General features: G+C 37.0%; 2 protein-coding genes and 1 long non-coding RNA gene across 5 annotated transcripts; 1 reads left to right on the top strand and 2 right to left on the bottom strand.

Annotated features, from left to right (window-relative positions):
* Positions 1 to 12,550: 12,550 nt before the first annotated feature.
* Positions 12,551 to 26,015, bottom strand: LOC125656824 (uncharacterized). The gene is made up of 9 exons (XM_056145156.1): positions 25,783 to 26,015; positions 25,271 to 25,532; positions 20,594 to 20,743; positions 19,441 to 19,606; positions 17,967 to 18,157; positions 17,084 to 17,323; positions 16,684 to 16,792; positions 15,996 to 16,269; positions 12,551 to 13,578 (listed from the first exon to the last, which is right to left on the bottom strand). The coding sequence occupies exons 1-9, from the start codon at positions 25,926 to 25,928 to the stop codon at positions 13,362 to 13,364; spliced, it is 1,755 nt and encodes a 584-aa protein (XP_056001131.1). The 5' UTR covers positions 25,929 to 26,015; the 3' UTR covers positions 12,551 to 13,361.
* Positions 25,846 to 42,853, bottom strand: LOC130046284 (von Willebrand factor D and EGF domain-containing protein-like). Of its 3 annotated transcripts, none has more exons than XM_048887409.2 (11): positions 42,536 to 42,760; positions 41,448 to 41,657; positions 40,300 to 40,461; positions 39,826 to 39,840; positions 39,087 to 39,358; positions 33,927 to 34,013; positions 33,427 to 33,837; positions 32,632 to 32,717; positions 29,783 to 29,861; positions 27,834 to 28,013; positions 25,846 to 25,984 (listed from the first exon to the last, which is right to left on the bottom strand). In XM_048887409.2, the coding sequence occupies exons 1-11, from the start codon at positions 42,588 to 42,590 to the stop codon at positions 25,970 to 25,972; spliced, it is 1,572 nt and encodes a 523-aa protein (XP_048743366.1). In that variant the 5' UTR covers positions 42,591 to 42,760; the 3' UTR covers positions 25,846 to 25,969. The 3 variants fall into 3 exon arrangements, with proteins under 3 accessions (XP_048743366.1, XP_056001133.1, XP_048743365.1); XM_056145158.1 differs by having other exon boundaries at positions 25,877 to 26,015; positions 42,536 to 42,853; XM_048887408.2 differs by lacking the exon at positions 25,846 to 25,984 and adding an exon at positions 27,382 to 27,471.
* Positions 42,854 to 64,180: 21,327 nt separating this feature from the next.
* On the top strand, positions 64,181 to 65,605 carry LOC125656830 (uncharacterized). Its single transcript, XR_008797236.1, has 3 exons — positions 64,181 to 64,510; positions 64,883 to 64,965; positions 65,146 to 65,605. It is a non-coding gene; the product is annotated as an uncharacterized LOC125656830 (long non-coding RNA).
* Positions 65,606 to 72,089: the final 6,484 nt, after the last annotated feature.

Raw genomic sequence — 72,089 nt, 5'->3', positions numbered from 1 at the left:
AGTTAACCAGTTAGCATGGATTGACTTTAGTGGTTTTTATGTGTCAGTTAATCAGTTAGCGTGGGCTTTGTGTCAGTTAACAAGTTAGCATGGATTAGTTTAAGTGGTTTATTTGTGTTAGTTAACCAGTTGGCGTGGCCTAGTTTTTGTAGTTTGTCTCTGTTAACCAGTTAGCGTGGATTAGTTTTAGTGGTTTTCTGTGCTAGTGAATCAGATATCATGGAATAGTTTTAGTTGTGAGTGTTTGTCAGTGAGTCAATTAGCGTTGATTAGTTTTAGTGGCTAGTCTGTGACAGTTAAGCAGTTAGCACGGATTAGTTTTAGTGGCTAGTCTGTGACAGTTAAGCAGTTAGCACGGATTAGTTTTAGTGGCTAGTCTGTGACAACGAGATAGCGTGGATTAGTTTTAGTGCTTTGTCAGTTTAGTTAACCAGGTGGTATGGATTAGCTTTAGTTGTTTGTCAGTTTAGTTAACCGGGTGGTATGGATTAGCTTTAGTTGTTTGTCATTTTAGTTAACCAGGTGGTATGGATTAGCTTTAGTTGTTTGTCAGTTTAGTTAACGTGGTAGCATGGATTAGTTTTAGTGCTTTATTTGTGTTAGCCTGTTAGCCCGGATTAGTTTCAGTTAATTGTTTGTGTCAGTTAACCAGTTAGCATGGATTAGTTTTAGTGCTTTGTTTGTGTTAACCAGTTAGCTCGGATTATTTTTAGTGCTTTGTTTGTGTTAACCAGCTAGCTCGGAATAGTTTTAGTGGGTTTTTTTGTGTGTGTTAACCAGTTAGCTCGGAATAGTTTTAGTGGTGTTTTTTTGTGTTAACCAGTTAGCTCGGATTAGTTTCAGTTAATTGTTTGTGTCAGTTAACCAGTTAGCGTGGATTAGTTTTAGTGATTTGCCTGTGTCATTTAATCAGTTAGCATGGATTAGTTTTAGTGATTTGCCTGTGTCATTTAATCAGTTAGCATGGATTAGTTTTAGTGATTTGCCTGTGTCATTTAATCAGTTAGCATGGATTAGTTTTAGTGATTTGCCTGTGTCATTTAATCAGTTAGCGTGGGTTAGTTTTAGTGATTTGCCTGTGTCATTTAATCAGTTAGCGTGGATTAGTTTTAGTGATTTGCCTGTGTCATTTAATCAGTTAGCGTGGATTGGTTTTAGTGATTTGTCTGTGTCAGTTAACCAGTTAGCGTGGGTTAGTTTTAGTGGTTTACCTTTGTCAGTTAAGCAGTTAGTGTGGGATACTTTTAATTATTTGCTTGTATCAGTTAACCAGTAGCATGATTTAGTTTTAGGGATGAAGTTACTCACAAAATGACTTCCCCACGAATTAGTAAAATTTTGGTGACCTACGATCGTTGACAACCGCAAACGATGAGAATTCCCAGTACACGTTAAAGATGTATATGACGATGTAATATAGATTCAAAGATGTGTATATGGTTTAAAGATACCATAGCATACATGGACGTGCATAGCTTAGCTAACGTTTTTCCAGTACATGACTGTTTGCAAGCTATTGATCCCCCATGTGAATATGTGGACATTGCAAATGAGGAAAGGTGCAGCAAGTATGTATGTACATATCATTATCAGTAACTTGTTACAGGGGAGAAAATCTATATTTGATTAATGCATGCCCCTCAGCAGACTGGCGTCAATTTAAAAATGTAAATGTTGATATTTATTGATACGCAAGTCTTTCCATGCTGTAAATGAAAAAGTGAAGATATGAAATGAAGTAAAATTTTCAGATTCGTTAAAATTCGAAATAGTAGATTATTATGTTGCGTGTGTCTCTTTTTGAAGATTTGTAATTTATTACAAACAATCCGCTTATTAATATTGTATTTAAAAAGAGCCGCACCTAGCATAACGATAAACCATTTTTAATTTTAACAAATCTGAAAATTTCACCTCATTACTTTTTTATTTACAATCTCTTTATCAACAGAATGAGCAGATTGTTTTTAGAAAAAAGGTTTTTGTGATTAGAATGAACACTGGTGATTTGTAATAAAGTGTTAGGTTAAAAAAGAAACAGATTAAAAACCCATACAAAGGGGAGATAACTCTTTCACCCATCACTATTACTCTGCACCTGTCCTGATGTTAGGGTCAGTGACAGAGGGAGATAAAACAGATACATATGTCATGGGGTGTCATACACAGTCTGAAAAATAAATACATGTTCAGGGATTATGTTCAACTTAAACAATGAATTTCCAAACGTTGAGACACCGCTTCAGGTGAGAACGGAAAGCAAATAAACCAAGCATGCCACGAAATGGTGAAACCATTATTACCGTGCCTAGGAAACTCACAAGGGTCAACTCCACGCTGGTGTTTTGCATGTAAATGCTTGGTGTAAAAAGGGTACATGTAAAGTACCCATACATTCTGACTTCCACTTGTACATAACAAATTATTTATTTATTTATCTTTTTGTCTTTGTTTAATAATTAACACAACAACGAAAAACAGCAAAACAATGTATCATATCAAGTGAGTGTTTGTCCGGGTGACCTAAAGAGGCCCACTGAGAGTCAGTATCGTGATAGTTCTTAAAGAGGCCCACTGAGAGTCAGTATCGTGGTAGTTCTTAAAGAGGCCCACTGAGAGTCAGTATCGTGGTAGTTCTTAAAGAGGCCCACTGAGAGTCAGCATCGTGGTAGGTCTTCAGAGCGACCACATCCAAATAACGCCCCCCCCCCCCCCCCCCCCACCTTTTTTAAAAAAAAATTAGAAATGCATATACATGTATATATATATGTATATATATATATATATATATATATATATATATATATATATATATATATATATATGCAAGGTGAAGATAACGAACAGTGATCAATCTCATAATTCCTAAAAGCAATACAAAATAGATAGTTGGGTAAACACGAACCCCTGAATACACCAGAGGTGGGATCAGGTGCCTAGGAGGAGTAAGCATCCCCTGTCGACCGGTCACACCCGCCGTGAGCCCTATGTCATTTGTTTGAAATATATCGATACATTTGATTAAGTATATAGATAGATTGAATTCTCTTATTTTTGTGTTGTTTTTTATACTTCGTTATCCAATCAAACGCTCATTTGAAGAAGGAAAAAATAAAAATAAACATATGGATCCTTACAATGGAATACCACATTAAATAAAAAAATCTTCAGAACAAGGGTACTTCAATATATCAAATTAATAAAAGAATGATTAATTAACACTAGTCACAAACTTATCAAATTGAAATATTTAATTAAGGAGGTAGATCACAGAAAATCCATCGACATCTGTATTACAATACTGGTATCTGGAGAGTTATAACTAGCTAATTAGCGTGTCTATTAGTATTGATGATGATGTGTGTGTGTGTGGGGGGGGGGGGGGTGAATGTCAATCGTGTGATTCTGATAAATTAATTCTGAAAGTAAATTGAGGAAAACTGACAAAATGAGGAAGGAAATATCAAGCTTATAACGTCACTAACGAGGGATGAATTCCACCAAATTAACGTGAAATTCTTCAAGTACCTCATTATAAAGGTGAATCGAAGTTAATGAAACTTTCTTTTGATGAGACAGGTACCACATTTAATATAAATTTTATCATACATTTTTTTGTGTGTAGAACATGTCATTTGCATTTCCTTATTTTTCCCGGTGTTGATACGGGTACTTGTTTACTTTCGGCTGAGATTCGGCTTGGCTGAATATTTGGACTGACGCCTTTATCGAATCTCGGAGCAGTCCTTCTCAATTCATGTCTGGAAATTTACTTTCAGCTTCGGCCGGTTCTAGCAATTAATATGCACTTAGGTGACACTGCTGTTCGCTTCAAATAAGTTAGTCCACTATCAAATTAACTCTCTATCACTTTTCAATGCGTCCGTATGTGAATCCCAAAATAAAAACGATCACTAAATGAAGACTTGGGTGACGAAATTGTTTATCACCTTGGTTAGGGGTGGAGGCCCTTTGGTGAGACCAGTATGGCTCTCTAGTGAAATTGTATCAAATCTTAGAAGATCTCTATCGATGTTAGGAAAAACTAAATGCATGGTTATCATGTCCATGAAACTCTCTGCCTATAAATTGTTAAATTCATGACCTTTGGATCGGGGATTCACGCCCTAGGGTGGAGCCAATATGGTCATTAGTGAGATGCCTTAAATATTATCTCTCCCCACATATGTATGTCAATGAGGTACTCTGCCGAAGTTTTGAAAATCATTGCACCTTGTTTAAAGATCTCGGTCTATGGTTGGGACAATATGGCCACAAACAGTTAAACTGCATTAAATCTTAGAACAAATCCTTTTCTTTACTTCCACAATGTAGTTATGGTGTCCATGAGATCTTGATCTGCATGTACTAAGATTGAGAAATGCATTGTCGCTGGCCGAGTTAGGGGTTCAGACTCAGGATGGGTCAATATGGCTATATAATGAAAATGTATTAAGATCGCTCATTGCACTACAATCTATTTAGTGGCTCATTTAAACAAATCATATAAAACAATATTTCCCCATTTCATATATAACAATTGAGAGCTTGCATCACTCTTTCGTTGGTGAAATCAGACTTCATAGTGGATGTTTTAAGGAGCCATTAAATAAAATTGTGGTGTAATGAGCTACAATCTTAGAAAATATTTTTGTACACTTCCGCTGCAGAAATCTCCTTTAACCTGAAGTATTGTGACAATTAATTTGTGTATAATGATATCAATTAAAGCACTCTACATGGTCTTCACGGTGAGGTCAGTGGAGATTTGGGGGTACCTTGGCCATATTATAATAAAAATATGTTCTATTTTCTAAATAAAATATATTTTCTATACTGGAGATGTTTTACTTAGTGTTTAGAACTTGTTAAATCTTGTCCCTCTCTTTCTCACAGACATCATTGATTTTTAGTGGATTATTTGGTTTTTGAACTTGTTAAATCTTGTACCTCTCTTTCTCACAGACATCATTGCTTTTAGTGGATTATTTGGTTTTTGAGAATGTATGATGATGCTCTACGCAAATGACAGTTTTCAAATAAATTCAGCACAGAATCTAACGTCCAGACAAATAATAAAAAAAAACTTGACACGCTGTTTGATGAAGATGACATTTGCCGCCGCTCGGTGCTCTTCATATGATGCAGAGGCTGAATGAAATATTCCGTGTCTCTCCTGTCAGTGTTAATGAATATCTATTTGTCAATTCCAAGAATTACCAAAGTGTCAACATCCAAGGACTAAGTGCCATCATTTCCTGATGTTTGATATCGTTTCAAAGTGGTCAGGTAGTACGCTTTTTTTAGTCGATAAGGAGACTTTACACAGGTGTAAAACGATAGACAGGTGGATCCAAGATTTGAGCAAAAATTCAAATCAAATAGAAAATTCATCAGTCTTAGAAACAGCTTATCATCTTAATCTACAAACACTAATTCACTATGTTCACCAAAATTTTGTTTAAAGCGTCTATTGAGGAGAAATGTTGAAACAGGGACCGCTTTTAGCATTGTTCACGAGAAATGGGGCTCAGTATTTTTTCTTTTTATCGATTAAAAAATTCTGAGTCCGGGACCTAAGACCGAGTTTTATGCCATTGGCAAATAAAACTTCAAATTACTCGCCCTTGATTACAGATGGCGCACGATCCGTTAACGTCCAAGGCGTTTCTAACCTCAAGTTTAAGAGAGCGTCGAGAGGACATGTTTAGATTAGAAAGTTGTTGAATATTTAGTAACGATGGCGGATTACGGTTCATAGGACCTCACTGCGCTTAGAGACGAACTTAGAAAACGCATTGCAAGACTCTCTGGGCGGGAAGAAAAGCACGTTGAGAGTTTCAGCTGTAACCGAATTTTCTAAAGACATTCAGTACACATTGAACGTTTTTCATTATAAACTACTTCGTGGTGAAGTTTACATACTTAAACAGTAGTTTAGGTTGAATATACAATACATCATAATTCTTTATAAGTTGTTGAATTGCATATGTTTAAAACAATAAGATGCCCCCCCCCCCTCTCTCTCTCTCTCTCTCGATCGAGGATTAAGAATATCAATTATGAATATATCCATATATATCTGAAATTCTATTATTAAGCTGTTAAAATGTGTAGTAATAGTGGATGTATATGTATAACTTCTCTTTATGAAATGAAATTCACGATAGAGAAGGCACATGTATACAGAGTATGTTCTGCCACAGCTCTCTGTTTTGTCAGTAAAAAACGCCCAGCAGTTTTACCTCTTTATTCATGTAGCAGTAATTACGGTAACAAACTGAAATACATATAAACAAATTCTGCCCACACATATATCAGAATAGTTGACTTAATAAATTCAGAATTTCACATTTACTTTAGAAAAAATATAATTCAAATACCATAAAAATAAATAGAATGAACATACATCGCTGCCCCTTTATACCGCAAGATCGATGGAAAGCGTCCCAGACGCTGTGTTGGGAAAAATGACTCCCTGAGTCTGTCCTCGGTGCACGAGAAAAAATGTCTTAATGTTCAAACCGGATGTAATCACTATTAACTAAATAAACGTTTTCCGGACGACCCAACGAATTCCGGTGGCGTCACACTCCCCGCCTGACATTTTATGATGTCACTATGATGAAGGTGTAAACAGGTGAACAACCTCTGTAATGGGTCTAACACACGTAACACAGTTACCGTTCCTAACAAGTCGGAGTTCTACTTTATGTACATGTCCATCGTTGCTAGGTAAGGTTCGAAGAACAATTGCCATCGGCTATTCGTATCTGACAGTGTTGGTATCCTTCAGTAGCACTACGTCGTTGACCTTGATGTCCTCCCTTGAAATAGTCCACTTTCGCCTTGATTGCAGACCGAACAAGTATTCCTGTTGCCATCGTTTCCAAAACTGGTTGGCAAGGACTTGAGTGTGTTTCCATGATGTTCTATACATGTCTTTCAGATCAACTGCTTCAAGGGTCCATAATCGACTTCTGTCTTTTGTGTAAGTAGCACTGAAGGAGATAGAACTGAAGGTTCTGTTGGATCAATGGATACATTAGCCAATGGACGACTGTTGATAATAGCACATGCCTCATACATAAAAGTGTTGAGAACATCATGTGTAAGAGGCTTCTTAGCTTAAAAGTTGCAAGTGAATGAAGTGTGTTCTATTTTATGTCTCCTACTAAAACCATGGTTTTGACAAACCTAAAAGAGCACGTGGAGCAAGGAACTATCAGTAAGCCGGAAGAGCCAGCTCGAAAATCTTTAAGTGTTTGAGAATTTCACCGCGCACATGAATCTAAAGTTCTGCCACACGTTAGAAGGAGCCTTGTTTTCGAAGATAACATGCTGGAAAGTCTTCATTTTGCAGAAGCAAATACATTTATATTGTATATACATGTAGACCATGTTCGATTCCCAACCACTTAACATTTGTGATATCTGCATGGAATTATTAAAACTGAGCATGGTTTGACGTACATGTATAATAATCTCTTCAAGCATGATGGTTTACATTACACAAACCTGTTCAATGACAATAAAGACAATAATATAAGATGTTGAGGTGTTCATGTTTTCAATACTTAATCATCTGTCCACATGCATTTGTGCCTTTCATGTGTATGCTTCTGCTGGAACCAGTTTTGATTGTTAAAGTGGGATTTATTATCTTTTGAAAAAATTTAAAATTCCCCTATCATTTTAATTCTAATAATCTTGAGTGCATATGTCGTGCAAGATATCGAGGCCAACTCACTTAAAGGATAATTACTTACGGTAGAAGTGTTTGTTGGAATGTAGTAAATATCAGCATTTTTGTATTTCAAAACCTTTCGTTTCTTGTAATTACATTGAATCCAACCTTATAGTGCATATACTGATGCAGCAAATAAAAAGGATATTTTCTCAGAAATTCGCAATATCACTCCTGTAGCTGAAATATGAACCTAAATGAAAAGCAGTTTTGTCCATGGTGTTTTTTCTTCAATATTTGCTGTTCAGATGAGAGGTTACTCTTCAATACAATATTTTCACTAGTTGTTATCAGTTCAATACAAACGCAATAACATTGAAATATATTTATAAAAAGTAAAACTTAAGAACATTTCTGGTTCAATGAAATGACAAATCAACATGTGTAAAATGCAATGTAAAAGATTAGTAGTATCTCTGTAAAACAAAGCATAATACCGTAAAAATAATCGTTTCATAATATACATAAACGGATATATAAAACGGCTGCCATGGTATATGTATGCACCTCGTGTATTCAGAAAACAATGAATTTTTGTTTACTGTGTTGCACTGGTCACAAACGAAGACAATTTCTCGGATTGATGTTTCCTTTTTACATGCCTACGCAATGCAGAATTGGTCTTGAATTTCTCACCACAAATTTCGCACATTCGAACTGTACCCATCTCATGGAAAGAAGTTCAAGGGCTTGATACCTGAAACAGAGGAGAAAATCTATATAAGAGTTTGGAATTAGGGAATATGTATGCGGGTTAATTGAATTCAGGAAACGTAGAATTTATATTGGTACAGAGGATTATAAAATGATGATAATTTCTCACGTGTTTTATAGGTCAAAATGGCCTTATATATCCTGGATACGAACAGTCAACGTTACATCTGTCGTAAGCAAAGATTGATGACTCATGTATAGATCTGCTATATTAGTTCAATTTGAAGGAGATAGCGAATGGATATTTTTACAGTAGCAATCGTCGTCGTTGGGAACTTAAACGACGATGTAATTTGATAACAGTAAAAAAATTCAAAATACACCATCATATTGGAAATGTCTGAGAATCTACTAAGCTACATTAATCAAACTAAAATATGATAAAGTGAAGTTGAGATTCGAAAATATAAAGGATTTTGAAAATAAAGATAAAAAGAGGGTCCAATCCTGAACCAAAATTGAAGTCCAATCCGGCACGTTTATCGTAGAAACGACCATAGTCCAATCCTGCACATTAGCAAATGTTCAGGTCAAGATATCTATCTAACTAAGGCAATTTAAGGGACAAATAGCATACACTGGTTCAGGTTTTCATCAAAAGATATGTGCAGAGTCTATTTTACCGAAAGTATCTTTCTTAAAATGCATGAAAACATGATTAGAAACATCCTCGCCCGCTTCGAATTCTATCGAGGCAACATCGTCAACTTTGATCAATGAATTTAGAGTTGTACGTGTACATGAGTAAGAATTCCAACAACCAATCAACTTAATGATGCCTCCCGGGCCAGGCAGTGTTTAAAATTAATAAATTGGTCGTCTAATAAATCTGTAAAATGAAGAGTTTTAAGAGACTTCCTTTGTTTGGAAATGCCGTCTGCCATCTTGTTTTGGTATCGCGACGTCAATTTTAATTCGAAGTAAACTAATGCGCATTGAAATCTCCGTGTGAACGCGGTTCAGATTTAAATTCGCATTAACTTACGTTTTATGCGAATTAAATTCTTCGTGTGAACGAGGCATTAGTCAGCGCCTTCATATGAATAAAAGTAAATCGGTTTCCTGTTTGTAAAAAAAAAAAAGGGGGGGGGGGGTTGAAGGTCTTCAGTTCAGATACAGCTGTAAGTAATGTTACCCCCATCGTTAGAATGGAGAAAAACAGAAACAAAGGAATTTGAACAGAATGGACTCTTATTTTAACTTACATGTACGAAATGGAAATATATCATGCGAATGTCGCTACTCTCCCACCCCCAGAAAATTATATCATGTGAATGACGCCCCCTCCCACCCCCAGAAAATTATATCGGGTGAATATCGCCCCCCCCCCCTTGAAAATTATATCGTGTGAATGTCGCCCCCTCCCATCCCCTGAAAATTATATCATGTGAATGACGCCCCCTCCCATCCCCAGAAAATTATATCATGCGAATGACGCCCCCTCCCCTCCAGAAAATTATATCGTGTGAATGTCGCCCCCTCCCACCCCCAGAAAATTATATCGTGTGAATGTCGCCCATCTCCCACCTCAGAAAATCATATCGCGTGAATGTCGCCCCCTCCCACCCCCAGAGAATTATACCGTGTGAATGTCGCCAATATCCCACCCCAGCAAAATGTATGGTGTGAATATCATCCCCCCACCCCAACCCCATCCCCAGAAAATATATAGATAATGAATTCAACAAAACTTGTATTACAATCCAATGCTAAACGCTTTTGAATTATGCAAAAACTTTGATAGTATTTTTTAGGTAATGCGCATGCTTGGGTTCCATAATGCAGCATCCTAGGGATGTATTCTCAATTTCTCAGGACTCTCGTATTAGTTACTTTACGTATTCATTTGTGATATATATCATTGATCATAAAACAAGACTTAAATATGACGAACAATGATGCAGCCGTTCATCAGAATTTATCTCATACATGTGGTGTATATTGAAAGTGAGATAAAGCATCAGCTTTATCACACGCCCATTTGATAAAGCACTTCCGGTCCGAACTACTTTTGACACTGTCCCCGCTTGGATGACATATTTTCTGTGTTTATTTATATCGATGCATGAAATAAAGCGTAAAACTTGTTATTCTGTATTTATTTAGAATTTATCTTATAGCAAAATTGAAATGATATTGCCCCCACTGAAATATAATGCAAGTTACCGGCCACAAAAATGCCAACTCGGTCTGTTCTAGACTAGGCCTACTCAAAAATTATGATCAGAAAACAAAACTATGTGCACACTATTATTATCGACAAGGAATCGACCGCCTACTGGACACGCCTAATCGAAAGTACCTCGACATGCTGCGGTACCAAGAATTCACAAGCACAGTCTCTCTTTTTTGGAGCATATCAAATGTAACAAATCTCAGCAGCTTTACTTGATAGGCTAGGCCTATTTAAAGTGCCTCAGGATTTCCTCTCGCCCTCAGATCCAAAGAAACTACGTAAATAAAATCCAGCTGCACACACATTTCTACTTTTCATTATAAACTCTTGAACATTCTAATAACGCTGCATTAAAATATGACTTTCATCGATCGTTAATTCGTTATTACAATTGCTTATTTCAAAACGACGACGACATCAAACTTTTATCAGAAGGTCAGGCCTACGTCAAAAAATATATACTCGGTCAATAGCTGTTACTTTGTTGGAATGGTAAAACCATTATTAATTATAAACTATAATCCCTTCTAAAACAATTTTCATCCATGGTTTCTTTTATAAAAATGCTCTTTTGTACTGTATATTAATGGTTTATAAGCGCGCTATTTTTTCCCGCGTAAAGTAGACAGATTAAGCACGACGTCTGAGCCACGGATTCAAAACAAATTCAATCAGCTGTTTCTACCATACTGGGGATCATCTAAAAATTAAGTGAAAAAAAGATGTATGAGATAAATAGAACATCTATAATTGCGTATTTTGATATTTGGTTTATCCAACTCGTTGATATGGTGTATTTATTCGCTCGGCAAGCCTCGCGAATAAATACACCATATCAACGAGTTGGATAAACGAAATATCAAAACACGCAATATAGATATCCTCTATGTATCCAACAGCAGGCGTTTGTATAGATATAAAGCCTTGAACAAAAATAACTTCTTTGCCTTTGTTTTTTATCGTGACGTTGGGCAGGGAAAGGACTGGTTTCGGCAGTTTTCGTAAAGCCACGTGGTAACAATCATTATTTAAAAAATCACGTATACATATTGAAAGATAAAATGAAAATTGAATGACGTATAAACCTTTAATTCCTGATACGTGCATATATTCATTTCTTTATGTTTTACATTTCGTAATTTTTCTTTATTTTCCGTAAATACATTCGCGGGTTTTTGAGCTCATGCACGAGTGCTTTTACGCTTAGTATATATAATACTAGTCAGTGTTCGAGCAGTGCGAGGTTCGTTACAAGCAACAAAGGTCACTTTTGTGTTTCTGTACCTTAGCCTTCCCTCCCACCCAGCCCATTTTCAGTTTTGGATTCATGTTTTTATTAGTGATTTTTCAGCTTTGTTGATTTGATGCTTGCTTATTAAAAGCGATCTTGTAACGCACGCAAACCAACCTATTCACTTTTTCTGTTTTGTTTTATTATCAAATAGTCAATAAGATATTTATTTTCGGACGAGGGCACTGAGGGAGAAAATAAAATGAATTACTTTGACTTAATCTGGTAGATCTACTGGTAATTACAATAAAATGAATGACTTTGACGTAATCTGGTAAATCTACTGGTAATTAATTTCCTGAACATACTGACAAACACCGAAATAACCGGAAGTTAAACATTGTACACTGAAGGCATGTCAAATGATACTTTGAGTCGTAAGTGTATAAAAAATTCTGTTTAAAATCACTCTAGCAGCTCGCTTTTGAAGTTCATATAGTTTGTCACAACAGTCTTTGTTTTTGTTTTTTTCATTTTTCATATTCTCCAAACAGTATATCAACCATTGAAATGAGGAAAAACATTTGTATCAAAATTCTTCAATAATAATTTTGTTGACAAGAATGAACAAACCTACTTTGCTTACGTTATTCTTTTAAGAAAAATATCATATTACATGAGATGTCTGAGGGATAAATATTTTATTACACGAGCATCTGAGTGATATACATTTTATTGTCTTAGTGATATACATTTTATTGCCAGAGCGATATACATTTTATTGAGCGATATACATTTTATTGTCTGAGCGATATACATTTTATTGTCTGAGTGATATACATTTTATTGTCAGAGCGATATACATTTTATTGAGCAATATACATTTTATTGTCTGAGCGATATACATTTTATTGTCTGAGTGATATACATTTTATTGTCCGAGTGATATACATTTTATTGTCTGAGTGATATACATTTTGCTATATTACACAGGATGTCTGAGTGATGATATACATGTTATTACATGAGATGTCCAAGTGATGATATACATTATATTACCCGGGTTGTCTGAGTGATGATATACATTTTGCTATGTTACACAGGATGTCCGAGTGATGATATACATTTTATTACATGAGATGTCCGAGTGATGATATACATTATGTTACCCAGCTTTTATGAGCGATGAGATACATTATATTACCCGGGGTGTTGAGTGATAATATACATTATATTACCCGGGTTGTCTGAGTGATGATATACATTATATTACATCAGATGTCTAAGTGATGATATACATTGTTACCCGGGTTTTATGAGCAATGATATACATTATATTACCCGAGTTGTTGAGTGATGATATACATTATATTACCCGGGTTTTCTGAGGGATTATATACATTTTATAACATGAGATGTCTGAGTGATGATATAGAGGTGACACTGCATGGTTTCAGTTTAATGCTCAGTATGTTCACTCTTAGATTTAGATGTTATATCTGTGCTCGGAATAAGTGAGACCTGTCCTTTGTGCTGTCATACATTCTACTGAAATCATGGGTAGGAGGCAGACGCTCGATGTGTGGTGAGTGATAGGACTGCATGGAATGAGGGCGGAACTGACCGTTGTCTTTACTGCTGGCGTTATTGTCTACGTGGTTCCATTGTCCAATTTGATTGTCTGATCTAAAAGCTTTTACCTCCGTTTTGCTGAAATTGAGAAATGTATAGATAAATAAACAAAATAAGATAGATAAATACATGTAGATAGAGAGATAGATAGATACATGTAGATAGATAGAGAGATAGATATAAATAGATGGATAGATAGATAGTTTACTTATAGTAGTGTCAACTATCATCAAGCTCTGGAATTTTGTGCATCATGTGAATAAAGGGTTCTAACTAAAACAAACAGGATAGGTGGTAGATAACCAAACAAAGAGTTATGTGTGTAACATGTTTCCCCAAAACGAAGTTCAACGACCTGCAACTTTTTCAATAAAGTGCACCGCCACGGCACATGATACGCCCGTCACATATTGTTAACAGTATAGATTGTACCCATTAAAACATTTTTTTTATATCAACTTAATTAAATGTCACAGTGACCTTAAAGTAGGATGCGACACACCTTCTACCTAAGATGCATTAGTTGACCAATTTCGGTGATTCTAGGTCTAATAGTTTTCAAGTTATGAGCCGGACAAGTTTTTGCCATATATGGCCATATCTTCTTAATGAAAAGTCACAGTGACCCGGTTTTAATGTGCGACACACCTTCTACCCAAGATGTATCTACAGACAAAGTTTGATGATTCTAGACCTTGTAGTATTTAAGTTACGGGTCGGACACGAAAAAGCTAACAGACGGACGGACAGACGGATATTTTCTTAATGAAAAGTCACAGTGACCTGGTTTTAATGTGCGACACACCTTCTACCCTAGATGTATCTACAGACAAAGTTTGATGATTCTAGACCTTGTAGTATTTAAGTTACGGGTCGGACACGAAAAAGCTAACAGACGGACGGACAGACGGATATCTTCTTAATGAAAAGTCACAGTGACCTGGTTTTAATGTGCGACACACCTTCTACCCAAGATGTATCTACAGACAAAGTTTGATGATTCTAGGCCTTGTAGTATTTAAGTTACGGGTCGGACACGAAAAAACTAACAGACGGACGGACAGACGGACGGACATGAACGCCATACCATAATACGTCCCGTCTTAAAGGGACTGATTCACGATTTTACCCAAAATTTTGTTTTTCACTTTTAATGATCAAAATCTACTGTCAAATATGTTTGAAAGATTTCACATGAAAATTAAGGTTATACATCATCACAGAAGCTCATTTTAGAGAGTTTATTATTTGTTTTGTAAACAAAGATTGCGATATGTTATTGTTTACGGAATTTTCAAAAGAAATGGATATCGATCTAAGTATTATTATATCTTTCATGTTTCAAGCATTTTTGGGGTGAAAAGTGTCATCTAAAAGTTAAAATTTGTGACTATGCAAAATTAAGATGCATTATATTACAAAATCAATATTTCACTTGTTTGTTTGTTTACATAAAAAGACTCGAGTCTTTGTTTACATAACACATATTTAAGGCTAAAATATTGCTTTCATTCATGCATTCAGAAGGTAAAAATTTTGGCTGTCAACATTAAATGAGTTATATTTCTAATGTTTCACAGCAAAAATTAAAAATATTTCTATCAAAAATCGTGAACCAGTCCCTTTAAGACGGGCGTATAAAAACCAAATAAAATGAATCAAAACGTCCTTGCCACATGCACATCTACAATACCGATACACTTTGTAAAATGAGAAGCCCATGATAAAAACTGTGAGGGAAGTTAACTTGATGAGTAATGTACCCCTTGGTATAATTTTCTTAAAACTTACCAAGTTCCACAACCTGTAATTTTTCACAAATAAAAGAAAATCAAAATTCTTGACCCTGCACATATTGAATACTCATGCTAAAACGCTACAACTTATCAAAAGTCAAAGGTCATAGCTCTGCGGGAGGAGTGATGCAGGCAAACAATGTGTTCTTTAATACTTTATCAACACAGATTACGTTCAGCAACTTGTAATTTTATCAACACTGACTACGTTCAGCAACTTGTAATTTTATCAACACTGACTACGTTCAGCAACCTGTAATTTTATCAACACTGACTACGTTCAGCAACCTGTAATTTCGGACAAGTCAAACACGCTCCAAATAACATTTTGAATTAAAGTGACAAACCTCTAGCAAAGGAAATTGAAATTACAGCATAGTCTAGAGTGAATTACAGCATAGTCTAGAGTGACCCACAGAGAAGCTACATAGCAAGTGTCAGCTTGATATGTGATGGAGAAATGAAAATAAAAACAGAAACCCCAAACGATCTGACAGACGTACAAACGTTGCTGTATCATATACTACGTCTCGTCTAAGGACGTGTGTATCAAGAGAGAAAGCACCATACCCTTCCGTCCATTTATTTCAAAACTGAGAATGTGTTGAGTATTTTTTTTTCTCTCTCTCTACAACAGAGCATCTCAATAATTAGTGCATACTTAGTAAACTTTATATACGAAGTGATATTTGAACTAACCTGAAACAGTATTTCTTTATCAAAATACCGGTTATCACTAGAGTGACGACAGCAGCGGCAACAGCGCCCCCTATGATATATGTCAGTTGTTGATGGGAGTCAGATTTCTTTGAACTATTTGATTTTGCTGTTGGAAGCGTCGGACTGGAACCACCCATAGATGTTATGGAGGACTCTGCTGTTGCTATTGTTGTGTCTGTGACCGCTGTTGATATTGTTGTTGACTCTGGCGTCATGGTTGTATTGATTGTATTAGTTGTTTGATTGAAGCAGCCTGATAAAGTAATACGAAAATAACTAACTGGAAATTGTTTAGGATATATACTGAGCAAAAGTCCCACAGATCTTACCGGTCACCCTACTATTAAAAGTAGCAATAGCAAGGAAGAGACAAGGAGAGAGAGAGAGAGAGAGAGAGAGAGAGAGAGAGAGAGAGAGAGAGAGAGAGAGAGACGCGGAGTTAAACAGGAAAGCGGGAAGAGAAAGACAGACATAAGAGACAGATGAAGATGAATAGAGGAGACAGAGGGGAATGAGAGATAGATAGAACGGGAGAGAGAGAAATAGGAGATAGAATAAAACAGAAAACTGAGGAAAGGAGGTAGAAACAGACAAACAGATAAAGACAGTTGAGCATAGACGGAGAGACAGGTAGAGAAAAGATAGAGAAAAATAGAGATATACGAACCGTCTGACCAGTTATATTTGTTAACCATTGTATCACATTTCAAGCACGGAGAATTCGATTCGAACACGTTGTCCCGGATACACTGACCGTCGATAAAACAAAACCCTTCCTACAACGAAGAAAAAGTCAACAGTAGAAAAGTCAAGATGTCCAATTTGTTAATGATAACATTGATAATAATAGTAGTCCCTGTTTCACCAATAAAATGTTTAGCACATCCAGCACATAATTTTAATCAGATTTTACCTGCAATGTGAAGGCGTAACTGCAATGTGAAGCCTTATCTGCAATATGAAGACTCACCTGCAATGTGATTTTTTTTTCTAGCAATGTGAAGGCTTACCTGCAATGTGAAGCCTTACCTGTAATGTGAAGTCGTACCTGTAATGTGAAAGCTTACCTGTAATGTGAAGAATATGTTGCCAGTGTAGTTGTTGACTATTTGACACTCAGACTGGTACACGTAGACTGAGAAGGTATCTGAGTAGAATGCTTCATCATTCGACATATTAAACACAAACTGTGTCACCCATGTATTGTTTGTTTCATAGACTAGGCGACAGAAGCCTTCAAACAGAGTTCTCTCTTCAAGCGAAGTGTTGTAGAAGTCTACTCCCGTAATGGCATTTTCTGCAGATATCTGAAAACAGAGGTAATAAGCTTTGGTTATAGTAGGTCACGTGAGTCTACATGTGTGCCAGTGTGCATATAGCCAAACATCTCACCAATCGTAAATAGGATTTGAAGATTTGGTGAAACACTTTTTCTTTTCTTTTTTCTGTTCCCAGTTCTCATCGTCAAGATTTTTTAGAAGCCAACTACCACCACCCCCACCCCCACCCCCCACCCCCATTACAAAAAAGACTGCCTTTCTGGCTGTGAAATATAAAATATTACGACTATTAAATTCCTAAACCATTCGGAACTTTTATACAACGTGTATTGTTAAAATTGTGATTATCTCCCCTCCTTATGTACCTCCGTAGCCTTTCCTGCAGTGTTACACATTATATGGAAATTGTGGTCAAAATTTGAATTTCATGTGGTGAAATTTATTCATGTTTTATGTAAATTTAAACATAAATTCGGTATTCATTTTGATCATTTTTGGATAAAATGTTTTTAGCGAGTGGCCGTAAGTTTAACAAGATGTGAGTTCCACACTGGGACGGGATAATTACGATAATTTATGAAGTGGAATTCTCCCTCTTTCTTTCTTTCTCTCTTTCTTTCACTCTCTCTCTCTCTTTCTACATGTAAAGGGAAAGGTGAATATGATTTACCTCATTTCTTGTAATAAAACAGTAGGTATTCATATTTTCTACGAAATATTGACCAAACATCGTGATGTCATTGCATGTATCTTTTGTGAGGTCACAGAGTCCATTTCCAAGGAGACTTGTGACGGTAGGAGGCCGTGATATATCAAACGAGCAGTCAGAACCACCATATCCTGTCCTACATACGCAACTACCTTAAAGCAGAAGGAAAGTGATGGTGAAATAAGGTTAACAAAACTGACCTCTGTAGAAAGATAGAAGAGATGACGATCTCATGAATAGTATCACAAAAAACAACGGGACACAGAGAGTTACATATAGGCGCAGGTAATACTTAGTGATAAAGTCATCAATAGCCAGAGCACCCCCCCCCCCCCCAAATGAAATAGAAATTTAAGATTGTCAAAACGAAGGAAATCAAGCTGTGTCCAGGGGTCCGTGTTTGCCCAACTATCTATTTGTATTGCTTTTAGGAGTTATGGATTGATCACTGTTCGTTATCTTCACCTTGCAAATCATACAGTGGTGTTCTAAAGGCTTTCTACAGCCCGTAAAACCCGTGTATGTGAACATATTTTAGCATCATAAAGGGTCTGTTGCCCTGTGTTGCGTCATCATATATTGCTTCTTCTGTACATGGTAATGGGTAAAAAGGCAATTTCATATTTTAATGTAACTATAAGTTAGCGATATTGCTCCATTACCAAAGTCGCTAAAACTTGAATCTCGCTATAGAAAGTGCACGTATAGTAGTTATTCCGAGTCAAGAACATTTAACAGAGGGGGGGGGGGTGCAAGTCAAGAACATTTAACAGAGGGGGGGGGGTGGGTTGCAAGTCAAGAACATTTAACAGAGGGGGGGTGTGTACAGATATAAAATAAAACATTGCACAGATACAAGTCACGAAGTAAGGCAAGGTAGGCGATATCTGATTTCAGAATTTCATTGCCTATTATGACAAGAAGCTTGATTGATTGATGTTTTCCGCCACACTCAACATTTTTTCAGTTATATGGTGGCGCCCAGTTTTTATTGGTGGAAGAGAGAACCCAGATACAATGTACCTGGGAAGAGACCACCGACCTTCCGAAAGTAAACTGGGAAGCTTTTTCATTTACCCAGTTTACTTTCGGAAGGTCCATGGTCTCTTCCCAGGTACATTGTATCTGGGTTCTCTCTTCCACCAATAAAAACTGGGCGCCACCAGATAACTGAAAAATTGTAGAGTGTGGCGGAAAACATCAATTAATAAATCAATCAATCAATCGTCTTGTCATAATAGGCAATCGGTGTAAAACATCATCTTGAACACAACCAAATTTACAATCTCATCTAAAAGTGTTGCCAAAGGACAATTATTGCATGAAACTCTATCCAAATTCAGCGTCCGTTCATGACAAGCAAATCGCCTTTCAGCGTAGAACCCAACGACAAAAAGGAACAGATGTACAGTTTAATTCAGATAAAACTCGTTACCTGCGGAACATTCGCCCTGGCCACTGCAGTTATTCGGACATATACTGAGGATCTCGTATGTAATCGTCGAGTTTTCTTGAAGAGTCAGGTTTAGGCCAACTAACGTCTGGCAAACGTTTAAAGCACTTTCGATGTGAAGAGAGGTTACATTGGGGTCTCCGGTTAACTATAAGAACAGAAAAAATGCTTTCAGCAGTCAACCATAATAGCACATCAATAGAGTAATATGTGAATGATAATGGATGAGAGAGAGAGAGAGAGAGAGAGAGAGAGAGAGAGAGAGAGAGAGAGAGAGAGAGAGATTTTATTTAAGATAACTGGACATCTCTTGTCAGTATATGAAACACCTAGTTACATCTTGTCTGTGTATAAGACACCTACACACCCCTTACCTGTATAAAACACCTAGATACTTTCAAATTATAATGCAACTGCTCTTTGCAACAACTGTTCTGTGCATCAACTGCCCTGCACAACATAGGCCGTTCTTGACACACTGATTTTGACTACGGATAACTCCGTTTACTTGATCAGGATATAGGGCTCACGGCAGGTGTGACCGGTCGACAGGGGATGCTTACTCCTCCTAGGCACCTGGTCCCAACTCTAGTGTGTCCAGGGGTCCGTGTTTGCCAAACTATCTACTTTGTATTGCTTATAGGAGTTATGAGATTGATCACTGTTCGTTATCTTCACCTTTATAGGAGTTATGAGATTGATCACTGTTCGTTATATTCACCTTTATAGGAGTTATGAGATTGATCACTGTTCGTTATTTTCACCTTTATAGGAGTTATGAGATTGATCACTGTTCGTTATCTTCACCTTTATAGGAGTTATTAGATTGATCACTGTTCGTTATCTTCACCTTTATAGGAGTTATGAGATTGATCACTGTTTGTTATCTTTAATTTTATAGGAGTTATGAGATGGGTTACTTCGCGTTATCTTCACCTTTCATGTGGAGGTTATATAAACTTGTTTTTACAATTTCACAACAACATATCAATACCAAATAATTTCTTGAACTCAAGCTCACCAATGAAACCTCTGTCTGACAATTACTCACATTTAAATTTCTACTGATAAAACATCTAGTCTTTGTAGTAGTATACAAGTTTGTTCGAAACTTTGGCTATATTTAAACACTTACCATCAAATCCAGGATACAGTCCTGGATGGATTCATTCGAAAAGACGGCGACATTTTGTATGCAGATTTGGTATGAAAGTGATGCCTGAAAGTCTGCATTGCAAATAACGGACGCTTCTTCATCCGAATATCCGGTCTGCCTTTTAGATATCTGAAACGTTTGGTTTAAATGATAAGTATATTGTCGTTATTACACACAACATATGCATAGTGTACCCCATCACCTATATACAAAAGTTGGCAATTTAAGATTCTTAATTTCTTTTTCAATTTTCCGTTTGCTTGTAAATGCATATTTTCATTTTTCAAATAGATAGAGGTAGCGTCATTGCAGCGACATTGCATACAATACGCATACAAATGAAAGCCCTAGATTTTGAATCTATAGAAATGTAAATATACTTTCAACAACGTTCTATATAGAAAGAAAACATGAAAGAAAGAGAGGAAATGTAGAGATTGCAAGGAAAAAACAAGAGATGTTTGTAAAACACATATCACCCCATGGTGCAAATTTGAAAAGGGTTATACACACATCATTTAATTGATAGTAGCATCAAAATATTGAGCAGACAATATCTTCCTATGTCAAGAGTGGATGGAAAATGTGACCTAAAATCAATAGGGGTCATCTACAACAAAGTTTGGTGTCAATCAAGCAAATAATTCTTAAAATGCAGGGCTCACGGCGAGTGTGACCGGTCGACAGGAAATGCTTACTACTCCCAGACACCTGGTCCCACTTCTGGTGTTTGCCCAACTATCTATTTTGTATTGCTTATATGAGTTTTGAGATTGACCACTGTTCGTTATCTTCACCTTTTATATAGGAGACAATAAATTATCATATCCAGTTTAACCTTTGACTTGTGACCATGTGACCTCAAAATCAATAGTGATCATCTTCTGAAGGCGTACCAGTGTACTGATTTTGATGTCTGTCAAGGAAAGGGTTTTTAAGATATTGAGTGGACAGTATATTTCTATGTCAAGTTTGACCCTTGACCTTAGATCACGTGACCTTAAAATCAATAGGGGTCATTTATTTCTTAGGATGTACTGGTGTACCAAGTTTGATGTTTGTCAAGCAAAGGGTTCTCAAGATATCGAGCGGACAGTATATTCCTATGTCCAGAGTAGGTTGACTCTTGACCTTTTGACCTGAAAAACAATAGAGATCCTTTTCTACTCGTAACCAGCCAACATCTTAAATATCAGTGCTATCAAGTGAATGGTTCTCAAAAAATTGAGCGGACAACATGTGATATATTGACCGACCGACCGACAGGTGCAAAATAATATGTCCCTCTTCTTTGAAAGGGAGTATAAGACCTAAACCCGTAAATAAAATAATTTATAATCAATATACAGTATACATGTAAAATGCATCCCTGAAATATAAAACGGAGGCTGTGTGTTTCTAAATTCCACAAATTTAGTTTCCACCGATGAGTTATGTTCTGGCAACTCAAGATTTATTATCAATAGTTTGATTTACTAGTGTACGGTGCAGATGCTTCCATAATGCACTTTCTCATTATATCTCAAACTTACACAATACACTTCCTCATTATATCTCAAACCTACACAATACAGTTCCTCATTATACCTCAAACCTACACAATACACTTCCTCATTATATCTCAAACTTACATAATGCACTTCCTCATGATATCTCAAACTTACACAATACACTTTCTCATGATATATCAAACTTACACAATACACTTTCTCATGATATATAAAAACTACACAATACACTTCTTCATTATATCTCAAACTTACAAAATGCACTTTCTCATTATATCTCAAACTTACAAAATGCCCTTCCTCATTATATCTCAAACTTACATAATACTTCCTCATCATATCTCAAACTTACAAAATGCACTTTCTCATTATATCTCAAACTTACAAAATGCACTTCCTCATTATAGCTCAAACTTACAAAATGCACTTTCTCATTATATCTCAAACTTACATAATGCACTTCCCCATTATATCTCAAACTTAACTTACAAAATACACTTCCTCATTATATTACAAATCTAAAAAAATGTTTCCCTCATAATATCTTAAACCAACAATACTTTACCCTCATGGTATTACAACTCATTAGTTTTTCGTACAATATTAAGGACTTTCCGCCTATTCCATCTCTTTTTCTGTGCCCCTGTGCCATTTTAGAATTTTTATTCCTTTTACAACATCTTAAATTATCTACATCTCCTGGACCTGTCAACATCTCATAATCATTATAACTAATTACATTATATATAGATTAATAACACTTCCACTTCTCTATATCCACACAATACATAATCATTATAACTAATTATATTATAACTAATTACATTATATATAGATTAATAACACTTCCACTTCTCTATATCCACACAAAACATAATCATTATAACTAATTAAAGAAAGTAATCTAGCTATTCACTCAAGACAAAGAAACTATCCTAGCTATTTATTCAATACAAAGAAATTATCCTAGCTATTCACTAAACACGAAGAAACTATCCTAGCTATTCAATCAATGCAAAGTAAATATCCTACCTATTCACTCAATACAAAGAAACTACCCTAGCTATTCACTCAACACAAAGAAACTATCCTAGCTATTCACTCAGCACAAAGAAACTATTCTATCTATTCACTCAACACAAAGTAACTATCCTATCTATTCATTCAGCACAAAGTAAATATCCTAGCTATTCACTCAACACGAAGAAACTATCCTATCTATTCATTCAGCACAAAGAAACTATCCTAGGTACTCAATCAATACAAAGAAAATATCCTAGCTATTCACTCAGCACAAAGTAACTATCATAACTATTCAATCAATACCAAATAAATATCCTAACTATTCACTCAATACAAAATAACTATCCTAGCTATTCACTCAACACAAAGTAACTATCCTAGCTATTCATTCAACACAAAGTAAATATCCTAGCTATTCAATCAACACAAAGTAACGATCCTAGCTATTCGCTCAATGCAAAGTAAATATCCTAGCTATTCGCTCAATACAAAGTAACGATCCTAGCTATTCGCTCAATACAAAGTAAATATCCTAGCTATTCAATCAACATAAAGAAACCAACCTAGCTATTCACTCAACACAAAGTAACGATCCTAGCTATTCGTTCAATACAAAGTAACGATCCTAGCTATTCGCTCAATACAAAGTAACGATCCTAGCTATTCGCTCAATACAAAGTAAATATCCTAGCTATTCAATCAACATAAAGAAACCAACCTAGCTATTCACTCAACACAAAGTAACGATCCTAGCTATTCACTCAATACAAAGTAAATATCCTAGCTATTCAATCAACATAAAGAAACCAACCTAGCTATTCACTCAACACAAAGTAACGATCCTAGCTATTCGCTCAATACAAAGTGACGTTCCTAGCTATTCACTCAATACAAAGTAAATATCCTAGCTATTCAATCAACATAAAGAAACCAACCTAGCTATTCACTCAACACAAAGTAACGATCCTAGCTATTCAACCAATGCAAAGGCACTATCCCATTTATTCATTTAATACAAAGGATCAAAGCTAGCTTGAATTAATTGATCAATTAACAGAAAGTTTTTAAGGATGTGTGACAGGCCGTGAAAATAATCTAGACGGAGTACTGAGCAGAGGGAATACAAACGTGTCATTGTATAATCGCCAAATTTGGGAAGGGGGGGGGGGGGTGATCATGCGGCTAAAAGCTTAGAAAAACTGAAAACTTTAAGGGCCTGAATATACGACTTTATATTTTTATTGAGGGACTGAAAATTTTCAGGGATTGAGCATTGACTAAACTTTTCGACAAAATGAAATTTTAATTACTTCCACATGTGATTAAAGGTTTCAAAAACCTGAAAATTTTGAGTGGTTAGATATATGACAACAGTTTGCAGGAACTGAAGATTCTGAGGGGTTGGACATTAACTAAAATGTTCGAGAAACTGATATCCTAAATGGTTAAACATGCGACAAACACCTTTGAAGAGCTGGGGCGCGTTTTACAAACGAACTTACGACTTGCGACCAAGTTTACATAATGAAATTTTCCAGTTCATTGCAAGATCATTCATTCCAAATGCAAAATATTTTTGTTTTTAAATGTTGAAAAATAAGCCTTAGAAAAGTTTTACTTTATTCATTCACAGTAATAACTGTGTAATACAATATAAGACTTGCGACTTTTTCGTAAGTTGTTTTGTAAAACGGGCCCCTGATTTTTAAAAGGTATCCATCCGGGATGTATGTCATAACAGATTACGTTATTCGGTTATAACAGAACTGAGTGTAATGTACGTTTATGGATTACAAATTTTATAGTGGTTTACAAAAAACGCGTATATCTACATCATGTTAAACTATACCCCAGGACCATACATTACTATTAAATCAATTCCTAATGATCTAATTAACTCACTTGAAGATTATGTGTTAAGACTAAACTCTGTGATGCACTTTAAATAAAAACGACTAACCTTTCTAACGCCGCCATACTTTACGCAGCATGTTATGCCATCGAAGAAAATAATTATTGTTATACTAAATAGAATTATGAAAAAATCGAAATTGACTAAAATATAATTAAGCCCTCGCAATTAAATGAAAACCACTGTAGATTAAGTTGAAATGAATATCATTACCACGTGGTTCTCGTCTAGTTCCGTGTAAAACGAACTGACATGCGCAGCGTGTCGTTTCCGTCGGCTGTTGCTATTATGTAGGAGACATGGAAACTTCTTTCCTCGGGTGATAGTACTACAATTTATAGTCTTGTAGCTATCATATGTGCACTCTGTCTCGTGTTTTTTGTTACAGGTGCAGAGCTTCGATTTGATGCGGGACAGTGAATCTATAGTTTGAAAATCCATCGATTCGGAAAGCAAATCTTGGTCTGCTGGCACTCTGAAAAGGAAAATGGGATATCATGTTTTCATGCAGTCCTAATGGGATAACAAATTGAGAAAATGATGATTATTTCACTAAATCCAGAGTTCAGGAATTCAGAGTAATTTCTTAACAGTAAATTTACACCCATTTTTAGTTGAATATTCAAGCTAAACTCTTCTCTTAAATGGTGCGTTCGATATGAAATTTTGGTTCAAGTTTGAAAAGCTTAAAGAATGTGATTGGCTGAGATATAGTTAAAATGTACCTCCACGATACAGAAAACTCATCTGGATGATTAGCACTATCAAAATTTGTTGGGTCGTCTTCTATTCCATTTCTTCTTGTCAGATCATTCTGATGACCGCCTCCTAGAACTCCACACAAACCGGAACTGTTGCCAACATCCGCCATTTATGGAAACACGTTCACGTTCATGAACCAGTCAGCATAGTTCAAGTAAATCCAAGCTTCAACATACGTTCCAGTAGGTAAAAATACCTGTGGAAGAAATACGTAACACGTTATTTATATGTGTTTATCTGAGCTGACACAGCGAGACACGGACACAGCCTAACCCGATATCTGTACAGTAGACACTGCCTAACGCGATATCTGTACAGTAGACACAGCCTAACCCGATATATGTACAGTAGACACTGCTAAACCCAATATTTGTACAGTAGATACAGCCTAACCCGATATATGTACAGTAGACCCTGTCTAGCCCAATATATGTACATTGGATACTGCCTAACCCGATATCTATATAGTGTAAACTGCCTAACCCCACATATTTACATTGGACACTGCTTAACTCGAAATATGTACAGTACACACAGCCTAACCCAATATATGTACAGTACACACAGTCTAACCCGATATCTGTACAGTAGAAACTGCTTAACCCAATATTTGTACAGTATATACTGTCTGACCCGATATATGTACAGTAGACACAGCCTAATCCGATATATGTACAGTAGACCCTGTCTAGCCCAATATATGTACATTGGATACTGTCTAACCCGATATCTATATAGTGTAAACTGCCTAACCCCACATATTTACATTGGACACTGCCTAACTCGAAATATGTACAGTAGACACAGCCTAACGCGATATCTGTGCAGTAGACACAGCCTAACGCGATATATGTACAGTAGACACAGGCTAACCCGATATCTGTACAGTAGACACTGCTTAACCCAATATATGTACAGTAGACACTGCCTAACCCGATAGTGGTACAGCAGACACTGCCTAACCCGATATATGTACAGTATACACAGCCTAACCAGATATCTGTGCAGTAGATACAGCATAACCCGATATCTGTACAATAGACACAGCCTAACCCGATATATGTACAGTAGACACTGCCTAACCCGATAGCTGTACATTGGACACTGCCTAACCCGATATCTATATAGTGGAAACTGCCTAACCCCATATATGTGCATTGGACACTGCCTAACCCGATATATGTACAGTAGACACTGCCTAACCCGATATCTGTACAGTAGACACAGCCTAACCCGATATATGTACATTGGACACTGCCTAACCTGAAATATATACAGTGGACTCTGCCTAACCCGATATCTATACAATAAAAATTGCCTAACCCAATATCTATACAGTGGACATTACCTAACCCGATATCTATATAGTATAAACTTCCTAACCCGATATATGTACATTGGACACTGCCTAACCCGAAATATATATAGTGGGCACTGTCTAACCCGATATCTATGCAATGGGCACTGCCTCGACCGACAATATTTCACTCATATGGAGGCGTCAATATTGCTGGTGATGGGCTGCAAAATTTAGGCCTATGTTCGGTGCTTATGGCCATTGAGTAGGGAGGGATCTTTATCGTGTCACACTTGCTGTGACACGGGACCTCGGTTTTTCCGGTCTCATCCTAAGGACCGCCCCATTTAGTCACCTATAATGACAAGCATGGGGGTATTGAGGACCTATTCTAACCCGGATCCCCATGAGAGTATTTAACAGTATAACAATATATAACAGTATTTAACAGTATAACAATATGTAACAGTATTTAACAGTATAGCAATATGTAACAATATCTAACAGTATAACAACATGTAACAGTATTTAACAGTATAACAATATGTAACTATTTAACAGTATAACAATATGTAACTATTTAACAGTAAAACAATATGTAACTATTTAACAGTATAACAATATGTAACTGAATTAACAGTATAACAATATGTAACAATATTTAACAGTATAACAACATGTAACAGTATTTAACAGTGTGTTTGGCCACTCCCCTACCTTGTATCGCCTGTCTGACGCTTTCACCACCTTCAGTGACTTATCCTCACAAATTGGGAAGTTGATGTATTTCGTGTTATTGCGAATGTCAATGATAAACACGTCATTTCCGGATCTGACCGCCAGAGTATAGATGCAGCGTGCGTTCGGGTATATACATTTATGATGCCTCACCTGAACCTATTCATAAAACATAGAAAAAAGTTTTATCATACAGTTTGATTGACTTCGTAAATCTCGGAATGTAGTACATCATAATCAAATTATTTTGTGTTTGCCTTTGTTTTTGATAAATAATGTATTGTATTCAAAACAAAAATAAATATCAAATGAAAGGGTACTGTAACAAACTATCGATTGCTTTCTTATGACATAACACGTGAATAGGTCTTCGGGTCACAATAAGTAACTTCGGACCCGCTTTCAAAATATTTCTTTATCTTTATTTCCATGCGAACATTTGCTCACATATCACGACCATAACCCAGCCCCACGGGGTCATTCCTAACCTGGATCCACACAACATAGGATGTCTCATTATCAATATATTTGCCTTGCTGTTATGGACAAAATTTGCCCTATATTACATATAATGTCAATGTTTATTTCCAATTTTAGCCCCACTCTCATCCACACAACTGGGAACGTTTGCATGACGATATGAATTAGATTTACCTGTAAGATTCGAATAATATTTTTTTTCAAAACTTATTCTCATGTAAAACTTTGAATTCAGTCCCAGCCTAGCCCTATGGGTCATAAATTGATTCAGTCCAACCCTAGCACCTAGGGACCATGATTTGATCCATTCCCAGCCTAGCTCCAGATCGAGACCAAGTTTTTTTTTGTCTCAGCCTAGCCCGAGAGGCCATGATTTGATTTAGTCCCAGCCTAGCCCGAGAGGCCATGACTTGATTTAGTCCCAGCCTAGCCCGAGAGGCCATGATTTGATTTAGTCTCAGCCTAGCCCGAGAGGCCATGATTTGATTTAGTCCCAGCCTAGCCCGAGAGGCCATGATTTGATTTAGTCCCAGCCTAACCCGAGAGGCCATGATTTGATTTAGTCCCAGTCTAGCCAAAGGGGCCATGATTTGATTCAGTCCCAGCTTAGCCCCAGGGGTCATTATTTGTTCAAATATAACCTACACTACAACAAAATGTGTGCGTATTAGCTTGACGAATCAAGACCCAATGTTCTCGAGAAGAGTTTGTTTTATAACTTTCATATGCATTTCTTTTGTGGTTTATCGAACGGAATATGAAGGCCTCAAGGGCACTTTTTCTGCAATGAAATGACCAGTCATGGAGCGGCTGTACATGGGAATATTTCTACATATTTTTGCACACATTACTACGTATCAGTTTGATTCTTTATGAGCTCCTGATTACCTTCCCAGGGTCATGAGTTGAATAAACTGGAATCTACACTACCTAAGGATGCTTGCATATCAATATGAATAATCATTACCTTGCTGGAAGATTTTTAAAAGACTTTTCTATATCTTTCCATCTAAAACGTTGACTTCCTATTGCGGATTGCGGTGTCATATACACCCCTTGGGAACATGAAGTATTCAAACATCACACTAATTCGGGAAGGTTAAACATAAGTTTCATCCTGTCTAGTTTAATGGTTCATGAGACGAGGACTGTGATATGAAACACACCCTAATTTTGTCATTTCTTATCTCCCCATAGAGGGTACTTTCTTCATTATCTTCCCTAGGAAGAGACTGACCCTTCATTTTAACAATTTTAGATCCCTTCAGCAAAGTGTCAGGTTTAGTTGAAATTAACTCAGTGATTCTAGAGAAGCCAAGCACGTGTAAATGTTACAAACGGATGGACAGACGAACTATGCATAACAAATGATCAGAAGAACCCATTTCAGCTTAAGCTTGATGAGTTTAAATATTCAAAAATGAAATTTCTTCAGGGATCCAGATTACCTCTTGATCGTGAACTTTGTTTTCGTACAGCACCATGGTGATTCCTGTCTCACAGCCAACATGATGGCATTCATATTTGCTGTTAAAACAAAGAAATGATAGTTTGTTTGTTTGCTCTTTCGGCCACACTCAACAATTTATCAGTTATGTGTGATTGTGATAATAACAGTTATGAGTGATTGTGAAAATAACAGTTATGTATGATTGTAATAATAATAGTTATGTGTGATTGTAATCATAACAATTATGTGTGATTGTGATAATAATAGTTATGTGTGATTGTAATAATAACAGTTATGTGTGATTGTAATAACAGCTATGTGTGATTGTGATAATAATAGTTATGTGTGATTGTGATAATAACAATTATGTGTGATTGTGATAATAATAGTTATGTGTGATTGTAATAATAACAGTTATGTGTGATTGTAATAACAGTTATGTGTGATTGCGATAATAATAGTTATGTGTGATTGTGATAATAACAGTTATGTGTGATTGCGATAATAACAGTTATGTGTGATTGTAGTAATAATAATAACTATGTGTGGTTGTAATAATAACAGTTATGTGTGATTGTGATGATAATAATTATGTGTGACTGTGATAATAAAAGTTATGTATGATTGTGATAATAAAAGTTATGTGTGATTGTAATAACAGTTATGTGTGATTGTGATAATAAAAGTTATGTGTGATTGTAATAACAGTTATGTGTGATTGTGATAATAAAAGTTATGTGTGATTGTAATAACAGTTATGTGTGATTGTGATAATAAAAGTTATGTGTGATTGTAATAACAGTTATGTGTGATTGTAATAACAGTTATGTGTGATTGTGATAATAACAGTTATGTGTGATTGTGATAATAACAGTTATGTGTGATTGTAATAATAACAGTTATGTGTGATTGTAATAACAGTTATGTGTGATTGTGATAATAACAGTTATGTGTGATTGTGATAATAACAGTTATGTGTGATTGTGATAATAACAGTTATGTGTGATTGTAATAATAACAGTTATGTGTGATTGTAATAATAACAGTTATGTGTGATTGTAATAACAGTTATGTGTGATTGTGATAATAAGTTATGTGTGATTGTGATAATAACAGTTATGTGTGATTGTAATAATAACAGTTATGTGTGATTGTAATAATAACAGTTATGTGTGATTGTAATAACAGCTATGTGTGATTGTGATAATAACAGTTATGTGTGATTGTAATAATAACAGTTATGTGTGATTGTAATAACAGTTATGTGTGATTGTGATAATAAGTTATGTGTGATTGTGATAATAACAGTTATGTGTGATTGTAATAATAACAGTTATGTGTGATTGTGATAATAACAGTTATGTGTGATTGTAATAGCAGTTATGTGTGATTGTGATAATAAGTTATGTGTGATTGTAATAATAACAGTTATGTGTGATTGTAATAATAACAGTTATGTGTGATTGTGATAATAACAGTTATGTGTGATTGTAATAACAGTTATGTGTGATTGTAATAATAACAGTTATGTGTGATTGTAATAATAACAGTTATGTGTGATTGTAATAACAGTTATGTGTGATTGTGATAATAAGTTATGTGTGATTGTAATAATAACAGTTATGTGTGATTGTGATAATAACAGTTATGTGTGATTGTGATAATAATAGTTGTGTGTGATTGTAATAATAACAGTTATGTGTGATTGTGGTAATAACATTTATGTGTGATTGTGTTCATCATTTTTTATAGAATTTAAAGATTTTGTTTTGGTTTTCTTTGATTTTCAGTTGAAAATTTCCTGATATATACACTGTAACATTACAACGTTCAATTATTTGGCTGTAAATCATTGCGTTATTTTGTTCACTAATAAGCACACACTATTAAATTTGGTTTAGAATAACATTTTTTGTGTTACCTATTATTGAGTTATTGGATAACGAAAACAAGAAAATACTAAAGAGAATGTCGCGTACAAGCCATCAAACGTTCTCATATGAAAATATCGCGTACTAGCCATTCGACGTTCTCACATGACGATATCACTTACCACGGTAGTCATCAAACCTTCTCATATAAAAATATAATTTACAAGCCATTGAACGTTCTCATATAAGAATATCATTTACAAGCCATTAAACGTTCTCATACAAGAATATCACTTACAATCCATTGGACGTTCTCATAGAAGAATATCAATTACTAGCCATCAAACGTTCTCATATGAGGATACATCTATCACTTACTATCACCTACTAACAGGGAATGCTTACTCCTCCTAGACACCTGATCCCACCTCTGGTGTGTCCAGGGGTCCATATTTACCCAACTATCTATTTTGCATTGTTATAGGAATTATGAGATTGATCACTGTTCGTTATCTTCACCTTGCATGAGGATATATGTATCACTTACTGACTGGTCGACAGGGGATGCTTACTCCTCCTAGGCGCCTAATTCCACCTCTGGTGTGTCGAGGGGTCCGTATCTACCTGACTATCTATTGTGTATTGCTTATGAGAGTTGTGAGATTGATCACTGTTCGTTATCTTCACCTTACGTTCTCACATGAGAATATAACTTACTAGCCATCAAACGTTCTCATATTAGAATAATACTTACTAGCCATCAAACGTTCTCACATGATAATATAACTTACTAGCCATCAAACGTTCTCACATGAGAATATAACTTACTAACCATCAAACGTTCTCACATGAGAATATAACTTACTAACCATCAAACGTTCTCACATGAGAATATAACATACTAGCCATCAAACGTTCTCACATGATAATATAACTTACTAACCATCAAACGTTCTCACATGAGAATATAACTTACTAGCCATCAAACGTTCTCATATGAGGATCACCTCTGGAGTAACAGTACCGTCCTTTCCATTCCGTGGAATCGTCGTGGATGTTTATCTTTTAAAAATAGATATATTTTTATGATTAAGTTTAACTTGGAGAAACATTAGGGCAAGAACGTTTGTCAATATATATTTTTTTAAAATCATATTTCTTCAAATAGAACAAAGTTTGCAAGAGAAGGGCTGCAATAGCAATTAGCAATCGATATTTTCTGGTAAAATTCTTTACGCTTTAAGGGCGGATCCAACATATTTCCAAAGTGGAAAGTAACCCAAGTTTGAGTCTCTTCAGCTCAAAAAGGGAGACTGAAAACCCTAACTATACCTAACAAATAGTACCCATTTTTCATACAGATCGTTCAGCCAAAATTGGGCTGCATTTACCGTAACTGTCCCCTCCAGCTCCACCTCAACATTTATCTACATTACCGGAGCGTCTGGTAGCTCTAGATCCGCTATTACATACAAAGCTTTAGATCCGCCCCTTAATATAAAGCTGTAGATCCTTCCCTATATATAGAGCTGTAGATCCGCCCCTACATATAAAGCTGTAGATCCTCCCCTATATATAAAGCTGTAGATCCGCCCCTATATATAGAGCTGTAGATCCGCCCCTACATATAAAGTTGTAGATCCGCCACTACATATAAAGCTGTAGATCCACCCCTTGATATACAGCTGTAGATCCACCCCTATATATAGAGCTGTAGATCCGCCCTACATATACAGCTGTAGATCCGCCCCTATACATATAACTACACTACCGGAATATCTGGCAGGGCTGTTTGTTCGAACACCGTGGCTGCATTTGCTCCTTGCCCTCCTGTTTTCAGGCGCAGTATCATACTGTTCTGTATCGCATACCCTAAATCGTCTCTGTTGTAGACAGTCATCGCGTACTCTTTGTACCAGAGACTTGTATTACCGTACTTGTGTCTTTCGCTGTATTTAAAGCTTGGGAGTTTCATCTCGCATAAATTTGGACTAGTACCGTCAACTACACAGGCACTTTGTATAGTGGAAGGAAATTCTAAATTAATATAAAGAGGTTGCGAAATTTCAAGTTTCTCATTCTGATTTTGAAATTCTAGTGTTTGACTCGCATACGGAATGGTGGGTCGAATACGAAGCGTGGTTTGGCCTTTTCTTGACATGTTCAGAACTGGCGTCAGTACCTGTAATACATTCATCAGTAAAGCATTGAGTATTTGGCTAGAAGGGAAACAGAGTGGGAGGAAATCTTTATTTATCTCATTCAGCCAACCTCTATCCCAGCATAAAACAGGGCGCTCGAAGAACTGTTACAGGGGGATTCCGCAATCGTTTTCTTGGCTCCAACTATACAGTGTATCTACAAAGCACAAAAATATGACATAGACATGTAAAACATGTACAGTGTATTTACAAAGCACATAAATACAACAGGTAGAACATAAGGCGCGCTTGATTGCTCTCCGCCTTGGTACACCCGCTGTTGTCAGTTTAAACCTTATAACCAAGTGCAGCTCCATGTAGCGTAGTGTATTCGCTATGGACGTTCGGCAGCTGAGGACACCCTCATTAGAAAATTAACGATTTTAATGCATATAAATTACAAAATAAATGATACCTAGAATTTAAAAAAAAATTACGAAAATATATCCTCATGTAGATTTATAAATATTTACATCTGTAATACCAAATCACACTCCAAATTATTTGTTGATTTTTTGGCGCCGAAGTTTTTTTTTTTTTTTTTTTTTTTTTTTTTTTTTTGATGATGATGATTCTACGAGGTATCAATCCTTTTCATTTATTCCTTAAAATTACATTTTAAACTCTTGTAAATGACAACATACAAATACGCCGGAATCATCCTCTTACATACTTTCCAACCAATAAAACACAAAAAAAAATATCTGCAAATTTTCCACCTCACCATTTGTCAGCCATGTTGAATTTTGTGGTGCATTTACCAACACATGCCCTGTGCAGAATGTAAATAGTGTGCACCTTTTTACTTGATTACGGAAAGGTGTACACTTTGTGGCCGATGTAGTTAAATCAAGCACGCCCATATACATTTGTCCTGGAGAACATTATCAATTTGAATTGATTAAGATAAAACAAATTCCATATGCAAGAACGAATGGGTTGTCACTAAAAAACACTTTTATATGTGCGTAGAAAATCGTTAGGAATTTGAAAACCTTTCTATGTGCGTAAAAAGTCGTAAGGAATCTGATTGAATTTTGACTTTGTGGATTGCTTCCCTTAAACAACTTACCGTAACTTTTCGGTAATAATATACCATAACGATATACTGGAGTGATTTACTATAACGATTGAATATGTATACGGTGTGACTGTTGGACCGAGCGAAGCATGAAATGGTCATTGGCGTGTCCAAAAATAATAATCATAATTCCGTTAATACTATAAATCATAATTCATTTTAAAATGTATTTTATTATGAAATTCCCCTTGCGCCAAAGGCCCAGCAACATCTAAATATGAAAGGGGAACAAATGAGGATAGACAAAAGATCCGCCTTTTCATTTAACGCGGGAAATATAACGGCAGCAGACTTGTGACGTCACATTTACACTCGACTTTTTCTCTTTCAAATCAAACAATTATAAACAACAAAACATCCCGTTTGTAATTCAAAAGACAGTTGAGATAAACAAAACTAACCAACAAATTCAAAGTGATAAAACATAAGCGTACATGTAAATATATCGTATACTTTTATTTGAAGAAACTCGTTAACTTGTTCATCTATTTAGTCGTGTTACTCTTTAATTATTTGATGATTGGCTTAAAAACTGTAGCAGTAATAGTTATCCCATTCATTTTAACAAACTAAGTGTTTGATTTACAAATTGCACATCAGTCTTGTATTTTTGGCATTCCAAATCAAAACACGAATATCCGTAGAAGCAACTAACGAACAAAACAATATGGCAGCGCCCATATGGATCACGAAATTTTCAGTGAACGTATGTAGAGATTATCTCTATTCCTCTGTTGATTTTCTCAATTTTTCTTTTACATACCTGTTACCTTTGGAGCCTTGCTTCGCGGGTGGGTCTTCGTCCGAGCTTCGCTCGGTATTACAATGATATACTATAATGATTTACTATAATGATATACTATAGTGATTTACTATAATGATATAATATAGTGATTTACTATAATGATTTACTATAATGATTTATTATAATGATTTACTATAATGATTTACTATAATGATTTACTATTATGATTTACTATAATGATATACTATAATGATTTACTATAATGATATACTATAATGATATACTGTAGTGATTTACTATAATGATATACTATAATGATGTATTATAATGATATACTGTAGTGATTTACTATAATGATAGAGGGCGAAGCCCTCTCACGGCCCGAAGGGCCGTGAGAGCGGAGCTCTCCCTATAGGTAACACGTATATACATGTTTAAAAGGAAAATATAGGAAAATAATGAAAAATTAAACCATACCTATGGAACTTGAAAAGTTTGGTACCAATGGCGTCGATTCGAATATTAGCGCGTGGACATGTATTCCTCCATTTTGAATCTCGTCTACCCTAGTTCACGTCGTTCTGAGATGTTACACATAAAATCCGTAAAAGCATGTGAATCTTATTTTCTTAATCATATATAATCACTCCACAATTAACGACATGTTTTTTGTTGTGGTTCAAACGCTATGTTTGTGAATTTGCTAAATAACGACGCTGAATAGGACGTCACAATGTACTGTTTACATGAATTTGCGTTATATTTCCCGCGTTCAATATATAGGCGGATCAAATGTCCAAAATTAGGATGCTTTGATACAGCTCTGTCCTCGTGCTAACTTCGGGTTGTTTTTGTCCTGTTTTGGATAGAGATACTAATGCCAAAACTTTTTTGCTTCGCCCTCAAACACGGTCACACCGTAAAACATATTATACTATAATGATATACTGAAGTGATTTACTATAATGATATACTATAATAATATACTATAATGATATACTGTAGTGATTTACTATAATGATGTACTATAATGATTTACTATAATGATTTATTATAATGATATACTGTAGTGATTTACTATAATGATTTACTATAATGATATACTATAATGATTTACTATAATGATTTACTATAATGATATACTGTAGTGATTTACTATAATGATTTACTATAATGATATACTGTAGTGATTTACTATAATGATTTACTATAATGATTTACTATAATGATTTACTATAATGATTTACTATAATGATATACTATAATGATTTACTATAATGATTTATTATAATGATTTACTATAATGATATACTGTAGTGATTTACTATAATGATTTACTATAATGATATACTATAATGATTTACTATAATAATACACTATAGTGATTTACTATAATGATTTACTATAATGATATACTATAATGATTTACGATAATGATATACTATAATGATTTACTATAATGATTTACTATAATGATATACTATAATGATATACTATAATGATTTACGATAATGATATACTATAATGATATACTATAACGATTTACTGTAGTGATTTACGATAATGATATACTATAATAATACACTATAGTGATTTACTATAATGATTTACTATAATGATATACTATAGTGATTTACTATAATGATTTACTATAATGATTTACTATAATGATTTACTATAATGATATACTGTAGTGATTTACTATAATGATATATTGTAGTGATTTACTATAACGATATACTATAATGATTTACTATAATGATTTACTATAATGATATAATATAGTGATTTACTATAATGATTTACTATAATGATCTACTATAATGATATACTATAATGATTTACGATAATGATTTACTATAATGATTTACTATAATGATATACTGTAGTGATTTACTATAATGATATATTGTAGTGATTTACTATAACGATATACTATAATGATTTACTATAATGATCTACTATAATGATATACTGTAGTGATTTACTATAATGATTTACTATAATGATTTACTATAATGATTTACTATAATGATTTATTATAATGACTTACTATCATGATTTACTATAATGATATACTGTAGTGATTTACTTTAATGATATACTATAACGATTTACAATTTTTACTGATTCGATACGCAAGAGCTTGTACTGCGTACGGTCAGTTTTTAAATCGAGACAAACTACCGACAAACAAGTTGATGATATAGGAGTTTCAACAGTCTCGATTGAAGTCAGCATTTCGCAAATTCTATGGTCGTTATAACGATCTAGTTGGTCAATACACCCTACCATTGTGTGAAATACTACCTGACCTGTCCCATACCGATTGTTATGCCATTCGTGGCACACTGATTTTGACTACGGATAATTCCGTTTACCTGATCAGGATATAGGGCTCACGACGGGTGTGACCGGTCGACAGGGGATGTTTACTCCTCCTAGTCGCCCGGTCCCACCTCTGGTGTGTCCAGGGATCCGTGTTTGCCCAAATATCTATTTTGTATTGCTTCAAGGAGTTATGAGATTGATCACAGTTCGTCATCTTCACCTTTCACTATAGTGATTTGCGGTAACAATTCACTGTAGCCTAGTGATTTGAATTTCTGTCAAGCTTTGTTGTGGTTTTAACTGCAGTAAACTATTGTGTCAATTTACAGAAATGATAACTTTAACATGTGATTCGCCGTGTTTACGTTCTGTCTGTTTAGTTACAAAAAAACAGATGTGGGTGTGTTTGTTTGTTTCTTTTTGTTGCTTTTCATTTTTGTTGCTGTGTTGTTTGTTTGTTTTTAAAACTTAATCTGCTATTTTATTTAAATGCTTGCTTTCATGGGTCTTTTTTTTTATCTATTTATTTTGGCTGCCCTCTACCGCTTTGAAAAACGATGCTAAATACCAAGATAAAGTACATTATATAACTTAAAATGCCGGGTATCAATAAGCTAAATATCATTACAGGTATAAGTTAAAATGCCGGGTATCAATAAGCTAAATAGCATTACAGGTATGCGATGTTTACTGCTCTCGAATGAACTCAACCTGTATTGATGTTGAATGCTGTCTGACGTATTTCATGCCGATTGTTAGGCCGTTTTTGTTACACTGATTTTGACTACGGATAACTCCGTTTACCTGATCAAGATATAGGGCTCATAGCGGGTGTGACCGGTCGACAGAGGATGCTTACTCCTCCTAGGCACCTGATCCCGCCTCTGGTATATCCAGGGGTCCGTGTTTACCCAACTCTCTATTTTGTATTGCTTATAGGACTTACGAGATTGATCACTGTTCGTTATCTTCACTTTTCACTAAACTCTTTCGAAATAGCGTAGCATGGTACATGTGTATGTGTATGTTAGCATAATCCTTTTCTTTCACTACAGATAACTAGGTATTCTCACCGAACAGCCGAGCTTCTCTCCGGCGACATACAGATCCTGGGTGCTGAATACAGCTTTGTCTAACGCGGTGGAGTCCACTGTTTGATTTTCTAAAACTCTGGTCTTGTTTACATACCAGTCAACGTGATAAAAGAGCGTGCTGTCTAACAGGGGCGTGAAACGGCACAGCAGATTAATTACGGGTTCATGTTGGATGACCCCACCATCTGTTTTAGAAGTATATGACACGCCATGATAGACAACCTCGATTCCTGTGGGAGTTTCTGACACACCTTAAGTATAAAGAAAATACAAAAAAATCATAAATCATTTCCGTTGGACTTCTTTCAACAATATTTGTTTGATTGTTGGTTGTTTGTTTGACGTCCCGTCCAGAATGTTTCCTTGACCTTGAGACGTCACCACCTGTAGGTGAAGTACCAGAAATATTTAACTTTTGCTTAACGCTTAAAGCCGTAGTAGTGAAGGTCGCCCGCCGCGACATGGACCTCCGTTTTTAAGGTCGTATCAGAAAGACCCGTGATTCTCACTTCTAAATGTTGAGCGTTTGGTGATGTACATGTAGCAATCACTACTTATGCTCATGTCTTATATCAGATTGATTATCCAGTAATTAGAAATCATGGAAACAGTTATATCATTGCAGTATTCAAATGATGACGAACACTTCTACGAAGAATTGATTTTTTTTGCAGCGTTTTGTCGATAAAAGATTGAAAAGATTTAATTTTCTACTTACAATTCCCCGTATTCTCTGTAAAGAAATAGACATTAGCTTTGCATTCAGAAATTCAAAATACTTATGAAATAGTTTGAAATGATTACAAAATTGTATTAGTTTCCGATCAAAATGCAGGAGAGAGAGAAGAGAGAGAGAGGGGGAGACAGAAAGATAAAGATAGAAGATAGGAGAGAAGAGTGGGAATGAAAGAGGGGAGAGAAGAGTGGGAGAGAAAGAGGAAGACAAAGAGTGGGAGAGAGAGAAAGATAGAGGGGAGAGGAAGATAAAGAGGGGAGAGAAAGATAAAGAGGGGGAGAGAAAAGTGGGAGAGAAGAGTGGGAGAGAAAGAGGAAGATAGAGAAAAAGATAAAGAGGGGGAGAAGAGCAGGAAAGAGAGATAAAGAGATGGAGAGGAGAGTGGGAAAGGTAGGGAGAGGTGTGAGAGAAATAAGGGGTGAGGAAAAAGATTATGATTAATACAGCACTTCTTACCAAAGCAGTATGCCGAGTTGCAGGAGTCGAGAGGCAAGAGTCTGTACACCAAGAATGAAGGACATCGTTTCACCTTGACTGTGAAGCTTTTATCACAGGAAGAAAACCCCACTCCACAAATTTCAACGTCTATTTCTTGTCCAACTTCGGCTGGAGGCGTCCCTTGAAATAAGTGGTTTGTTGTATGACTAAGTAGCAATTTTCCAAAATTTGTGGCAAATGATTATAATCACATGTTCCATTTTCTGCAAAGGTTGGCGGATATGTATGATATAAAGCCGACTTAACTTCTTACCTAGCTACTTACCTGTACTTCCTGTCTACCTGTGATGTGTTTTACGCATGGATTAGCTTACCTGTACTTCCTGTTTACCCGTGATGTATTTTACGCATGGATTAGCTTACCTGTACTTCCTGTTTACCTGTGATGTGTTTTACGCATGGATTAGCTTACCTGTACTTCCTGTTTACCTGTGATGTGTTTTACGCATGGATTAGCTTACCTGTACTTTCTGTTTACCTGTGATGTGTTTTACGCATGGATTAGCTTACCTGTACTTCCCGTTTACCTGTGATGTGTTTTACGCATGGATTAGCTTACCTGTACTTCCCGTTTACCTGTGATGTGTTTTACGCATGAATTAGCTTACCTGTACTTCCTGTCTACCTGTGATGTGTTTTACGCATGGATTAGCTTACCTGTATTTCCCGTTTACCTGTGATGTGTTTTGCGCATAAATTAGCTTACCTGTACTTCCTGCTAAAGAAAACAATAGCCGGAGACCACTGTTATTGTAGATAAGATTATGACGTCTGTATGCTATAAATGATCTATATACTACGTCATAGTATTCTATTTACATAAACACGTGACTGTGGTGACAACATCTGACTTTGCAGGGTATTTGTGAAGACAGGGAGGAAGGATTGAAAAACGAATGAAAAACTGTGATAACAAATGAAAGCGACAGAAGGACGAGAGAGCCCCGGAACAAGTGACGTCATTTCAGATTTCTCGCACGCATGATTTTAGGCACATGCTGCTCTGTGTTTATTATTAAGAAGAAGAAAAAATCTTGAAAAATATGACACATTGCCAATATGAATATACATTTATATACAAGTGACGACTTAAAAAGTTCAGCTACCTTTCATCCAGTACGGATAGAGGGTGTTGCAGAATCCCAGCCCTGGCGCAGACCTCGGCATGACGCGTGAGGGGGCTGTATACCAACCCTCCAGCAGATATCTGTCACATATTGGGGTAGCGTCCATGGCATAATCCGGGCTTCTCTTTAGCGCGTCTCCCAGTTCCTGGTGATTCCCGGTCTGACACGGGTCCTGAGTCACTGTTATTGCTAATCAGAAAGGAATAAATACAATGGGTACCTGGGAAGTGCGAAATCGAAACGAAAAGAAATATACCGAAACAATACGCTTCTTCTTTTTTTTTTTTTTTTTTTTTTTTTTTTGGTGGATTTGTTCGGTTTTTGGTTTTTGTTTTGGTTTATGTGTGCGTGAATGTGTTTGGGGTTTTTTTCCACACGAAATTCATTCCCACGAAATAAATTTCGTGTCCCTTGAAATAAAATTTGTTCCCACGAAATGTAATGAAATTTTATTCAGTAGGAATGAATTGCATTCCATGGAAACAAAATCAATTTCGTGGGAACGAATTTTTATTTCGGGGAACGGATTAAAATAAAAATTTATTCCATGTCTCCTTCAAAAAGCCATATAGATTTCTATGAAGGATCAATTAATATCCAACCATGTCCTATTTCAATTTTCTAAAATATCATAAAAACAAAATAAACTTTTTTGATAAGAAATTAGGATTTCCATGAACACTGTACAACACCTAATTGAAATTAATTTTAGGGGTGAAACGAAGCTTAAATCATCCAAAGTACTGTATAAAATTTCAAATATTGACGCTCGGTATCAACATGGTAATGCATGGTCTGTGACACAATGTCATATTTACCTATAATCCAGGTAAGATATTTGTGGAATCGTATTGCCATATATATATATATATTTTTTTTTTGTTGTTGTTGTTGTTGTTGTTGCGAAAACGTGGTACGCCGCCAATGACATACACTATACAAGTAGCGGCATTCTAGTCAAAAACACATATATATATATATATATATATATATATATATATATATATATATATATATATATATCTTCTACAATCAGGATAGCATGATATACGTAGTATGTTTCTTACCCACTAGAGTGAATCCATTTACCAGCATTAAATACAACACATATTGCCCGCACATGCTGACCGATATGGCAGCTCGTTAGTGAGAATTATTACAACACTGAATCTCCGTGTTCAGTTATTCTAATAGACTCACGGTTTTACAGGACCATATGAATATTCCAATGTATATTCAGGTTGTGAAAAATGCAATCGGAATCACACCTTTAAATCTGGGATTTAATTCATTAATTGCACTGGGTAAACCAATCATTTTCCTCCTGTACTGGGTAAACCAATCATTTTCCTCCGGTCTCGTCGTCATCTGTTTATTCGGAACTCAATTATTTCTTATTTGCTGATATTTCTTCAAAAATATATTTTATCGAGGACCTTTACAAATTGAATTTTAAAACGAAAGTAACTTGAGAAAACACCGACCTAAATCGTGAATGCATACCTATAAATCCCTGTCTTATAATGCTCATTTCCATATATGTATATCATATTCATTTTTATATCTCGTGGGGATCCAGGTTTGAATAGGTCCTCAGTATCTTTTGCTTGTCGTAAGAGGCGATTAAATGGAAAGTGTGGATCCAGGAATTGTGATTAGGGGGTGCAACCTAATGGGGTCTGGGGCCGCATTGAGGCCCACAGTGGGTCCAGAGCAAAGCTCTGGTGGGGGATGGGGCCGGGGGCGAAGCCCTCTGAAAGTCCTGAAACTTACAGATTTTATAGAGCTTGAAATATGTCTCCTATGTAGTAATTTTTCCTATTTTCTGTCATGTTTAATAAGGTGAAATTAATAAGATGACGCAAATTTTAAGGGTTTTTGACTGCGCCCCCTTACACCCGCCACTGACTGGGGCGGTCCTTCGGATGAGATGGCAAATACCGAAGCCCGTGTCACAGCAGTTGTGGCACGATGTAGATCCCTCCCTGTTCAAAGGCCGTAAGCGCCGAGCATACAACCAACCACGATTTTCATAGACTTATATAATCATATCATATTCATTTTATATGCTTATTTCATTTTCATAGATACAGAAAATTTCACTTTTAATAGTTGGACATCCACTTCCGCCCTTACCCAGGGTTGAACTCATGACCTGCGAAACCAATCTTCTAGCATCATGTAGCCAGCGCGCGAGATCGCACGACCATCTAGGCAAAGGGCATTAGCTGTGAAAGTGATGGCAACCATTTTTCTCTCAAAATCTCTCAATGGCATTGGAATGTATATTAATGACTAATAAAACAAACTAAGCCCACGGAAGCTCCTGGGGTTTACAGATTTTATAGGGCTTGAAATATGTCTCCTATTTAGTCATTGTACTATTTTCTCTAATTTTTTATAAAATGAAATTAATTAAATGACGAAAATTTTAAGGGTTTTCCTAAAAAAAAAAATTAAGTTCTCCCAATAAAGTAATTCACGAAATCAAAAGATTTTGTCATTTATTTCTCCGGGAGTGGAAATTGCTTCTATTATCGTTTAGTACATTTTTTTAATTAAGATACAAATGTTCCACGATTTACCTTAAATTTGAACATTATAGTGGGGGCGAGCGCCGGTTGTGTCCCCCCCCCCCCCTAAATCCGCCACTGCAAGACAATAATTGTTTAATGACCAAAATTACACTTCATGTGCCTGCTTTAAATGTTAAAAAGTGTTTGAGATGATTGAATACTGGTGTTATTCCTGAAGCATGATATATTATAGTACAGAACAATTTTCATTGAATTCAATTTTTGGTGACAAAATGACAGCTACACATGTACTTTCCTCCTCTCCCCTCTAACGGGATCCAAAAGACAGGTGCGGATCATTAATCACTCTGCACTGTAAATGGAGTGTGGCCTAGATTTCTGCTGATGTGGTGATATGTTAAATGATTTCACCGTTCGTTTGACATGAATAGGGGTACATTCAGACATCAATTGTGACGATTCCACGAACAATTTTCTTCCGCATTTTGTTTGTGTCAATTCATGCTCACTCACAAGTTTCAGCATATAATTACCTAGTTTGTTTGGAATATTTCAGTCAAGTGTTACGAACATGATTCCCATTTATGTATACTTAGAATCACAGACACGCTTTGATAGCTGAGAAGAAAATGGCACTTTTAAACTGTCCGTATCAAACTTTCTTACGTGTTTCTTGCCAATCTAATAAAAATTAGATCGTATGATCCGCTCATCTACTATCGCTACACATAGGGGTAGCGATAATAGATGAGCGGATCATACGATCTAATTTTGATTAGATTGTGCTGTTGTTCTACTTATAAGACAGATTTTCAATAAAGAATTTTCGAGGATCCCAAGCCCGATGTTTAATTTGTCCAATTTTATGAATAAACCTCGGATTCGAACTTAGAAACTAAACATGGTAACATATTTTACAAAATGTACGAGCGGTATTAAATCGTCGAGGTTTTCATATTCTATCATTTCATTTCTCAGTTTATCTTGATGTTTCCGGGTTCGATAATATAGGACAAACCTCGGACTTAAGACTTGGAATCTAAATGTGTTTTATCATTACATGTCGATTTTAATATCCTAAATATTTCATTTCAGCTTGATATACGAGAGAGAGAGAGAGAGAGAGAGAGAGAGAGAGAGAGAGAGAGAGAGATGAAAAGGTCGATGTAATCTGATTTGGGTAGGGCACTCGCTTCTCAATCAGAATGTACAGGGCGCCATTCTTAGTTCCGGCGCGCGTCAAACATAAGACTTTGAACATAGGAGGCAACGGTTCAATCAACAAGCAACCGACATTAGAGGTTAAATAGTCACGTGACATTAGAGGTTAGATAGTCACGTGACATTAGAGGTTAGATAGTCACGGGTCTTAGAGGTTAGATAGTCACGTGACATTAGAGGTTAGATAGTCTCGGGTCTTAGAGGTTAGATAGTCAAGGGTCTTAGAGGTTACATAGTCACGGGTCTTTCGGATCATGTCTTTTGATAAAAACGGACGTCCCGTGTCATGGTGGGCGTTGTCGCGGTCCCGGCCTTGAGCGTTACCAATAAGTCTATTTTCCGCCGGGTTGAGCGTTACCAATAAGCCTATGTTACCCAGGGTTGAACGTTACCAATAAGTCTATTTTCCCCAGGGTTGAGCGTTACCAATAAGTCTATTTTCCCCAGGGTTGAACGTTACCAATAAGTCTATTTTCCGCAGGGTTGAACGTTACCAATAAGTCTATTGTCCCCAGGGTTGAACGTTACCAATAAGTATATTTTCCCAGGGTTGAACGTTACCAATAAGTCTATTTCCCCAGGGTTGAGCGTTACCAATAAGTCTATTTTCCCCAGGGTTGAACGTTACCAATAAGTATATTTTCCCAGGGTTGAACGTTACCAATAAGTCTATTTTCCCCAGGGTTGAACGTTACCAATAAGTCTATTTTCCCGATCTTATGGTAGCTCGTTACACCAAAATTTAATTCAACGGCTAGTTAAAACGCCTCTTATGAAGTATGATTTCACCCTCGAAAGAGCGATACAAACTCTCAATTATTTTAAATGATTTTTATTTTTGGGATTTTTCCCGGAATGATAAAATTAAGATATTCTAGAGTCCAAATCTCGCTGTGATTTGGTGCATCATATGAATATCTAATTAAACATGCTTAAATGACTTAGATCTAAACGTTCTAATTTTCTTTAAAAAAAATGTCTCTGAAAATTGAAATTTAAACGTTATTTGTTCTTATTTTTTTCTTTTTTGAATCTACGGATAAAGTCTTCAAAGAAAAAAGTATGTCGGTTAAAAAAGAGATATATCGAAGAAATATATGCTAAAAAGGAAACGAAATGACCAAATTTTAGATAAATCATTGTATTCAAACGGAAGAAATAATAGTACCGGTCCCGATCAAAATTAATAGAAATTACTAAAATTATTATATTGTTGCTAATTGTATGCACTTTTAATCAAGAAATTCCATAGACTGAAGCCAATGCATCTGACTTTGAAAGTAAACCTAGCGAACTTTGCATATATTTTTGCTTGTCACGTACTCTGCAATAAAGAAGCGCATTGATAACATTGAGAATGCGTGTCAGGCTATTTAAATCGACATGCACAATAATCATATTTTCATTTCGGTGCAGATATTTTCCGTTCGATCCTCTTTTTGCGGAAAAACATGTTGTTGTGTGCTCATTGCAGACCAATTTTCTTCCTCAGTGTATTCATTGTATAATACTAAAAACATTGTGTAGAAAGTCGACGCGTTTAATACGTAGCTTGTTGACGATACTTTTGGTACAGTTCAGTTGTTTACGTATAAACAAACCTCTGACCAAAAAGAAAAAAGAGGGGGTCAGACATTCTCAACGTACATGATCAACATGAAAATAAAATGTTGGTAATTTGGATTATTAATGTGAAGACATTTCTCCTTATCTACAAACATGGTGTAACTGCATTTAAAGATCCGCACACGAGTAGCAGTATGTAATAAAGAAAAACAAGAACGCCATAATTTATATCTCAATCGCTTTCATCTTCAGTGCTGAAGTTCTGACACTTGTTTAGTGACGTGTGATTAAGGAGGTGTGCTACACCACAAATTAGATGTGGATGAAAACTGAAAGATATGTACAACAATATTTTGAAATTGAAAACTTTAAAATTTATTTTATTTCGTCAAAAAATGCAGTTTTATTAGAAAATAATCTAAAAAGAAAAAAATCAAACCGCTGCTGAACTGAATCAGCAGTCGACGTGTTAGCCTACTGAGCTACTCAGCCAACCAATGAATTCTGTAATGAAGAGACAAATATCGCTGGTATTTATATTTTCATCCATGTTTTAAAAGGAAGTCAGCAGTTATGACGCTGTAGAGTACATCCTTAACGATTCACCAATCAGTCTAATCTGGTCCAATATTACAAACCCTGTACGATGTTCTAACGGTGATTGACGGCTTCTTCATTGATTGTTATTGATAGGAGATTTCATCAGCATTACTTTTCCCTCTCGTCATCTCTCCCTATCTATTTTTTTTTCTTCAATTTTTTAAATATTCTTTTAAAGTAATTTTTTTCCTATTTTTAATTCTGAGTAGACTCTACTTATACAAAAACATGGTATCACGTTTTCGTCAGTTAACATGAATGTCAGGGCTCCGATCAAAACATTAACCAAGGACATTTAAATCAATATACAAATAGACATATTATATACAGTCAACTTGTTATTTCCGATTTCAATAAATCATTTTTCCTTTTGGTCTTACAGGAAAACATGTTGCATGTTTCGAGAAAATGTACTTCCGCGTTGTAAGTTGGTAAATAAATTTTGGAAAACCCCGGCACTCCCTAGAAATAGATCACTTGTATCCGGAGAACCCCGGCACTCCCTAGAAGTAGATCGCTTATCTCCGGTGAACCCCGGCACTGCCTAGAAATAGATCGCTTAGGCCAAATAAAAAAATATGTGTGGTTCCGGTTACGCCTCTAAAAAATTTAGGGTAGGTAGGTAGGGATTTTTTTTTTTTTTTTTTTTGTATGTACAATATGATTTCGAGTATTAAATAAATTAAAACAGAATGCAAGTTTCAGTAATGTTTCTTATGTATGCGTAGTTCATGGTCATGCTTTGTTGTGTTTGTTTAAAATTTACTATAAACTAAGAAATAATGAACTAAATTGAACATTTTGTAATATATTTACAAAATGATTGGTGTTTTAAGGGGTAATTTGGTGACTTTCTGACATCTAACATAGAAGAAGCTGAAAATTGATGCCAAAATTACATGAGTGATTAACTCTAGTCCAGGCTTTGTGAGCATCATGTATCCTGGGCCAGTGGGGGATTCTAACTAGCTGAGAAACAACAAAATTGTTTTTTTTTGTAAATTTATTATATTTTTAGAAAACTGGGAAAGTCAAGTGGGTCCTTATTAATTAAATGGCCTTTGCACAAATGGAGTTTTTCCATCTTTTTGACAATTATCACACAATGGCAGAACTGTTTTGAATTTCTTTTTCAGTTTGATATCAATGCCAGCATTCTCTATTCCACAGTAAACGCATATGTCATTTCGCCCCAGTCCAGATGCATAATACGGTATTTCTACAGGAGTCACACACTGTAGGTTTGGTCTGCATGATATGTTTTTCCGAACAGATTCAGATACAGATGGTGGAAATAAATAAGACCCACAAGTATATTGAATATCGTATTCACTTAAACTTGTTGCTAAAAGCACTTGATGTCTTGAATAATGACACCACATCGCCTACAGTTAGTGCTGGAGTAATCACGTGCGACTGGCTGGTAACTTTACACGAGTTATTTTTCAGTCCAAAGTTATGATGCTCATCAAAAATATCATTAAAAGTTCTTGAATTTACTACTGGTGCGATAATACTCTTGCTCTCTTGCAAGTGTTGGCACTTGTTAAAGGTAAGTGACAAAACACTAACGCTACACGAAGGGACGATGTTTGATGTGGACGCCATTGTTGAATCTAAATCTAATACCGGAGCCAATGACGGAAGTTAAGAAAATTCCGGAAAAAATTGAACTATTATCGGAAAAAAAAGTTTAGGGTCGGGGGGTATAAACTAGGGACGGTCGGGTAACCGGAACCACACATATTTTTTTATTTGGCCTTATCTCCGGTGAACCCCGGCACTGCCTAGAAATAGATCACTTATCTCCGGTGAACCCCGGCACTGCCTAGAAATAGATCGCTTATCTCCGGTGAACCCCGGCACTGCCTAGAAATAGATCGATTATCTCCGGTGAACCCCGGCACTGCCTAGAAGTAGATCGCTTATCTCCGGTGAACCCCGGCACTGCCTAGAAATAGATCACTTATCTCCGGTGAACCCCGGCACCCCCTAGATATAGATCACTTATCGCGAAACAGTTCGAAAAGCGAGTCCCGCTTAATTTGATCTCAGCCACTTATATCAAAACACTCAACTATATACGTCATCGATTCTTTACATGTCCTTTTTAGGTTACAAAAAATTGATTAGGAAAAAAAATGTTTGTTACGTAGTTCGACAAAGAATTGATAAATCAATATATGTAAGAATGACGAGATTTTAATCTAAGGTAAATTTTAAAAAGCCAGTTTCCAAGGATGTATTTCTTTTACTGTATTGATAGGATTCTCAGTCAGAACATACATGTATGAAAATATTTCTAGTGATTATAATCACTGATATAACGACAGACAACTTCTCAAGATTGGCTAGTATCGGAACAACAAATCGCCTATTGAACCAGGTTCATGCAAAAGCGATTTAGGAGTCTTTAATTTCAAAATCTGGTCGATTTTGTTACAAAAAAAAATATTTTTGGAGTTTAAAGTAAAAACAAGATTTTTTGATTTAGCGTTTGTCAGTTAAATTTATTCCGATAAAATAGTCGGTGATGTTGTTGAATATGTTCATTTACGTTTCATTAAACACACATTTAATTCAAAAAGTTATGGCATGTCAAACGTTGCAATATTTGATCTTTTCCATTTGTATTGTATAATTTTCCATTTGTATTCTATACTAGTATTTTCCATTTGCATTGTATAATTTTTCATTTACATTGTATAATTTCCATTTGTATTGTATAATTTTCCATTTGTATTCTATATTTTCCATTTGTATTGTATAATTTTGCATTTGTATTCTATATTTTCCATTTGCATTGTGTATTGTATCCAAGGAATCTTTATTTTGATTTGTTACGAAGGATTTCATTAGTTAACGTCACTGATGTACCACATGTAGACGTGCTTAGCACACAGGGCCGTAGCAATGACGGTTCTTTGTCGTGCCAACGCCTGTGCAGCGATATGGAATATCTGTTTTTAAGGTCATTATGGAAAGACCCGTGATTCTCACTTTTAAATGCAGAGTGTTTGGCAAAGGAGCAATCACTGTCTTTGTTTATGTCTTAGGTTTGATGCGCAATGACAGTGACGGTTCTCGAACTCACGACCTCTCGCCCACAAACCAAGCGATGTATTACTGAGCTACCACGATCAGATCCATGCAGGACTAGTTATTTTTAAACATACGTAGCTAGCTCTAGTAATGGCGACCCCCCCCCCCTCCCTGATAATTTAAACAAAAAAATAGAACTGTCCAGAAAAGCATGCACATTTTTATTTAGTCAGAATTCAGTAGATTCGGGGCATTTAATTCGGCCCTTGGGTCCCCACCAATTGTTAATATCGAGTTTGGTTTGTTACAACCATTCAATGGATTAATCTTAAGTTATCATTTATCGTATTTGGTAATGCGCGAGATATTGAAGAGGTAACGTTCAGGAGCCACGTTTCGCAGGAATGTACCGTATTTGCTAAGTGTGATGGCGTGACCCCCCCCCCCCCCCCCCCCCCAATTGATTGATCGCTTTTATGCGTCTAATGTGATCAGCACATTCAAACTAGTTTCCCATTTAACCACTGCACTGGCTGATCTAGAAAACTGCTGGATGTCTGGGGACTGTCTTAAGATCCCTAGTGAGTCCAGTACAAAGCCTTGGTGCAGGAAAGGGGGGGGGGGTTGCAGGGGAAGGGCGAAGTCAGTGGCGCATTTTAGGTGGGCGCAGCCGCCCCACCCCCCACCCCTTAAAATTTTCAAATTGATGGTAAATCTTGGTATCTTGTTTAGAAAAATGTATTAAACGATAAAAGAAGCAATGATTTCTTCCATTCCCGGAGAAATACATGACAAAATCTTTTGATTTCTTGAATTACTTTATTGAGAGAGCTTAATTTTTCCAGAAACCCTTAAAATTTGCGTCATTTTACTAATTTCACTTTATTAAAAATGACATATTTCAAGCCCTATAAAATCTGTAAAATCCAGGAGTTTCGGGGGCTTCGCCCCCTGGACCCACTGGGGGCCACCTCAAGGCGGCCCTCAGACCTCCTGCCTCATAAAATGGCACCCCCGTAACCGCAATTCCTGGATCCGCCCCTGGAAGTCCCCTGGAACAAGTGCGTTCTGACAAAATAAAAACTACATGCATGCTTTTTTCGACATCTATATATAAAATATCAAATTTGTGAAGGGAGGGGGGGGGGGGGGGTCTCCCGGCGCAAGATTCCTCATTGCTACTAGCTACATCTGTGTTCAACTAATCCTTATATGGAACCGATCGCGGTAGTTCAGTGATATAGCTTTTGGTTCGTAACCGTGAAGTTCGTAACCATGAAGTCGCATGTTCCGAGTTCTACTCGTGTCATGGCTGAATCAAATCTTAGACGTAAATATAGTTAATACTTTCCCATATGTATTGCTATCTAAAAGTGAGAATCACAGATCTTTCGGATAACGTGATCTTAAAAGCAGACATCCCGTGTTGCGACAGGCGTTAACACGTTAAAGAACCTCCACTGCTACGCCACTGTGCGCGTACATATATAGCCCATGTAGCATAGTAAGTCTATTTGTGGTACGTCACCTGCAGCTGGTGACAGCTAGATATAAGTAGGACCTAAACTAATGAAATCCTTCGTAAAAAATCAAAATAAACAATCCCTCGGATGCAATACAAATGAAAGATTTTGCAATGCAAATGGAAATTATACAATGCAAACGAGAAAAAAATAGATAATACAAATGGAAAATATAGAATACAAATGGAAAATTATACAATACAAATGGAAAATATAGAATACAAATGGAAAAATATACAATACAAATGGAAATTATACAATGCAAATGAAGAATTATACAATGCAAATGGAAAAGATCAAATATCGCAACGTTTGACATGCCATAAAAAGTAGTACACCAAATTATGCGTGGCTTACGGCGAAGTAGGGCGACATCTTTTTATATATTAAAATTCCTACTAGAATGATCTCTTATATAAACAGGAACGATATCCAATGGAGTAAGAATATTTGTGCGTAACACACCCGACAAAGGAATAGTGATAAACCCGTGGTTCTCATTTTGAAAAGTATTTTAGACAAGTGTGGCCTATCAAACATATGGTTTCAGCATGAGACAAACAATTATAACGTCCCGTGAGGTAATACACCCGTTAATCAAAGATCGATTGCGAAATCAGTTGGTTTTTTTTTTTTTTCTTCGTTTTCTTTTTACAGAAATGGCGCGATGTCTCTTTTATGGGAGTGATTTACTGAATTTATCAAACGAATTTAGAATGTGAGGAAAGTTTTTTTTAAAAAACCCAGTTAACAAGTGATGAAACTCCAGTGAATCATCACCTACCTGTAGAAGTAGGCAGATGTAGTGATCAGGAGCGGATCCAGGATTAGAAGTAGGCAGATGTAGTGATCAGGAGCGGATCCAGGATTTGCAGTTAGGAGGGGCGCAACTTTTTAAGGCAGGGGGTCTGGGTTTTATAGATATTATAGGGTTTGAAATATGACTCCTATGTAGTCATTTTTTTACTATTTTCTGTCATTTTTACTATTTTCTGTCATTTTTACTATTTTCTGACATTTTTACTATTTTCTGTCATTTTTGATAGAGGGAATTCAATAAAATGACGCAAACTTTAAGGGTTGTTTTTTTTTGTTTTTTTTAGGAAAAAATGTAAGTACTCCCAATAAAAGCACTTCAATAAATCAAAAGATTTTAGCATTGATAGCACTGAGAGTAGAATAAATTATTGCTAGTTCTTTCATCGCTTACATTTTTCTAAACAAGAGACCACGATTTGCCTTAAATTAAAAAAATAAGTTCGAGTGCGCCGGCTGCACCCTCCTTAAATCCTGTCACTGGTGGTATCAAAAGAAATATTCTATAGTTTAATCCCGTTGGGGAATTTGAGACATCAAATTTCCAGGTTTGCTGAAATTGATCAAACAATCTAAGTTCCACACTTTCATTTAACCATTCTTCGTTAATCGGGTTCTGGGACATGAAAATATTGCTGTATTCTGATGAATCTAAAGTATGTTTTATACATAATAGCCATTTTGAATTAAATTCGTTTAAAATGTGTTTAGTTTAAACAATATTTATTCGTAAATAATTCGTTAATAAAGTTTACAAACAATGTCTTATACATGCAAGGTGAAGATAACGAACAGTGATCAATCCCATAACTCCTACAAGCAATACAAAATAGATAGTTGGGCAAACACGGACTCCTGGACACACCAGAGGTGGGATCAGGTGCCTAGGAGGAGTAAGCATCCCCTGTTGACCGGTCACACCCGCCGTGAGCCCCATATCCTGATCAGGTAAACGGAGTTATCCGCAGTCAAAATCAGTGTGCCAAGAACGGCTAAACAATCGGTATGAAACACGTCAGACAGCATTTGACCCAATGCGAGGTTGTATTGACAAACTAGATCGTTATAACGACCATAGAATTTGCGAAATCCTGACTTCAATCGAGACTGTTGAAATCCTATACATGTAATAGATTGATAAACAAACCAAAAGGCTTATATTAATCTCGCTCTAAATATCTTACAAGTAAGAGGTGAATGAAAATTCTAAGTATGATAAGTCGTATACTAATCAATACAATACATGAAAAAAAGAAATAGGAATAAGAGAGAAAAGCTGGAATTGAGTATTGATAAAAAAAATAGCACACATTTATATGTATGATAAGTGTCGATACAGATCAAATGAATGTAAAACTTGTACGGTACCAATTTTGATGCACCAGATGCGCATTTCGACAAATAATGTCTCTTCAGTGATGCTCAACCGAAATGTTTGAAATCCGAAATAACTATGAAGTTTAAGATCTAAATATAGCCAAAAACAGCGTGCCAAACAAGTGGAGCCAAATTCGTCCAAGGATAAGAGCTATGCATGAGGAAGATAATCCTTAATTTTGAAATGAATTTCTAAATTTTATAACAGCAATTAAATATACATTCGTATTTTCAAGCTAGTAACGAAGTACTTAGCTACTGGGCTGTAGAGACCCTCGGAGACTAACAGTCCACCAGCAGAGGCCTCGACCCAGGGGTCTTATCAACTTATCAAATGTTATCAAAAAGTACTAACCATTTCTCCTCTCCAAGTTCAACATATACGAATGTTCAAGTACTTACTTTCAATCACTAGATTTAAATGTACTTGCATCATATTTAGAAATAGGGAAAAGCTGGAATTGAGTATTGATAAATTAAAATATCACACGTTTATATGTATGATAAGTGTCGATACAGATCAAATGAATATAAACTATAGACAGTGTTGAAATAACAGATTGTAGAGTGATGCCATATAAACAATAAGTAAAAAACACAGGTTTTCCACTTATTACAACCTTGGTGCACATGAGTATATTTTATATACAATATGACAGTATTACATGTAGATATATTAGAACAGCTTTCAGAGGTAGGCTCAGAACCTTTTACTTTCAACAAGAAATTTCTGGGCTAAATAAAAAATATTGTCACTTTCAGATAAATTTTCATTACCGTATAACAATAATTCTACATTAAGTGAAAATGGCAGTGTCAGAATTGTATTGGTCCTAACTCTTGAGTATATATTACAGTGTAAAAGAAAACAATCAATACTTTTTACTTCTCCACAAATGCAAAGAGGTGAATTACATAATTTTCTTTGAAACATTTGAAGACTAAGAGCACTGCATTCTAATCACAATTTTGCATGAAGAGTCTGTCCGACTCTGGTTCCTAAGTAAAAATAATTTGGAATATTAATGACACTTGCATTTAAGATATTCCTTAAAGCTAGATAGAGAGGGATTTAATTGGACATTTCGAGGAAGTGCATTCCATTTCCCTATTGTAGCTGGAAAAAATGAATTAAAGTATAGTTTGGTTCTAGAGTTGATTTCTTGTAGTGAATTAGTTGCTCTTGTGTTGTTGTTGTGACCTTACTATTACTAACAAAACGCGGGAAAATATAAGTATTAACTATTCTTCATTTAACACCAAAACCATAACACTAACATACATTGCCTGACAGCCAGCCGTGATTGCTCTAGAAAATACAAAGAAGGGGGTAAGAAAAGAAACAACGACTGTGGAAAAAAAAATCCTATAACTCCGGTGATTTTGACACCATAAGGCGTTTCCACTATATAGCCATCGTTGTCATCTACCGTATCTTTTCAAACATCTTTCATCAGCGTTCGAATTCGCTGCCACAGTCGCCCCACCTGCCCTTAAAGAATGAATACCTATGTGAACTTGTTCACCAACGACAGTATTTCACAAAGACAAAATATTGCTTCTAGCCGCAGTATACCTAAGCTTTTTGTTCTTATAAATTAATTTACCTGTATCGTTAAACCTAACAATTGGTTTAAGTAAGAAACATCGCTTGTCATCAATTGAACCCAAAATATTTAAATATCTCAAATACATATTGATTGGACATACAGACGTTGAACCTTTAGCGATAAGAATTCCGTTCCCTTGTCTGTCTGATCTGTTTTGGATTTCTTAACAAACAACACTAAGTAATCATCACGTACAATCACATCATTAAATGTTAATGAGCTAACTTCATCAAACCTAAGAAAACCGGCAAACAAAACAAAATCATCGTAATATTTCTTACAATTAACAAATCACTTTCATCAATAAATTTATCACAAAGTGCAATTAACACATCCTTGGTGCTAGGTTCTCTTTTTTCTGGACACTATGACCTTTTTATGACTGGCTTTTCGTCTTACAGCTTTTTGTACAGAATTAACAAATAATTCTTTCGTTGGAACATTTAAACCCGCACATTCGTGAGCTCACTCAAAAGCGTATACCACATTCATATTGTTCACGGGATGTTGAGACTCCCCCCCCCCCCCCCCCCCCCCCCCCACTGTAATAAATGCGTCAAATATAATGCTACGTGGATCAGACTTGCCGGTAACGCACTGTGCCCTTGCGCTGTGATGAAAACCTCCCATCTTTTAAAAGCGTTGAAGTAAGATTTAATGGTGTTTTCACTTTTGTTGCACAAAATCCATTTGCTTGAGAATGGACCATATCTACCAAATAACTTACAGGCTCAATGCCATGCTTTTCTGCAGTCTTTTTAATGCTGTTCTATAGACCTATTCCTGTAAATATACTTTACAATGTAATCAAAAACCAAATTTCAGAAAGAGCATGTTAAACAGAAGACCCTTTTTACCAAAGATTCCATTATTTCCTTTACCCCTGCAGATAGCATCATCATTTTGTATTCTCGAGAAATTCTTAATGTAAAATTTGAAATTTACCCCATATCAACCAACGATGGTCAATAGGGAGCGGGCTTCCACTCCGGTATAACCAACGTTATACCGTGGTACAGTCCAGTTGACATCATATAGATGTCCACACTTGAGAAAACGCCTCTACAGCGACTGACGCACCCACACCAATATTTGGAATTAGAATTCTTGCACTTACTGTTATAAACATCGGCGGATCTATCGCACGTGTGTGATCCCCATATAATATCAAAATAATCAAATACATGTACACATCGTTTAACTGACCAGTCATCACAATCTGTAATTCTACTTAAAGAATCTGCCTTAAGATTTTCTTCCCTGGGTATCCATTTACCTTCTATGTGAATGACCCTGTCTTTGCACATACTATGCACCGACATTGCAATGCCTTGTAACGTTTTCTTTTTACTCCCCACTCTCAAAATATGCGACACATTTTGATTATTGGAATTGATCTCAACTATAACATACATTCAACTTTGTCAACTGACTTTGATATTCTATTAACTGTCGCAAGCTCTCTCGAAGAACTTTCCCATTCATTCCACACTCCATACCACTCTATATCAGTATGCCCACCCTCTGAACATAATGTCAAATGACTGCCGAACCACGTGTCTGAGGCACCACTTTACGGGGTACCATTATTATTCATTTCTTCCACTGATGTCTCCCAGAATCTAAGTTCACTTACCGCCTCTGGCGACATTATCTTTGAAGTCCAACTGGAACGATTCAAAATACATGCATATTTATAAATACCTTGTCCCAAGTCTGATCTCATCACCAAGTACAGTCTGCATTGAGATTGTTTGTCCAACCACTGATGCTATACTTCTTATCTCAAACCAAACAACTCCGGAATTGTATTCTTCCAGAACATTTCCTATAGAAAATGTTTTTTCATCCTAAGCATAGCAACTGCTATTTTGTTGTTTACTGTACTCCAAACATACCCTAACCATACCAGTTCCTGCACTGGCTCCCATTGACTTTTATCTACTGCGATTAGAAACTCGAGGTTCTCCAAATCTTTTTGAATTTCTAAACTCATCAACTTTGCTTTATGCATAGTTGAAGCTCCACCCATTCCATCATCTAAATAGATGACGATTTTATAACCTTTGGATCTCCAAAATTTCAACACTTCTCTCATAACCTTGGAAAATATGTAACCTACTGTACTGAGCCTAAACGGCAACACTTTAAACATCTAATACTTACTTCTCCATTTAAAGCCCAGCTATTCCTTGTCTAGTTCATGCATCATATGAAACAAATGAACAAATATGATCACCTGATTCAAATAAGCATTTTGACATAGGCATTTTCATAATTGTGCTTTATTTATTTAAACAAGTGAGGATCCACGTGCCTAGCGTCCAATACCAACCTTTCTTTTATTTTGTTTCCCGCTACTGTCAATGGATTTACAACCCTCGGTTTACTTGAACACACCTCAATACAGTTCTTTCTGAGGAGTTTTTCAATCTCTTGATCTACAAACTCAGCGTTCTCTAACGCAGACCTATTGCTACACAGGTCAACTGGTTTTGGTGTGGTAAACAAAGGCATTCTGTAACCATTCTCAATAGTGTCTAAACTATACTTGTTTGCACCAATCGAACGCCATTGACCTATATTTTCCCTTAAACGACCACTAGGTGAAATGCATATATTACTCGACTGATTTTGCATTGCATTATCATAATTCTCGCTATTATTCGAGAGTGTAATCAAATGATTTTCTTGATGAACAAATGCACTTATCATCTAATTTCTCTGTACAATTCTTTCTACAATGACCCATTTTGTTACATCGATAGCAGTGGCCGGGCTTCCAGATAGATTCATTGGGCGTTGTCTGGAACGACGGCCATGGCTTCGTTTAGGGGCCCTTGGCTTCCCTCAGTTCCCTGCGTCGATTTTTTACTTCTTTTACTTTTCTTTGTCAGCCCTGAACTGCGCTTTGGTGATTTTCTTCTCGTCGTCAGAATCTGATGCGATGGTGTTCTTAATGTACTCGTCAACAGCCCTCCACCCTGCTTCTGAAGTTTTACGATAATTAACCACAATATAGACTTAACAAAAATTCTAGTTAATTAGTTAGGTAATTACGTGGTACAGTGACGTCACATGCGCCCTTCTTCGATCAACGGCTTGTGAAATTAGTGTGATATATTATTAAAAACTCAGCTTTTAAGGGTCTAATTTATTCACCATGGACAACATTTAAGCCGATGTTGACAAATTTTCCGAGTTTTATATGTTTTCGTCACCAGTGCTTACATATAGTGATGTAAATACTCAAATATAGCGAGGAAAGCGTGTGTGAAATCGACAATATTACGAGTAAATATGTTTATATGGGTCGCTGTTTACAAACTGTTCGGAAATGTTATTCCTTTATACATCTGTAATTGGCGCTGGGTTTTTTTTTTTCGAAAATAAACAGTACAATTATTATTTATTTTGGGATTAGACTAATTATATTTACGTTACATTGTTGACAACTAGGCCCTAGCCCAAGTGACTGTCACAGGTGTAATTTCGGAAAGAAAGAAAAAATGAAAAAGATATAAAACACACAAAGCAATAAAAATGATAAAATTTAAAGTGGAAACACATTATTTTATTTTGATAAAGCAATCTTAAATTATTAATGTTTTTGAATTGTGATCTGCACGTCGTTAGGAAGTGGGAACACGGCGTTATACTGACGCACTCAAGATGTTACGAGTTCAATGAGGAAATTGGCTAATTTTATGATTCAAGTTAAAGTTAGGAAATACAATATTCTATTATTTATATAAATAAACGTTCAATTATTTTGTATCTTTGAAAATTGTTGGAGATCTACCATGCAGTTTGCAGAAACTGGAAGCACAAGTTATACCGGATATGTTGTTACAAGGTGAAGGTCAGTTGATCCAAGTGTGTATTTAATTTGAAGACCAGAACGGAATTATGTAGTGCTTAGCTTCGATACATCCATTTTTACACAGTTTTTCAGAGTCTCTGTCTAAGCGTTTTTTGAAAAGGTGACTGGGTGTTTGTTTAAAAGGTAAAGTTCTTGCTCTAACGACAAATTATCCACGTCTTTTTTCTCGTACCTTCCTTCAAAAAATTGAAAAAATACTCAGTCTAAATCATTTCTACTGACTAGTACACCCGAGCATGGCACAAAACGTCTTAATGCAATATTATTTACAAGCCGTTAACATGATAATTGGGTTTTTTTTTGTCGATTAAATCTTATCTGTTTATGAAATGGCTAATAGATGATTTCAAACCGGAGGGCGCATATGACGTCACACATAACAGCGCGTAAATTAGCGAGAGTAAATATGCATATCGCAAGATTTGAATTTCATCGCTTTCAAACTCGAAAACTACGCAAAATATTTCATTTAAAACACATTTAAAGTATTTCAGGCATGAAAAGAATTAATTTTGCTGAAAAAATGAAAAAGTCTAGAAACATCAAATGAATTAATGCGCGCTTCAATTCAATTATTGCTCTCATCAATTTTGATTCATGCACGCATCAATTGAATCAATGAGAACAATAATTGATTTGATGCTTGCATGAATAATTGCTCTCTCTTCAATTCAATGGATGAGAACATCCATTTCGTAGAAATATTGCTCCCAATAATTAATTTAGAGCTTGGTATAAATAATTTGATGATCTCTTTAATTCAATTGAAGTAATTTTAATCCTTTTATTTCAGGAATTAATTCGCGCATTGATTCTTTTAAAGAGAGCAACAAATCAATTAAAGAGATCTGTGATGAAAGCAATTTTTATTTTGTTAGTTTTTGTGGTGTTGTCTGTAAATAGTTTGGTTATGCTTGTAAGGTGTTTCCGTAGTGTGAGTGTTGGTCGATAAAGGCTAATTTTAGTATACCGGTTTGGTCACTCGGAGTAGCGGCTGTTTGTCAAGCGTGCGGCCACGTTTTCATGCTGTTCAGCAGGGTTCTTTTCTTGACGAATTCCAGAAGTTAGTCTGCGTAATGGGTAGGCAGGGAGACAAACATTTTACTGTGTGGGCATTGGTTTCCTCCAGCCGGTAACTATTTTTGTGTGAAACATTTGCGAGGTATCGGGTTAAGTTTCTCGTATATTGGTTTTTCAAATTTTGTTGTTAACCATGTCGCTTTGTGTATGGGGTTCAGGTTAAGTTAATTGCTATTTCAATGCAGAGTGGTTTTAAGAAACTAACGGGGCCATATCAGGCAGTACTCCCAGCGAATGTTGGCATCGGTTTGAAGTCGGTATTACCCAGTATCGTTGTCCAGTGGGAGACCTGTGAGTCCGGGACTGGGAGCGGAGCTAGGGGCTGTTAGCGCTGTATTGTGTATGGAGGTCTGGTTGTGCCAAGTGTGACGTTGCGTTCAATCAAATTGTGCTGAGTAACCAAACTTTCATTTTGAGTTTCAGTAAATTAACATTTTATCAAAAAGGAATTTGAGAAATTTTGTATGTACAAAACGTAATTTACTACTGTTTAACTTTTTCTGTAGTTAGCGGAATTTGTTACTATTTGAACCATTTTGTAATACATTTATTACCAGTTACATTTTCAGCCAGGACTGACATATTTGTGGTATTGACTATTGAATTGTCTTGATAGTTATACGTTATAGTGATTGTCAATACGCCAGTTTCGAGATATGAACTCTTCTGTATAGGAGGTGCATTTAGTGGAACTTTGAATGCCAAAGTGGGACAGAGTGGATATACAGCCAACAAGGAAGACGATGAAATGTATTAAAAGCGGCTTCTTTTTAAATGTGTAAATGTGGGGAATACTGAATACTATCGAAAGAAATGTTTTACCGAAGTGGAAACATACAAACAATGTCATATTTGCAAGAAATATCTTGGATATGGTACCTATGACCAGCAAAATAACGTGATAGGATAAGAATTCTATGTATTTAATTACTTCCTAAATACGTATCACTTACTTAGTTTGTGTATCAGTCGAATTCGTGTTATTAAACAGCGTATGAGAAACTTACTGAGCACATTCACTTACGCTGTGATGAATTACGGTCCCACCCCGCGTGTAAACAAATTCTTTCGCGCCTTACTATGTACGAGAGTTCTACAAAGGGAAATAAATCGGACGTATCTCGAAACCGGCGTATATTGCCAGGTTTATCATATCAATTTATATTTTCTTTCTGTGTGAGAGAGAATGTGTGTAGAGAGAGTGTGTGTAGAGAGTGGGTGTGTGTAGAGAGAGTGTGTGTGTAGAGAGTGGGTGTGTGTAGTTTGTGTGTGTGTGTGTGTGTAGAGAGAGTGGATGTGTGTAGAAAATGGGTGTGTTTAGAGAGAGTGGGCATGTGCAGAGAGTGAATGTGTGTAGAGAATGAGAGAGAGAGAGAGAGAGAGAGAGGGAGAGGGAGAGAGAGAGAGAGAGAGAGAGAGCGTCTGTGTGTCTGTGTGTGTGTTGAGAGAGTGTGTGTTGAGAGAGTGTGTGTAGAGTGTGTGTGTGTGTGTGTGTAGAATGTGTGTGTATATAGAGAGTGTGTGTGTGGAGAATGGGTGTGTGTAGAGGAAGTGTGTGTGTAAAGAGTGGGTGTGTGTGTAGAGTGTGTATGTGTGTGTAGAGAGAGAGAGTGGGTGTGTGTGTAGAGAGTGAATGTGTGTAGAGGAAGTGTGTGTGTGTGTGTAGAGAGAGTGGGTGTGTGTAGAGAGTGGGTGTGTGTAGAGAGTGGGTGTGTGTAGAGAGAGAGTGGGTGTGGGTGTAGAGAGTGAATGTGTGTAGAGGAAGTGTGTGTGTGTGTAGAGAGAGTGGGTGTGTGTAGAGAAAGGGTGTGTGTAGAGAGTGGGTGTGTGTAGAGAGAGTGGGTGTGTAGAGAGAGTGGGGGTGGGTAGAGATAGTGGGGTGGGTAGAGAGAATGGGCATTGGGTAGAGAGAGAGTGTGTGGGTGGGTGGGTAGGTAGAGAGAGTGGGGGTGGGTGGGTAGAGAGAGTGGGTGTGTGTAAAGAAAGTGGGTGTGTAGAGAGAGTGGGGTGGGTAGAGATAGTGGGGTGGGTAGAGAGAGAGAGTGTGTGGGTGGGTGGGTAGAGAGAGTGGGGGTGGGTAGAGAGAGTGGGGGTGGGTAGAGAGAGTGGGAGTAGAGAGAGTGGGTATGTGGGTAGAGAGTGGGGGTGGGTAGAGAGAGTGGGACAGGGTGTGGGTCGAGAGTGAGTGTGTGTAAAGAGAGTGGGTGTGTGTAGTGTGTGTAGAGGAATTGTGTATGTAGAGAGAGTGGGTGTGTTTGTAGTGTGTGTGTGTGCGTAGATAGTGTGTGTGTGTAGAGAGAGTGGGTTTGTAAAGAGTGGTTGTGTGTATGTGATAGTTTGATTACTTACTGTTTTTCAAACATCTTTATGTTTCTTATCTTATTTGCTAAGTAATTGTTTTTATTTATTCTATGATTTATCATTTTCTATGTTACCTACACAAAATCCCCAAGAGCTGCATTACAAGATCATCAATTCGATTGTGGATATGTTGAAGATATCTTTTTAATAGATAGTTGCTCTCTCTAAACGAATTATTGTTCTCTTCAAATGAATTAAAGATATCATTAATTCAATCGAAGGGAGCAATAAATGAATTAATGCGCGCATTAAATCAATTATTGCTCTCATTAATTGACTCATTGCACGCATTATATATGCATATGATTGCATGTTAAGGGACTCCAATCCTCAGCAAGGTTCGGTAACTCGCGTAAAATCCGGAAAAAGTTTATTCGTATCATAAATTCCGGCATTTATATTTTTTGGAACTCTTCTTTGAAAAAAGAATAAGAAAATTCTCGTTGTAAACAAATGGAAATGGAGGGGAATTGTATACGAGAAAGAGATAAGAAAGGTCGGTTCAAGAAAGCATCATCTACTGCTACTACAACCATTAGCACATGTACCGATGAAAATAACAACCACCCTGACTTCATCGATGTCAACAGCGAAGATCCACTAGCACAGGTAGATGAATATGATGAAAATAAATAGACATTTGACCTGTTCCAAGGCAGAAGAGTTATTTAATTTTCAATTCTGGTGGATCATTTGCAAAGAAGATGCTTTCTGTGTCATACGCCTTTGGGTCTTGTTGACTGAGAAAGAGAGACGTTATGGACTAGCCAGCTTACTGTATGTGAGACGAAGTAAATACGACGAACTGACGATCATGGCCAACTGGTAAACGACACAATATAGGTCAGAATGGTCAAGGTCCTTTTGATATCGACACCAAATTTGCTGTTGGTAAGTATTTTTATAAAAATTTAAACGTGTGTGTATTTTGCAATTTATCTGTAAAAAATGTTTTCAAAGCTGGTCATATGCTGCTACGTAGGTACAAGTAATGTTGTAGCATTTTGTAGTATACAAGTACCAGTACTCCTACTAGTATATATATATATATATATATATATATATATATATATATATAGTAGAATAGAAAAGAAGATTTACCTCTTGGCTCAGTGGTAAAGTGTCAGAAATTGGATGTGAAAGATGTGATTGTGAGATTTTGTGTTGTCAATTACTATAATATAGTGTTTGTACAATAGAGCAGTAAGTGCATACATGGTGTATTTGAATATAAATCTGTTATTCCAGCTTTAACCTATGCAGGCATTGGAGAAGCTGGGGTTTCAAAGATCTTTTTGATGCTAAACATACCAATTCTTACTCCAAGAAATTTGAAGAAGAGAGAGCGAGAGACTGTCCCTGCTCTAGAGTCACTGGCAAGAAATTCCTGGGGAAAAGCCTTACAATTGGAGGCACATTAATCAAGGTTTATATTATTTTATAGTCACTCAATTTTGTGCATTAGTTCACTTCATCATCGCAAGCCACAGGTTTTGTGTTTATTCTATTTCCACATAGAGAAAATAGAGACAAAACCCGTGACTTGCGACAGTGCGTTCACTTCTGAGGGTATGTGAAACAGCCTTTACTGATTTGATGTTTGAATGTAAATGATATATAATATATATAAGTAATTATATAAATGCATTTATATCAGGTATGTAAAATGTATGGACAATTTATTGCATTATTGGTAAAAAGAGACAAATATATACTGCAGCACTCTTGTTTACAATAAAGATTATAGAATTTTATAAATTTCATGTCAAATGTTGACACGATATGAATTTGTTTTCAGTGAAAGTGGATTGATGCTCTCTTATGATGCTGGGTGGCAAAAGCGAGGAAGTGGTAGAAACTACTGTAACAATAGTCTCTCAGGTAATTTTCTTGCATGAAAAAATATACCACAAAAAAAACTTAACTCTGAAAACTTCATTTGTAAAAAGAAAAAAAAGTATAATGCTGAGTTTGCATATTGAACTAAAAATATTCACTCACTCATAAAAAAAAAAATATTACACGATGGTTGTTTTTACAAGTGCTATATATAATTCTTAGGAAACGCATCAATGATTGGCAGCAAAACTGGCAAAGTAGTAGGATAGTGTCATGTCAAAAATATGCCGTACCTGTAATTCCAACAAAACCAGAACCTGTGAAAAGATCATGACTGCAAGAATTGGTCTGGCAGTTCAAAGTCAATGGAACCAGCAAGCAGATAGCACATCAGAGAAGAGGCGATGATGGGATACACAGCTTATTTACAGAGAATTTTAAGGGCAAGCCAAGGATTACAAAGCGCACATCTATCATTACTGTTGTGTCCAAATTCATGGAAGAGAGATAACTCTACATTCTGAAAATTGATGTCATATTGATTTCAGTCATTATCTTTTATATTTTACTGGATACAGTGCAATTTATTTTTATTTTTGTAATCCTTTCACCCAATGGATATTTTGTTTAGGCAGCAAACAAGTCAACATACAGTATATGAAATACAATTTGATGAAACTGAGATAACTCTTTTTGTTTTCTATTATTTACTGTATACGTAATGATCATTTATCTCATAAGATCACCTGGATACAATGGTAAATAATTATCAATTCTTTGTCATAATAACAAGTATGTAAGAAAAGCTTCACAATAATGGTAAAAAATATGTCTTCATTTTTTTGCACCTGAGGGACCTTAAACAATATCACTTTGGAATGTTACTTAAGTTTATGCACTCTCCATATACTGTATGTTGTTATATTTTAAAACTGTATTGTAAGTAATTAAGTCCAATGAGCCGCATGGCTCACGGAAATAAAGAAACATTGAAATTTCCTATATCAATTATTGCTCTCTTCAAATGAATTCTAGCGCGCATTAATTCTGTTAATATCATTAATTCATTTGACGAAATCATTAATTCAATTAAAGCACGCATCAATTCAGCTGAATAATTAATGCTACATGTATCATCAATTCAATTAATGCGCGCAATAATTCAGAATTGAAGATGTCATTAATCATTTAAAGAAATCGTTAAGTAAAATGGTTGCTTGCATCAAAGGAATTGATGATATCTTCAACTAATTAAACATCCCTTTTTAGAGGGTAATATACAAGTAAAGGTTAAACAATACATATTCAGACCGAAGGACTGGTGATTTACAGGGACAGACCGGAGGACTGGTGATTTACTGGGACAGATCGGGGGACTGGTGATTTACAGGGACAGACCGGAGGACTGTTTTTTTACAGACCGGAGGACTGGTCATTTACAGACCGGAAGATTGGTCATTTACAGAACGGAGGACTGGTAATTTACAGACCGGAGGACTGGTGATTTACTGGAACAGATCAGAGGACTTCTAATTTACAGGGATAGACCGGAGGACTGGTAATTTACAGACCGGAGGACTGGTTATTTACAGACCGGAGGACTGGTAATTTACAGACCGGAGGACTGGTTATTTACAGACCGGAGGACTGGTTATTTACAGACCGGAGGACTGGTTATTTACGGACCGGAGGACTGGTTATTTACATACCGGAGGACTGGTTATTTACAGACCGGAGGACTGGTTATTTACAGACCGGAGGACCGGTTATTTACAGACCGGAGGACTGGTTATTTACGGACCGGAGGACTGGTTATTTACATACCGGAGGACTGGTTATTTACAGAGCGGAGGACTGGTGATTTACAGGGCCCGACCGGAGGACAGGCCATTTACAGGTACAGACCGGAGGATTGCTCATTTACAGACCGGAGGACTGGTTATTTACAGACCGGAGGACTGGTAATTTACAGACCGTAGGATTGCTCGATTACAGACCGGAGGACTGGTCATTTACAGGAATAAACCGGAGGACTGGTTTTTTACAGACTAGAGGACTGGTGATTTACGGGTACATACCGGAGGACTGGTCATTTACAGACCGGAGGACTGGTCATTTACAGACCGGAGGACTGGTTATAAACAGACCGGAGGACTGGTGATTTGCAGGGACAGACCGGAAGACTGGTTATTTACAGACTGGAGGACTGGTTATTTACAGACCGGAGGACTGGTGATTTACTGATCGGAGGACTGGTGATTTACAGGTACAGCTCCGAGGACTGGTCATTTACAGACTGGAGGACTGGTCATTTACAGACCGGAGGACTGGTTATTTACAGGGACAGACCGGAGGACTGGTCATTTACAGACCAGAGGACCGGTCATTTACAGACCGGAGGACTGGTTCTTTACAGACCGGAAGACTGGTCATTTACAGAGCGGAGGACTGGTGATTTACAGGTACAGCTCCGAGGACTGGTCATTTACAGACCGGAGGATTGGTCATTTAAAGACCGGAGGACTGGTCATTTACAGACCGGAGGACTGGTTATTTACAGACCAGATGACTGGTCATTTACAGGGACAGACTGGAGGACTGGTCATTTACAGACCGGAGGACTACTCATTTACAGACCGAAGGACTGGTTATTTACAGACCGGAGGTTTGGTGATTTACAAGGACAAACCGGAGGACTGGTCTTTACAGGGGAGGACTGGTCATTTACAGGGGAGAACTGGTCATTTACGAACCTGGGGACTGGTCATTTACAGACCGGAGGACTGGTGATTTACTGGGACAGATCGGAGGACTGGTGATTTACTGGGACAGATCGGAGGATTGGTCATTTACAGGGACAGACCAGAGGACTGGTGATATACAGGGACAGACCGGAGGACTGGTCGTTTACAGAACGGAGGATTAGTGTTTTACAGACCGGAGGACTGGTTATTTACAGAGCGGAGGACTGGTGATTTACACAGCGGAGGACTGGTGATTTACTGGGACAGATCGGAGGACTTGTGATTTACAGTGATAAACCGGAGGACTGATAATTTACAGACCGGAGGACTGGTTATTTACAGACCGGAGGACTGGTTATTTAGAGACCGGAGGATTGGTTATTTACAGAGCGGAGGACTGGTGATTTACAGGGAGCGACCGGAGGACAGGTCATTTACAGGTACAGACCGGAGGATTGCTCATTTATAGACCGGAGGACTGTTCATTTACAGACCAGAGGACTGGTTATTTACAGAGCGGAGGACTGGTAATTTAAAGGGACAGACCAGAGGACTGTTTATTTACAGAGTGGAGGACTGGTGATTTACAGACCGGAGGACTGGTCATTTACAGGAACAGACCGGAGGACTGGTTTTTTACAGATCGGAGGACTGGTGATTTACGGGTACAGACCGGAGGACTGGTTATTTACAAACCGGAAGACTGGTGATTTACAGGTAGAGCTCGGAGGACTGGTCATTTACAGACCGGAGGACTGGTCATTTACAGACCGGAGGACTGTTTATTTGCAGACCAGAGAACTGGTGATTTACAGATCGGAGGACTGGTTATCTACAGACATGAGGACTGGTCATTTACAGGGACAGACCCGAAGACTGGTCATTTACAGACCCGAGGACTGGTCATTTACAAACTGGAGGAATGGCAATTTACAGACCGGAGGTTTGGTGATTTACAATGACAAACCGGAGGACTGGTCATTTTCAGGGGAGAACTGGTCATTTACAAACCGGAGGACTGGTCATTTACAGACCGGAGGACTGGTCATTTACTGGGACAGATCGGTTGACTGGTCATTTACATCAACTGACCGGAGGACTGGTCTTTTACAAGGACAGACCGGAGGACTGATCATTTACAGGGACAGACTGAAGGACTGGTCATTTTCAGGGACAGTACAGAGGACAGGTCATTACAGAACGGAGGATTGGTCATTTACAGACCGAAGGACTGGTGATTTACAGACCGGAGGACTGGTGATTTACTGGGACAGATCGGAGGATTTGTGATTGACAGGGACAGGCTGGAGGACTGGTAATTTACACACCGGAGGACTGGTTATTTACAGACCGAAGGACTGTTGATTTCCAGGGACAGACCGGAGGACTGGTTATCTACAGACTGGAGGACTGGTTATTTATATACCAGAGGACTGGTTATTTACATACCGGAGGATTGGTTATTTACAGAGCAGAGGACTGGGGATTTACATTGACTGAACGGAGGACAGGTCATTTACAGGTACAGACCGGGGATTGCTCATTTACAGACCGGAGGACTGTTCATTTACAGACCGGAGGACTGGTTATTTACAGACCGTAGGACTGGTTATTGACACACTGGAAGACTGGTGATTTACAGACCGGAGGATTGTTAATTTACAGGGACAGATCGGAAGACTGGTCATTTACAGACTGGAAGACTGGCCATTTACAGAACGGAGGATTGTTAATTTACAGGGACAGACCGGAGGACAGGTCATTTACAGGTACAGACCGGAGGATTGCTCATTTAAAAACCGGAGGACTGTTCATTTACAGACCGGAAGACTGGTTATTTACAGACCGGAGGACTGGTGATATTACAGGGACAGATCGGAGGACTGGTCATTTACAAACTGGAGGACTGGCAATTTACAGAACGGAGAATTGGTCATATACAGGGACAGACCGGAGGGTTGCTCATTTAAAGACCGGAGGACTGTTCATTCACAGACCGGAAGACTGGTTATTTACAGACCGGAGGACTGGTCATTTACAGACCGGAGGACTGGTCATTTACAGACCGAAGGACTGGTCTTTTACAGACCGGAGGACTGGTTCTTTACAGACCGGAAGACTGGTCATTTACAGAGCGGAGGACTGGTCAATTACAGCCCGGAGGACTGCTTATTTACAGACTGGAGGACTGGTTATTTACAGAACGTAGGATTGGTCATTTATAGGGGCAGGCCGGAGGACAGGTCATTTACAGACCGGAGGACTAGTCATTTACAGAACGGAAGATTTGTCATTTACAGGTACAGACCGGAGGATTGCTCATTTACAGGTACAGAGCGGAGGATTGCTCATTTACAGACCGGAGGACTAGTCATTTACAGAACGGAAGATTTGTCATTTACAGGTACAGACCGGAGGATTGCTCATTTACAGGTACAGAGCGGAGGATTACTCATTTACAGAACGGAGGACTGGCCATTTACAGACCGGAGGACTGGTTATTTACAGACCGGACGACTGGTGACTAACTGCGACAGATCTGAGGACTGATTATTTTCAGCGACAGATAGGAGGACTGGTTATTTTCAGACCGGTTGACTGGTTATTTACAGGGACAGAATGGAGGACTGGTGATTTACAGGGACACACCAGAGGACTGGTTCTTTACAGACCGGAGGACTGGTGATTTACTGGGACAGACCGAAGGACTGGTGATTTACAGGGACAGACCAGAGGACTGGTTATTTGCAGACCGGAGGACTGGTTATTTACAGAGCGGAGGACTGGTGATTTACAGGGACAGATCGGGGGACTGGAGATTTACAGGGACAGACCGGAGGACTGGTTATTTACAGAGCGGAGGACTGGTGATTTACAGACCGGAAGACTGGTGTTTTATTAGGACAGATCGGAGGACTTGTGATTTACAGGGACAGACTGGAGGACTGGTAATTTACAGACCGGAGGACTTGTTATTTACACACCGGAGGATTGGTTATTTGCATACCGGAGGACTGGTTATTTACAGACCGGAGGATTGGTTATTTACTGGGACAGATCGGAGGACTTGTGATTTACAGGGACACACCGGAAAACTGGTGATTTACAGACCGGAGAACTTGTTATTTACAGACCCGAGGACTTGTTATTTGCAGGGACAGACCGGAGGACTGGTTATTTACAGACTGGAGGACTTGTTATTTACAAACCGTAGGACTGGTTATTTACAGACCGGAGGATTGGTTATTTACAGAGCAAAGGACTGGTGATTTACAGGGACAGACCGGAGGACAGGTCATTTACAGAGACAGACCGGAGGATTGCTCATTTACAGACCGGATGACTGTTCATTTACAGACCGGAGGACTGGTTATTGACACAGCGGAGGACTAGTGATTTACAGACCGGAGGACTGGTGATTTGCAGGGACAGATTGGAGGACTGGTCATTTACAGACTGGAGGACTGGTCATTTACAGAACGGAGGACTAGTCATTTACAGACCGGAGGACTGGTCATTTACAGACCGGAGGACTGGTTCTTTACAGACCGGAAGACTGGTCATTTACAGACCGGAGGACTGGTCATTTACAGCCCGGAGGACTGCTTATTTACAGACCGGAGGGCTGGTGATTTACAGACCGGAGGATTGGTTATTTACTGGGACAGATCGGAGTACTTGTGATTTACAGGGACACACGGAGGACTGATGATTTACAGACCGGAGGACCGGTTATTTACAGACCGGAGGACTTGTGATTTGCAGGGACAGACCGGAGGACTGGTGATTTACAGACTGGAGGACTGGTTATTTACATACCGGAGGACCTGTTATTTACAGACCGGAGGATTGGTTATTTACAGAGCAGAGGACTGGTGATTTACAGGGACAGACCGGAGGACAGGTCATATACAGAGACAGACCGGAGGATTGCTCATTTACAGACCGGATGACTGTTCATTTACAGACCGGAGGACATGTTATTGACACACCGGAGGACTGGTGATTTACAGACCGGAGGACTGGTGATTTTCAGGGACAGATCGTAGGACTGGTCATTTACAGACTGGAGGACTGGTTATTTACAGACCGGAGGACTGGTCATTTACAGACCGGAGGACTGATCATTTACAGACCGGAGGACTGGTTCTTTACAGACCGGAAGACTGGTCATTTACAGAGCGGAGGACTGGTCATTTACAGACCAGAGGACTGGTCATTTACAGACCGGAGAACTGGTTCTTTACAGACCGGAGGACTTGTTATTTACACACTGGAGGACTGGTTATTTACATACCGGAGGACTGGTTATTTACAGACCGGAGGATTGGTTATTTACTGGGACAGATCGGAGGACTTGTGATTTACAGGGACACACCGGAAGACTGGTGATTTACAGACCGGAGGACTGGTTATTTACAG

This window comes from Ostrea edulis, chromosome 7 (assembly GCF_947568905.1).
Source record: "Ostrea edulis chromosome 7, xbOstEdul1.1, whole genome shotgun sequence".
NCBI lineage: Eukaryota > Metazoa > Mollusca > Bivalvia > Ostreida > Ostreidae > Ostrea > Ostrea edulis.
This window is presented reverse-complemented; position numbering and strand designations above follow the sequence as displayed.

Coding starts and splice junctions, on each gene's coding strand:
- LOC130046284 (XM_056145158.1), bottom strand. CDS start 42,590: ATGTGCGGGCAATATGTGTTGTATTTAATGCTGGTAAATGGATTCACT. Junction 41,658..42,535: donor AAATGGATTCACTCTAGTGG/GTAAGAAACATA, acceptor CTTTCTGATTAG/CAATAACAGTGACTCAGGAC. Junction 40,462..41,447: donor CTATCCGTACTGGATGAAAG/GTAGCTGAACTT, acceptor ACTTATTTCAAG/GGACGCCTCCAGCCGAAGTT.
- LOC125656824 (XM_056145156.1), bottom strand. CDS start 25,928: ATGGCGGATGTTGGCAACAGTTCCGGTTTGTGTGGAGTTCTAGGAGGC. Junction 17,324..17,966: donor GTTTTATTACAAGAAATGAG/GTAAATCATATT, acceptor CTCTGTTTTCAG/ATATCTGCAGAAAATGCCAT. Junction 16,793..17,083: donor ACATATTCTTCACATTACAG/GTAAGCTTTCAC, acceptor TCTTCGTTGTAG/GAAGGGTTTTGTTTTATCGA.